Source organism: Lonchura striata, chromosome 1 (genome assembly GCF_046129695.1).
Source record: "Lonchura striata isolate bLonStr1 chromosome 1, bLonStr1.mat, whole genome shotgun sequence".
NCBI classification, from domain to species: domain Eukaryota; kingdom Metazoa; phylum Chordata; class Aves; order Passeriformes; family Estrildidae; genus Lonchura; species Lonchura striata.
Genome location: NC_134603.1, coordinates 131,897,954 through 131,970,042, shown reverse-complemented (window position 1 = coordinate 131,970,042; position 72,089 = coordinate 131,897,954). Strand labels below are relative to the sequence as shown.

General features: G+C 41.5%; 1 long non-coding RNA gene across 1 annotated transcript; it reads right to left on the bottom strand.

Annotated features, from left to right (window-relative positions):
• Positions 1-57,097: 57,097 nt before the first annotated feature.
• On the bottom strand, positions 57,098-63,087 carry LOC144247409 (uncharacterized). The gene is made up of 3 exons (XR_013341114.1): positions 62,934-63,087; positions 59,192-59,285; positions 57,098-57,303 (listed from the first exon to the last, which is right to left on the bottom strand). It is a non-coding gene; the product is annotated as an uncharacterized LOC144247409 (long non-coding RNA).
• Between the last annotated feature and the right edge of the window lie 9,002 nt (positions 63,088-72,089).

Sequence of the window (72,089 nt, the reverse complement as noted above, 5' to 3'; positions counted from 1 at the left end):
CATTTGCCAGGTCAAAATAAACTCTTCAGAATCCCAATGTGAAAAATGTACCTAACAATTCAACCCTTGTAAGCTGGGAATTGGAAGAGAAAGTGCAGTGGAATCTAATTAAATTATATAATAAGCAGCTTAACTTGTGGTTTAACTTTGGTTTCTGTTATTCTTATTATCATAAGCACTGTAGCTGGCAAAGAGCTATTGAAATATGCATAGCAGAAATGACCAAACTGTAGATGTTTGGGTTTCACAAGAGCTTGTCTGTCAGAGGTTGGTTTTGCAAAGCTGAATCCAGAAGGGAGGTCAGGCTAATTCCAATTTAGTTCAAAATTTTCCTCAGAGGTAGCAACGAGTTCTATGTTTGACCTATCTTTATTAAAGAAAAAAATCAAAGGAGATCTGGATTTGCAAATCCTCACCTGTCAGGCCCTGGTTTGCACAATAAAAACCAGTGCTGGCTGAGATTTGGTTGAAGCTGAGTATATAATCCTGGCTTTAGCCTTCTGTCATCAACAAGTTAGTTGATATCACCCAGAAGATGGCACTTCAAAGTGCTCCTTGGCCACATTTTCCAGGATGGTGCTCCTGGCACCCCAGCAGTATTGTAAAATGGTCGCCCACCCACTGCTCTGAGCTTCCAAAGCTTGCCTTTTGTTTAATCCTGCTCTAGTGCCAGGCATACAGAAGCCAGGTGAGCAAAGCTGCTGATGAGTGAGTGAGGGAGTGCCCAGATAAGCTGCCACCAGGGAGGTGACAATTTACAGAGGTCAGCTGCTGCTGGCAGGAGACACTCCAACATCTTAAGCCAGTACCATTTTTTGAGTAATAATTTATGATCTGTCTAGAATATATATGTTGGCTGAGATTTACACCATGCTTTGCCTTAATTGTCAGTAAAGCTGTCTAGTATTTACATAGCGGTGGGTTCATTCATAAGTGAATGCTCGTAAATTTGGCTAATCATAACAGAGATCTTTCCAAAAGTTTGCTATACATCTCATCTTGCTATGGAAACAGGTTGCACTGCCCACTGAAATCTGAATCTGGATCTAGGGCTTCGGTTTGGCAACATTTCTAGTTTTGAAGACTGTCTCATGCAAGAGTCAAGTAAGAATAATTTCAGTCTGTTTAGTGGTCTATAAATCCAAGTGCCCCAAGTACCAATGAATCACTCTGTTCTCTGCCCCAGGGGTTTGACTATTACAAACAATGACTGAAGTCATCAGCAAAAGACGAGGTCACAGGCTAAAAGAGGAAAATATGCTTTTTCATTTCTAGAATAAAAAAATTGAATGCATTGTCTGAAAATGTCAGTGCATGAACTAGGCTAAATGGAAGCAGACTAAGTTGGGCTCTGACATCTAATGCTTCCTCCTCCACTCCTATTTTGTTTAATTTGACAGCTATTTACCAAGATACACAAGCTCAAAAATTCAGAATAAATTGTTAAGGAAGAAATTTACAACATTATCCGTATTCTTTCTTGGCTTTGGAAAGTCTAAGGACTGAAGGTAGGGGTGAGAAGGGAGAGCTCTGGGCTCCAACTCAGACATTGCCCCTGTTTGCCACTGCAAACAAGGCACTTAAACCCTCTGCCAAGGCCTTTCTGTACCAGTTATCTGCCTTGCAGTGGTGAGGTATTGCCTAATGAACAATTACTGCCTGGGGAGCACAGTGAGAGTCACAGAGCCAGCACTGAGCGTGGGGTGAGCTGCCAAACAGTGTAGGGGTTCACAAAGGTTGATGACCTTCAGTCAATCTAGTCAAGGTAAGCCACTTTAAAAGACTTTCCACATACCATCAAGTAAAAGCATGAGCACTGCAGGCACTACAGAGCAGGAGTGACTTTAAGTAACTTCCAATAACAACAGGATTTTTTTCTTCAGCTGGCAAATCAAACATGACCCTTGGATCTCAAATCCCCAGAGAATACAAAAAATGCTATCTTCTATGTAAATGCATTGTTTTCCCAAACTTTCTATTATGGTTCAAGGCCAAAAGAGTTTTAAACAATTCTTTTGTGTTTAATATATCATTTTCCAATGCTATGTGCATTAAGTGCTTTTACTTTAGGCTCCATCCTATAAACAGAAAAAATGCAGCCTTACTTGTCAAGCTGCCACGAAAGATTTAGTGTTACAGATCAGTCAGAACCAAACTTCAGATGAAACTTTGGTTCCAGTGAAGTGACTATATGTGTTTTCTCAGTGGCTTTAGTGGAGCCTGCCCCTCCATTGTCTTGCTCAGTCCTAAACTTTAAAATAGTCAAGATTTGTATCATTGGCTGACAGGATTATTACTACCTCCTGTAAATTCAAAGGCATAAAAAAGAAGCACTAATGAAACACATCCTAGACCTAATGTTTCATCAGAAAAACTGCCTCTAACACACTTTCAATTGATGACAATTTTCACTTCAATGCCAAGAGCTGGAACTTGTTCTCTATTACACACTTTTTTTCACATATAGCTGTAAATGTGGATGTCAAAATAAAATTCAGATTCACAAAGAAAGTATGACCTCTGTCTAACAATGTAAAACATAAACAAACAGCCAGTAGTGCTAAAGCAGCTTGTTTCATCGTGTTTAGCACTGAGAATTTTCCATTTTCTCCTTTAGATGGGAGATCTTACTGTCACGTTCTTGTTCCTGATATTTTGGTACACACTTTCAAAAACTGTAAAGGTACATTTCTCATTTCTTGCTAAAATGATGCAATTGGGGTAGAACAGATGCTGCCTTGTCCAGGAATAGCAATCCTCAGCCTTAAATTCCTTAATGAGAAAGAATTCAAATACAGAGCCATGACACTTTCCTTTGAAAGGAGAAAAGGATGTTTTTCACTGCCTCATCATTTTTACTTTAATATCCAGCAATATTTGAAATCTGGCAGAGAGAGAGGCAAAAGGAAGAAGTGCATTTCTGCATAGAATAGAAATTCCAGCAACAAGTTAAGATACCTGCAGGCACAATTTCACTCAAACCTCCTCTGTGTGCATGTAGGCAATTAGCCTGTGTACTCCTGATAATGCTCTGCTTGCTAAAGCTAGCAGCAATCTTTTACACAAACTGTTTCCCTGACTAAAACTGTCAAAGGCAGAAATATTTTGCAGGAATTTCTGACCTTTGATGAGAATGTTTTCAAATGTAAAAGAGAAAAATAAATCTTTCTATCCTCTAAGAACAGAGCACTTCCATTTCCCAGAAAGATTACTTCGTATAAGTTTTCATTTTGCGTTGTAACAGAATAGGTTCAATGATATTAAAATAAAATCTAATTATACATTATTAAGTTAAAAAACTGAAATACCACAGCATGCATATCAATCAACTATTTCCATTTCTGAGAAATGCTTTGGGGTTTGCTTTGTTCTGGAATGATCACTTTTTACACTTTGACATTTCACCTCAAAATTAAAAATCTTGCTTTCCTGCTGCCCCTCCACCCCCCCCCCCCAAAAAAAAAAAAAAAAAAAAAAAAAAAACAACCCACAAACTCCTTTGTGTCTCTCGCTGTTTATCCTGTGCCTTCAGGACTTAGATAGGCAGCTTTAAAAGGTACATCAGCAGCAGAAGCGTGATTGAAGAATTTAGCCACAATTTCTTTGGGCAACCAACTGTGTCAGCAGTAGAAAAGTCAGCCTTTGGGAACAATAATCTTTCTTTAGGTTTACCACGTAGATGGAAACATGAGCAAGGGAGCATTTAGTTTGTCTCAGGCTTCTTCAATGTTCTGTGCTGAAAGAGTCTGAAAAACAAAGCAAAACAAATTAAAAAAAGAGAGCCAAAAGGTTCCACTGAGCCAACACCCTTTCATCAGAGGTGAATTGGCCCATTCTCCCCAGTTGCTGAACTCTTTAACCTTAGTGCATATACTAAACCTCAGACTGATTTAGTATTTAAATGATATACAGTAACCATCCTGCTAAATGTAAATTAAATGCACACTTATTCCTTAAGACAATTTAAAGTGTCACCTTTATAGCTATAAGGCTGTGACATTTCATGAACTCACAGCCACATCTTCCCACTGATAATGCCAAGCTGAACTGACTGGGCTAAATTCAGCTGTGGGGTAACCAAATGCAATGTTCTTGCTGTCAAAGGAGTTTTACCCTTTTATACCAAGGCTGATTCCAGGCTTTCATTATCTGCACTTAAACCTAGCATAATTTATGTGAAAAAGTAGCTGAGAATAGTAACATTTCAGCTGTTATTTGCAATGTAGGCATGATGTTCCCTAGCAATGTTTGTTGGCTTAGCTCCTTCAACTTCTTCATTTATGCTGGGTGAGGATCCAGTCCCTGCTGGAAAGCAAAGACAAGAAAAACTTCACCTGAACTGAATTGTTCTTGGAGAACTAAGTGAAATCATAGAGACTGATGAAACAATTAATAGCAATTAATATACTCCAGTATGAGCTAACATCACAAAGCAAAGACATGGGGTTCAAGAAGACATTTTTGACAATAGATGGTTGTCCTTCAGGGTGCTTCTGAGCAAGACTAAGCATGAATCATTGACAGTATGTTGGGAATTGGGCACAAGACCCCAGATTTGCAGATATTTAGGTGTTCTAAAATGAAAATCAGTACTTAGAGTTTCTACCTTTGTTGGTGTGTGTGTCTGAACTGGAGAGGTTCCTATGAACATTGGCCACAGGGTGCCTGGAAATCAGACTGGATGGTAATTTGGGTAAACACAAAACCAACATTGAAATCAACTGTTATGTGAATAAAATAGTACCACAAGCAGTCTGTTCTCTCTGGAGGTTGTCCTGTGCTATGCACAGCCCTGTCCCTCAGCACCTCTCCCTACACAGCTTCCTCGCTGCCACATCTTCCTTGCTCACAGCACCTCCTTAGAGTAATCAGAAGCTCTCCTTATGTTGTTCTCCAGTAATCCTTCCATTTCAAAATTGATGGCATAATTAGCCTTCTTAATTAGTACAGAGTACATAGAATTTATCTGAAATACCTTCTGTACCAGCATTAGAAATCAGAACGCATTATGAAGTTTTCTTGAATGTTTTTCCCTTCACCTTGGACTCCTTAGACTAAGGGGAAAAAATGCTTTTCAATGTCGAGTGTTTTAAATAAAATGCATTCTTTGTTGTCAACATGTAGAGCTGGTAAATTGACAAATTCATCATCCTATTATAATCCCTGCACCTGTTCCAGTTTGCAATCTGTGGTGTGTTTTAGCTCATGTATGGTGAGTGCATCTGCTTAACAGGGACAGTTAACTGGCAGAATTTGTTTATAAACCAGTGAAGAGCTAAATGAGGTAAACTGCATTATCTTACATGTTAATTGTATTTCATTGCAGACAAACATTTATTAAAGATGCAGACGGCACACCATACATTCTAATTGTGTTTGCATCCTCTTCTGGTTTTATCCTGGTTTCCAGAATTTCTGTTTAAACATCATATTTCAGGGATTCAAGATGCAGCCTAAGATACCCTGAAAAAAGACATTCGAACAGTAACCAATATGTGTGCACACAGGCACACATGTAGGAGCTGGGCAAGTAATTTGCAGGAACAGTTTATTAGAAGGATGTTGCATGTTCTCCTGCCTGGCAAATGTCTCTCAAGAGAAGCAAATTTCTGAGAATCTGTAATATCACTTTGAAATGATATTACAAATATCTTCTGGCTGAAGTTTGCAGTTTCCTTGGTGGCAGGTATAATGATCCTTGAGGTCCCTGGTCACCCTTACCATACTTCAACATTATGGCAGGAGCAGGGATCACACAATACCTGTCAAAGACAGAGCTGCAGATTCCATCTCACAAACAAAATTTGGCACACTGATTCTGCCCAAAACATTTTTTTCCCCAAACTTGTTATGATTTGAATAGACAAGGTGGTACAAGGGCTCAGGAGGTGGAGGAGCAGTGTTGCTTGGCAATATGGGAGCTGAGGTAGACCTATTTATGTCATAGCCAAATCAGTGGAAAGGGTCAGTACAAAATGGGTAAAACCCTAAACACCCTGGGTCTAGTGATGAACTAAAGCCAGACCTCTGGGACCTTGTCCAGCAACATGGCCAAAAGAACCTCCTCCTCCTCCCCTATCCCTCTCTTTCTGCATGGTATGCTATTATCTGAGCTAGCCTGAGCTAGCTTTTATAGAAGGATGGTTGTCTCTTCAGCATGGGAGAAATCCCTCCTCTCATGTCCTCACTACCTGAAACCTTTCTAGAGTCAAACTGACTTGTAACTGAAAAGAGAATGGCTGGTCCAGCAGCAGTACCAAAATATTAAACTATGAATTGTTTGAAGACAACTGATCAGTTTGGAGGTTGTACAGGCAGGATAGACTTGCTACAGAGGTGCCACAGGAAAACAAAGGGGACTTGGGGGTGGTAGGAGTGTCCTTCAGATATACAGTTGTTGCAAAACATCATTCACGGGTTTCCTACTGTGCATCTGAGGTCTGAGGGACTGTAGGTCGGAGACAGAAAAAAGGTTTACCTTTTAAACTATGCAAATGTGAGGAGGAGAGGTAAAAAAATGTAGACATCCTAGTGCCACAGCTCCTGAGACAGTTTCCGAAGGAGCCACTGCTCTGCTGCTCCTGCCAGGGTGGTGCTGGATCCCACCACCACGCCCTGCATTCCTGGGTGCTGCCCCATTGTAAGACAATTAAATACATGGCAGTTTCAGAACTTGGGCAGCCCCCCAGCATTGCCAGAGAAGATACATCTGGTCTCAGTTTGCTGACTTTTCTTGGCAATTCTTCCAAATTAAAAGGAGATGGGGAAATCTTTGAAAGATGGAGTTCCCTGTGCTAGGCATGCAAATGTCTCTTTCATAAGCAAAGCAAACACTGTACCCTCATTCAAGGTGCACCCAGGACTCACCTGCTGGTGACGAAGCACTCAGATAATTTCTGAAGGAGAGGACAAGTCCTGGCACCCAAAGTCAAATGTAGGAATAAAAGTCAGACCTCTGCAAATGCTTAAATACAGGTCTGGATTTATAACAATTCCAGTGAAATTAGAGAAAAACAACTTTACTGGAGCAAGAAGGGTGCAGAGAATGAAACAGAAGTTCTGGCCAGAGAGAAGAGGAATGAAAAATAAATCTACCAGGCTGAGGAACTATATAGCACGTGGCTCTCATCCACTCTGCTTCTTGCTTCATATGCAAAGAGGCTGCAGAATTAGATTCCCTAATCCAAATGCTTTAGGACTGATTCTCTAATTTCCCTTGGAAATTCATTAGCTTTTTTTTTTTTTTTTAATGAGTGGTAATGCTGCTTGCATTTTTTGGTTATGGGAAGATTAAATGAAGGAAATCTTTGCCTAGAATAATCATCGTTACTTAACCTAAATTTATTCCATTCCTCTGAAAATTTGAAAAAGTGCAGCTCTTTGGTTGCTGAAGTTACACTGAAGTAAAACTCAACAATTTGCTAAAATATTGCCATATGAGTAGAAATGTTCAGTTCTGAGGAACTGATGTGGTGGAGGAATAAAAGGTTGTTTGTTAGTGCTGGCTGGCACTGGGTTTTAAGCAATACCAACACGCCTGCCAACAAGAAGCCGATAACAAGGCTTTCTGAACATCTTCCAAAGCTTCACAGAAATACTTGTTTGCATAATGTTTTACACTTAAGCTCTTAAAAGTTTGCCAGAGAAAAGTGGCTTTAAATCTGTGTGAGTGCCCCACACACAGATGTATGCACACAAAGCAGGAAGAAAACTGACATTGAAGGAGAAATTTTTCAAGTTTAAGATGTGCAGATTGAATGTACACAATAAGATAAATGTGTCTGCTTCGTATTCTAATTTCTCCCCTGCAGTACACAAATGGTTTAACATCTTGGTTGGATTTAGGCTCCTGGCTGACCTACACTTATGCTTTAGCTATTTCTCAGTGTCTCAAACCAAGGGAGAACTTGAAGCATGAACTTGAAGCACTCTTTCCCTTCCCTTCGTTTCCATTCTTCTTTTTTCCTTCCTGATAGTACAGTTTTAACTCAGATTTAAGAAAGTTTTTGTTCCTGTGTGTGATGTTTCTGTTACTTGCCAGCGTAAAACTTGAGGCAGGTAGTTCTCTATATGGTTCCCCTGATGCCTTTCAGTCTTGAACTATAAAATCTCTTCTTGCTCTAATCTAAGCTCTCCAGGGCTGGACTTTGTCCCTGAAAATTTTGTCTATGGAAATTAAAAGCCAGTTTAGGAAGGTGGGACCATAGCAAGATCTATAGTCCTACAACATAAATTTGAACCTTTATTTCTAGAAGTAAAAAGCTACTGTAGGCAGCATTCTTTCAAATTAAATTATCCTGGGAAAAATCCTGTTTCCTAAAATGTTATATCAAAAGGTGGAGTGAAATCCTGGCTCTGTTGTGTCAGTAATAGATCTCCCATTGTTTTAATCAGCTGCTTTATTCCGTGCAGGAATAATCTATCTCATCCCTGTATGGCATTTCCAACTGTATGCATACAGTTCAGTACTTGCACAGTAAATCTGATTCAATGTGGCTGCTGGTTGATAATATTCCCAGATGCCTGGAAATTCCAGATAAACATGGATAATTTCAGATTTTCGAAATTATAAAACTCTGCCAAGACAAAATTTCTGGATAGAAGGGGAAGAAAAGCTTGGGAAGCCCTGGTATATAATGATGTACATTTGTATGGGTCAGCATTGTCTTATGGAATACTCAGAGCCTTTGACTTTATACCTGCTTTTGATTTGTACACAACTGAAACAGATTAATTTTTTTTTTTTTAAGCCATGGCAGAAATGTGGTGTACTGCAAAATGTCCTGTTCCCTGTCAAGCAATGAAACTCCCTGATTCCAGATGGTCCTCAAGCCTGTGAAGCAGCACCAACCATGTCCAGCTGCAGGGGCACCCCTCCCACACCCTTTGTTGTTCTCCATAAGGAATGTGGTCAGAGGCATTACAAGGTGAAGGAAGGAGATGCACAGTGAGTGCCTTGTTTGGAGACCCAGAGCCCAGCCATGTGGGGTTGCTCTTACTGCTCCTGCCAACAGTCAAATATTTCAGCTGGAGCACACGCTGTCCTGCAGGCACAGGAAAAACTTCTCTTCTTTTCTGCTAACGGGAATAACCTTGAAATAGTGAAGATTTTTGTCTGCTCATGGAAAAGTTTCAAGTGCTCATGGGAGTGAAAAACAGAATAATGCAGGTTAGTTTGAGGCAGTGATGCCATATCAGACTGCTGAAAGCAGGGAGAACTGTTTCTTCAAGGCACCCAAATTAAATTTTTCCTCCCCACATGAGGCTAGTCCTCGTAGCTGCTCATCAAGTGACTTGAGACATCAAATGACACGTCAAATGGCACATCAAATGATCACAGTCACACTACTCTTGAGTCTGAAGCAGCTCAGCACAGAGATTCCAGCACCTCTGAAAGCTGAGCTGTAGGACAGAAATTATTTCTGTGAACTCCACCAGTGGAGCACTAGTGGAAATGCAAAATTAATTTAGATGTCTGAATTTCTTTTTCAGTAATAGCTGCTGTCCTGGAGGTGAGGCAAGAAATGTTAATGTACCTGTTCTAAAGCTGTTCCCCCATTATGTCCAGAGACAGGTGTAAAAACAGACTTTGAAAGAAGCAGTTGGAGCATTGCAATGTCTTTTGTCTGATAAAGATGGAGGAAAACCAAAGATTTTCTACTTACACTCTGCAGAAATCAGTGAGGAAATCATTTCATGGGAGAGAGGGAAAGCAGGATCCAAACATTTCATTGTCCTTCAAACTCACTGTTCAAACTGGGAGTCACTGCTGAGCCTGGAGCAGTGCCCATCCTTGAGCCTGAGCAGGGTTTATCTTTGACAGTCAGCACCAGCTCCAAGGTCTGCAGTGGAGAGAATTTGCCCCACACACCTCACCCACCTCACACTCCTGACTCCCTGAGCCCTGGACCTGATTTCCACCTCTCGCACAGAGCTGTGGGCAGCACAGTCCCAAAACCCCCTGGAAAGAGAGGAGAGAAAGGGACCTTAAGCAGAAGAAACAGATGAAGTTCACTTTCTGCATCTGTTTTTTATTGAGGGAGCTGTTACTGTGAGTAAAGTCAGCTGAGACATCCCAAGTGATTGCAACTTGATTTTTTAAGCCAGGCTATAAATATCTGGGGTTTTTAAACAGTGATTATTGTTTATGTTTTCTTCCTATTTACTCTCTTTGATTTAGTAGCACGGGGAGGTTTGTATCACTGCAGCGTTACAGATAACCCCTCCTGCATTACACAGTTCAGGACTGTGCTGTCTGTCTCCTCTCGGTGTTGTGACCCCAGGTGGCTCAGAAGTACTTTGGGTCAAACTTATTATATACTATTCACTATCCCAATAAACAAGTAGCATGTTGTCACATTTGGAGTGCTGTGTATTTTTCTAGTAATTATGCCTTATTATATATTTACTATTCAGAAAATGCAGGTGTGGGCTGTTGAACTGGGGCCAATGAGAATTCGCCGAACTGGCAGCAATTGCTTGGTGAGTCATGTTTCACTGTCTGTTGGTTTTATAACTGTTTTCACTACTAATTTAGCTCTGCAATGCAATATGCAATTAGTCCTATTATGGAAGCAGCTGTATTCAGTTTTACAATGGCACTTTCCCCTTTGGCTTGTACCAGAGCCTGTTGTGGTTCTGCTGATTTGATGACTGAAGTTGTAAAGTGGTATCTGGATGAGCCACAGCAAGCCATGAGCCTCATACAAATATGATTCTTCTCATACACCACTGCTCTAATGCTATTTCGTACAGCTCAATTAGAAATGCGGTCACAGAGAAAAGCTGTTTTCTTGCTACAGTAACTAGTACTGTCATGCAGTGATTTGTTGCCTTGCTGGTATCACCTCTGTAGTCATGCAGCTTATTATAAATAACATTTGGTAGCCAGAACCTGTAAAAAAAAAGAAAAAATTAAGCTTCTGTTTGAAAATAAGCATCTGCTTGGAAATGACCATTTCCAGGCTTCAAAAATGAGTTTCCTAGCTGTAGCACCTGGACGGTGGCTACAGGAATGAAGTAGGGCCATGTGGAGATGGTGGCTGGGGTGGACAATGGGAGATTTTGAGCTTGAGTCCATGAAGCCCAGCTTGTCATGAAGGTGACAGTGACAAACCAAGGCTTTGCAGAATCACTGAATCCTCCTGGGGTCCATGCCCAGCCCCAAAACACCTAATGCCACTGTCATGGTTGGTCCCTACACCCAGCACTTGGATAACAAGCATGAGCAGCCGTTCTCCAAAATTACACAAGAGAGCAGCCAAGTAAATACAAATATCAATTACACTAATTAGCTGCCTTTGCTGTCAACAAGGACATTATGGAAATCAAATACATATTGCTTATTAGTTTAATGTGTACTAGAGCTACTCTGTTAAAAAGAGCAGGGTCTTGAAAAATCACTGAGAACATTCACTACATTTTTTCTGCAGTGTTATTACCCATTTTCACACCCATACATATGTTCTGGTTTTGTTGTGTGTCACACAAAATGGTAATTTGGTGGTGAAAAAAATGAGAAATCATGACATTTCACATGTGTTTTTAGTAAAACAACAATTTTCTTCCTAAAGGGCCCCAGTTTTCTTTCTCAGAAATAGGGCTATTTACAATGAAAATGTTCCTGTTGTGGTGGAATAATGACACAAAGAAAGGCACCAGGCTGAATACTATGAAGAGAAGTTAAAACACCTCTATTTCCAGTGCTTTGAATGCCAGGTGAGGTGAATTGAAGCCTCTAGACCACCACCTGGGAAACCAGTGCTTGCCAGCAGCAGAGCTGGCCCCAGCAAGAGCCCACTCACACCACGATTGTTTCTGACCACTGTTGTCCACAGTTATCATTCTGGTCAGACTATTACAGCAGAAACTATTTTGCAGGAACTTTTCGCTATGAGAAACAAATCAAGTCTCTGCCCTGCAGAGAATAACCATTTGGGAGAGCTGGACTGATGGAGAGTTGGTATTTTGCCCAGAGCTTATAATTTTCTATCCAGAGGGTGGCTTTATGCTAGAGCAAACAGCTGGAGTTGTGCACTATATTTCATTGCAAGCATGTAAAACAATAATGAACTTTATGGTTCTATAAAGATTTTCAAAATTATTCCCAGGTCTAAAGTTTAATTGTTTAATGTCACCAAATGACTTTGCAATAACTGAGCACTGTGGAGTGGCAGAAGTTAATCACTCAACTGAAGTGAATTAAGATTTTCTAAAGCTACATTTATCACTGTAATTTCTGGCTAATTTCATTTTCCATTCATAAAATATGATTTCAGTTTCTGTATCTCTGTGAGCCGTGGAGAAGGAACGTGCCTGTTTTAGAAGGCATGTTTTTGTCAAGCAATGTCAAAGGTGATGAACATACTAATAACAGGAATATGCTAAGCTTATCTTAGCAATGCATTCCACATGCCTCTGCACTTGAGTCCACTAGCTCTTCAAGATCTCTAGCTCTTTTAAAGCTCAGTGGGCCAAATTTTCAGTGTTCACTTTGCCTTACATATTCTGGCCTGGAATCAGAAGTGAATACAACAGCCTTGCTTGAAACAAGAGTTAGCCAGGATAGGCTAATTTGCTTAAAGCAAATGCTGCAAGCCAAAAACCCTATTTCTAGTGTCCACTTAACCCCTAGAATAGGTGAGGGATACCTCAGTATCTCCCTTCTTTACTTTTGCTTTTGGATACCAAGAAGAGGATACAATTGCTTTTATTGTAGCCATCTTCTAGTAACCAGAAGTCACTTATCATTGAAGAAAGTTGTCTGAGCAATGGTAAGAGTCAGTGGAAGGAAAATGGATGTCTGTCTGGCATGCTTTATCCCAGTTATCTCCATTGGCTACAGTGGGAACCCAGGCAGATGTTAACGTAAACATCTCTCTCTGTCAGGCTGAAGTTAACACATGAACCTCACATTTCCTTCTCAGCTTGCAACCCTCGGAACTCCACTGCTGCTCCAGGCAGAAGTTATTTTTCTCTTTACCTAGGTCCTGTGAGGGCAGGCCTAATTCAGCTGATGTTGTCAGTAACTGGCCACGAGCATACTCGTGGGACAATTCCCATACCAAGAGCTGTCCTGAAGAGCTGGAAATTGCTCTCCATCTCATTCAGAGGTGTCAAGGGCTCCTTCATCAAGTGAGGGAGTTCCACTGGGACCTAGTCTTTCTGAAGGACTCAAGAAGCATCTCCTCAACACAGGGTGAAGCTGGTAGGTAGAGGAAAGGGAGGCAGGACTACCTTTTCCTCTCCCAGACACACCTTGAGCCTCCTGTTGAGGCTGTTCTGTTGAAAATCTGGCAGTGTCTGGCAGCTCTAAACCTTGTTTCAGTATTTCACATTAAAAAGTCCCTGGGAAATATGCATAATCCATTCTGCAGATTCTAGTTTCAAACTGTAGGACCTAATATGTACCTAACACGTACCTCATCTTTCCAGGTCAAGAAACTCAGACAGGAGCCTCGACTGCCCAAGGGCTCTGCAGAGTTTGCTCACTGTCCTGAGTCAGGCAATTATTCCTAGGGAGGGACTGGAGTGTCACACACACCTTTCTCTCAAGTAGTCACTCACCTACCAAGTGCAGCTCCCAACTCATTGGGCTGGATGTCCGCATCACTGCAGGGAGATATCCAACTGTTCCTGTGCCAAAAATACTCATGGTAAAGGCAAAAGAGACGGATATCCTTGAGCCAAGAATCCCAGCATCCAACACACACTTTGTAAATTATGGGTTTTGAAATTTTTTTCATGAAGTGAATGTATTAAGAAATCAGTCAGGAAAGAACTGCATCACACACACTTCAGTCCAATCTCAAGACAAAGCACTGAGCACTCTCCTCAGCTTTAGAAGGGGATGGATATCCATATCTCAACTCTTTTTCTTCTAGTGGCATCAATGGACAAAGAAAGAGAAAACGCTTATTCCAAAGTCTAACATTTCTGTAAAGTTTCCTGCATGCTGCTGAATCAGTTAAAATGCACCCAAATCAGGTATCTTTTTTTAAAAAAAACAAAACTTTTCTTTTGGAAGTAGCTTTTTTTTTTTTTAAGCTTTATTTTATTTTTAATTTTTGAAATGAGAACATCTCTCACCATCCTCTTGCATGATCCCCTTTACTGTGAGGGAGGTAAAAGGTACAACGTGCTGGTTTTCATTAGTAATGAGTATGAGTGTGGTTAGGCGTATTATGGTTCATATATAGACAACAATTTACACTCCTCCTCTACACAGAGCATGTACTCAGATGTTGTACACATATGTAACAATGCTGTCCTGGCCCCAAATTGCTTCCAGGTTAGGCTGTCATTTCAAGCCCATTTTCTCTGGGTTTTTTTCTCTGTTGCATTTTATTGGCCTGGTAGAGATTAGCAACTAATCCAGCCTGATTTTAGCATCTTCTGCACTTGTTTGTTCCAATTTTTGTACCCCCTGAACTCTTCCTCCCGCATACAATTTATTCCCACACATGGCAGGCATGCTTTCTCATGAATTATTTATATAGCTTTGGAAACTTCTGCTTTTCAAATAATGAGAGAAGAAAATGTTTCTAGTGTAGGAGTCATAATAAGGGAGAAATCCAGGCAGGTTGGTGTTCAAGAAGATGGTAAAATGCCCCAAGTTAAAAATAATACATTGCTTTTGAAAGACTGAGAAAACATCACAATGGCCTTTCAAAGCAATCATCTACCTTCAGAAACACTGCTGAGTGGCTAAAATTAGAAGTTGATATCAAGCAATGACTACAGAGACTTTCATTTCCCCAGTTTTTCCCAAAGGCTGGGTGGGATAAACTCCCCCATTGTCAAATATACCAATGGCAGCCTTGCCACGTACTTGCATGGAGGGAGAAGCTATCCCTTCCTCTCCGGAGCTGACATGATACAGCTTTGCTAACAAAACCAAAATTAATAGCAAGAAAATACACTATGTGACACAGCTTCTGTGATGCTTTGATCTTTTATTATTCTGAGAAACAGAGGTAGGCTGTGCTTTCACTTCCAAAACACAGACTAATACACAAAGCAGGAAATACAATATCTAATAAAGATACCTCATTTAGACAGAAACTCAGTAAGAGTTTTAAAAAAATAATTCAATTTAAGATGTGTTTTGAAAACAGGAAAGACACTGATGGTAATACTGAGGAAAAAAGAATACGCTAGCCCAGGGAAGGAGCAAGGAATAAAGGAAATACTCATTTTGCATAGGCTTCATCCCAAGATGGGATAGGGAGGGTAGAAAACATAACCTCACATTTTATTGTCCGCAGTCAGGAGCAGGAGGAGCCAGGTCCTGCCTCTGTGACACGCTACCAGGCTGGCTTTGAGCAGGGATGTGTTATTGCCCCGCCACGGGGGAGCAGAGGCCGCGGCCGGCGCACGCAGCCCCATCAAAGGCTCCTGTGGCACACACCTCCTGCCACCGGCTCTGATGGTCGGTGGTGTAGCTCCTGATGTCGTTTCTGGTGGGTTGTCATAGCAACAAGGAAACAGCAGATGAAAACCAATAGCACCAGCCTGCCTGTGCCTGCCCAGCTGCCTGGAGGGATGGGGAAGCAGGGCACGGGCCTGGCAGATGAGGGCTGGGAGGTGACCCCACCTCTAGGGGCATGGCATCCTCTGCACGGGGGTCTGAATGCTGTTGCTCACAGACCCACTGACTTCTCCATCCTATCCTTCAGGTAGGATTAAACTCAATGTTTCTCCACTTAGTGGCTCATGCAGAAGAAGAAACACTGAAATATCTTGACAAAATTGATTCTTCTGAACTTTCAGATGAAATTCAGTATTAATTAGTTGTTTGGCAATCTGGTGATTGTGGAAATTAAATAATTGTTCTAAAAGTATAATCCAGTGAATATTTGCTTTATTCACCAGACTACACAAGAAAAGTCCATTAAAAATAAAGATTCCTACTTAATGATTTTCTAGTTTGCCTTGAAATTCTTTGGCATTTTATTTCTACCATTCTGCAACAGAATTATTTGAGACTTAGTTTGGTGTCCCAAGAAAGTGAGAACTACCAAGCTTAGTTTTTTTCCTGGAGCCAGCATTTCTTCTGCAGCATTTCCCAGTCAGGAGATATTGCCCAAAGGCTGACAGTTTTTAAATGGTCCATGTTGATTTGCCTGTCCCAACCTACTCTTTTCAGCTTTTACAGAACACAATACTATGATGAACAGGTTATTTTGCATTAAAAAGCACATTTTTCCATGGAAAGCTGTCCCGCCTGTATTTTAAGATCCCCTTGCCAAAAAACACCACCCAAATATCTTAACATCATTTTTCCTCCTATTGTTGATTTTGGAAACTGATTCTTCAGGTTAAGTCCTGCACCCTCAAAAAAAATTACTTAGATGCAGAAAAGTGTCAGTTTGAAAAGTTTAATTATAAAAGAGTGAAAACAGCCCCATAAAAATTGAGGAACCCACTGATTCACTGATTCCAAATTAGACCTACTCATCAAAGGTGAAAATTGACAAGCATTCTGAAAAGAAATATTTTGTGCTGCTGAAGTTAAAGAAAGAGACTGGAGGTCTAACTGCAAAGAAAGAAATAATGAGTTTTAGGGGATTACAGAAGAAGGGAATGGGGCTGGAACCAAGCCTTCAGTCCTGGAGTTGCATCAGTTTTGAGGTGTTGAAAACAAGGCTTGTACAAAAGGTTAGCATAACTGTTCCTTGCTGGGGTTTGGACTAAGTGACCTGTGAGGTCTTTGCCAAAGCTATTATCAATAGTACTGTGATACCTTAATAAGGCAGCTTTTGTACTCCAATATCTCAGAAAAGATTGTTCTTTTTAGAATGACATTTCACAGCCTGCAAATTCTAAAATGGACTAATGGCTTTGACTTTTGGGGGTAGAAAGATTGGTCTGAAAAGTAAAGGTCTAGCTGGTGCTTGAAACTTTTGAACCTTTATTTGTTGGGAAAGAAATGACTCACACACTTCCCTTCTCAATAATGATGGTTCAGAAGATGTCATTAAATTTGATAAGGCCAACAATTTATGAACAACAATTTAAGTAAATGGGCTTTGAGAGAAAGCCTTTGAGCCAGCCCACACCATGGGTGGGCTGACATTAGATAGGTAGATACAGCTCTTTGGAGACTCTAGGAATACTCAGATATTCTCTTACAGACAGATCTGAACTCAGAGGTTTATCTCTTTATGGATTAGGGTATTTCTATGTGCATTTTTTAATGGAGGAAAAGATACACAGATACAATTTGTTGGCTTAGAAGGGGAAAATTCTCTCTGCACAGAGAGGATGAAAAAAGAGGAGGAATGGTGAAACTAAATGTGATTGTGACATATTTACTTCTATCTCTAGTGTCCTAGGGGCTGATTTTGGGTTTGGCTGCATTTAAGATCGACCTTAGGGTTGCTCTAATATACACCACTTCAGATGCCTCCTTAGTCTTTTTTTCTCAGCAACTCTCAGGGCACTGCCACAGCACTAATTCTTGAGACCTTCCCTGAAAATACAAAATTGCTCAGTGTCTCAACAATCACTATGATGATATTTTTCTCCCATCATTAAAGACAAATTTTATGTGTTACCAGTTTGCATAAAAGTGGTAAAAAATAAGAGAGCTTAATGAACAAGTAGGTGTGGGTCTAGTAGGGGAATTCAAAAGGTGATTAGCTCCACGGTTCTTTAGCACTGCACACTGCAGTATGCATATACCACTTCAGCAGCAGTTAAACACAGCACCAACCAGCTCGTGGTGGCATTTGGCCCAGAACAAATAGCAGCTGTAGAAAATTTGTGTGTATTTTTTGTCCAGTTCCTTTGACCTGAATATATGTCTCAGAGACTTTCAGACAGAATCAAAAACTGTTTCACTGTCAGGTAGGCATACCACACGTAGCCTGTGTACTTAATCCTGCATTCCTCCTGCATTCCAGGCACCCATAAAGTCAATGAGAATTTGAGATGCAGAGTGAACACAGGACCAGGTACAGCATTTGAATATTTTAAGGAATGTTCTTGGATTTTTACAGTTGATGTCATGTTTTCTAGCCCATCAATATGGATTAACAATGGTCCAGAGCAGCAGGAACTCATTTCCTATTCATATATGCTAATTGCATGGTGCTGGATAGCAGGGATTTCTTCTTAAACGCAAAGTTTCTTTCTTTTTTCTTTTTTTTTAGAAAATGGAAAATAGAAATACTGTGGCAATGAAATAAAGAAGTGAAGAGGATTTTACACAAGCACTAAAATATTTGGTACTTCTAAATATGTACTCACTTAAAGGAAGCAAGCCCTGAAGTCCTTTCATATATACTTCCCATAGGTGAAATCCATCCTTCATTAATCTGGACCCCAGCTGACTTTGAGGTAGGTCATGTAGTGGGGTTAAACCTACCTGGACACCCACTGCCCACCAAAGCCACTCTGTCTGGAGAAGAGAAAAAATAATGAAAGGCTGGTGGGTCGAGATAAGGGTGGGGAGAGATCACTCAGCACTTACGGTCATGGGCAAAACAGGTTTGATTTGGGAAAATAGGTTTAATTTATTACCAATCAAATCAAAGTAGGATAATGAGAAATAAAAGCAATTCTTAACACACCTTCCTCCACTTGTCCCTTCTTCCCAGTCTTCAGTTTAATCCTGAATTTTTTACCTTTTCCTCCCCAGTGGCACAGGGGAGATAAAGAATGGAGGTTGAGGTAAGTTCATCACACACTGTCTCCACCACTCCTTTCTCCTCACACTTCTCCCTTGCTCCAACAAGGCAACTTTCCCATCAGAGATAGTCCTCCATGACCATCTTCAACATGATTCCTTCCCAAGCATTTTAGTTCTTCATAACTGCTCCAGCACAGGGTCCCTCCCGCTGGTGCAATCCATCAGGAGCAGACCCAGGGTGGGTCCCTGCAGGATCACAGCTCCTGCCAGCACGCCTGCTTCAGCACGGACTGCTTTCTCCTTGGGGCCACAGGTCCTGCCAGGAGCCTCTCCTGTGCTGACCTGAATGTCTGCAGGGCTGCTCCTCTCACATATTCTTGCTCCTCTCTTCAGCTGCTGTTGTCCAGCTGTTTCCCCCTTTTTAAATATGTTATCTGTCCAGCTGTTTCCCCCTTTTTAAATATGTTATCTCTGAGGCATCATCACAGTGGTGAGTCTGTCTTGGAGCTGGCTGGCTTTGCTTTCATCAGACACAGGGGAATCTTCTGGCAGCTTCTCAAAGAAGCCACCCCTATCACCCCCTGCTACCAAAACCTTGCCACACGAACCAAATACAGTCTGTTATTTTTCTTTTTATGTTTCAATATGTTACTACATATTTTGAAATTTATATGGAGGCAATTTTTTAATAGTTTCTCACTTACATATCACTGGAGCATCTCACATCTTCAAACAATGCATGAAGTAGTACAAAACCCACTTGCTGTATGAGACAGAAATATATACAAAGTGTGTTTTGTCTTTAAATCTTTGAGATTTAAAAGATAATTATTTTGCAGAATACTTTGTCAAAAGGTACCCTGTCTTTGCAATGGAAGATTATGATATGCTGGTCCTTTATTTCTGCCAGTTTTAGCTTGCTTCTCATGCGCTAGGCAGAATTGATTTCTGCTGGATATGGTACAAATTTTTTTGCTGATACTGTCTGTTATTGAGAAAATAGATGGGAGTGAGTTGTTTCTGTTGGCATAGACTTTCAGCAATGATGTTTTAAAGGCTTTGGAAAAAAGGCAATCAAATGCTGGAAATGGCATTCTAGAAAAGTGATCGATGCCTCAAGCCTGTTAGTGCTAAAGAGGCATTTGGATAATGACCTTAACAACATGTTTTAAGGTTTGATCAACCTGAAGGGGTCAGGTACATGAAATAGATGATCATCATAGATCCCTTTCTACTAAAATAGCCTCTCCTCTCCTCTCCTCTCCTCTCCTCTCCTCTCCTCTCCTCTCCTCTCCTCTCCTCTCCTCTCCTCTCCTCTCCTCTCCTCTCCTCTCCTCTCCTCTCCTCTCCTCTCCTCTCCTCTCCTCTCCTCTCCTCTCCTCTCCTCTCCTCTCCTCTCCTCTCCTCTCCTCTCCTCTCCTCTCCTCTCCTCTCCTCTCCTCTCCTCTCCTCTCCTCTCCTCTCCTCTCCTCTCCTCTCCTCTCCTCTCCTCTCCTCTCCTCTCCTCTCCTCTCCTCTCCTCTCCTCTCCTCTCCTCTCCTCTTCCTTTTTATTTCCTCTTTTAAATATCTCCATCCAACCAATCTGCAGACTTAACTGGAACTCCAAAATTCTGTGGACAGATCAGTGTATAATTAAAGAATTTACATTTTCACATAATGCAAACAACAAGCCTGGTTTTCTCTCTTAGTTACCAATGTCAGCTAGGAACATCTATCATCATTTTATAGGTCATCACATCATCATATGGATATAGAATCTGTTTTTCACAAGGTCTTTGATTAGATTACTAGTATTAGATTATGGAGGCTTTGCTGATGCTAAAAGCCTATTTACTTATAATTATGAAAACAGTGCCAGCTAACTACTACCACTCTTCACATTTTCTCTGCATGCTCTGAATTCAGGTCATATTCTAGTAATCTTTTCTTTCATGTGACATCTATCACTTTGGTGTCATTCACAGAAGACACTGGAAATTTGGCAGTGGCTCTGATCTGTGTGCATCTCCCATGTAAAATAGAGTTTACAGGGATGACATTCAGCTTCAGAATTCTCAACATGTATAAGGGCAGGCAGAAGGCTTTGTTCGAAAGGCCAGTTGAAACCAGAGGGTCTGGAAAGAAACCTGGCCTCCTGCTTCCACAAAGCTCCATCATGCTGCAGCTCACCCTAGCTGAGGCTGGGACATGCTGGCCCCTCTGCCACATCCTGCTCCCATGGTGGAGGCAGCAGGGACAGTGCAATGGGCACTGGTCAGGTTCCTTCTGCACACTCAGGAAATCTGCCTTGCTGGAAAAATTCCCAGCAGGAGAATGCCACGTATTTTCTGCTTGTTCAGTGTATGAAGTGATGTTGGCATAGGAGTCAAAGCAGGGTAGGAGGTCTGCCACAACCCATGATTTTTAAACTAGAAGAATAGGGAGACAAACACCTTTTTATATACATTTTGGCTTATAGGCAAAGTGAAGGGCAGAAGACAGAGTTTAAAAGAAAGGTGTCTTGGTTTGACAAGACAGGAGTCTGTGAAGGAGGGCAAAAGCCTCCTGTGCAATGGAGAAGGTAAACCCCCTCCCTCCGAATTACTAGGATTTGTAAATTAAAAGGCAAAGATATGGGAATGGGTGTAACAATTCTTTACTAGGAGAAAACTAGATAACAATTTAAAAAAAGGCAAATGCAATCAGTACAAACAAAACTAGTGATAAAGTCCACAGCCTGAGGATTCGGGGTGTTGGTAGCAGTCCGGTTGAAATGATAGCTGCTCCTCTTGCAGTGGCTGATGAATTGCAGCTGAAGTGGTGATCTTTTGAAGGGTATAGTTTTCTCTGAAGATCTGGTGGCAGTGGGGCCGGTCTTCCTCTGTGCCGGGGTTGCCTCCGAGCTCCGCCGCCGCTGCCTCACCACGCTCCAGCCGCTTCCCTGGGAATCCTGCCGAAGGAACTGCTTCTCTGGGAAATCCCGCAAAACGAGAGCTGCTCTGTCCCCCAAAAGGTACCCCTTTATCCAATAAAAGAGTGCTTGGCTTCCCCCTCTGGGTGGAGCATCTCACAATTGGATGGTGTTACGTTACCAGCCCTGCATTGAATCAGTCAATGGCCCATTAACAAACCATTACCTCTTCGGAGCAAACCATTGTTCTTGGAAGAGATAACAAACCTGCCCAACCTTCAACAGATGGCAAATAGAATACAAGCTTATCTTACAACCCAGGACAAAAGGAAATATGTTTATCTCCTGCATGAATAGCATCTCTTAGTACAGCAACATGGAGAACTAATGTGGCCTGGGGCTTGGGTGTCTGTCCGACCCCGGGCAGCCGCTGCCGCCGGTGTCCCGGACAGCGCTGGGCTGTCGGGCTCAGCCTGGCTGGGTCCCTCAGGCTCAGCTCCCAGCCATGGCAGCTCAGCGAGCACCTCTGGAGGGATTTCAGCTCTGCTGAATTCAGCTCTCAGTGATTTCTGCTCGGTGCTCCCCAGCTCCTTAGGCAGGTGCAGGGAGGTGGAGAGAGGCGAAGGCTGTATGCGGTTCCACAGCGGTGTCCTTTAATTTCAGCTCCTGTGAAGGGGGCAGTGACAGCTCTTCTGCCAAACTGGGCAGAGATGGGGGTTGATATAGGGTACAGGGGTGTTGGAAATCGTCCAATGGCCAGGGTTGAGGAGAATACGACCTATAGCCTTACAGTGAGATAACGAGGGTCTGAATGTGGAAGAGGGGTACTCTGGTCCAGTCACCGTGACTTGGCATTTCTTAACTTAGGCAAGTGACCACCAGGGAGGCCTTGCAGGACCTCTGACTGCTACAGAGGACAATATTACTTTTGTTCTCCGTAAATAATCAGAACAACAATTGTGAAGACAATTGGACTTGGAAGCAAGAATGCCATAAGAATTCCAGATCTACCACAGCAGCTCAATAGCACCAGTGCCCAGGCACGGCTCTGTCCATTTGCAAATGGGCATTTGTGTCTCTCTATCTGCATGCATATGTTTGTATCTAATCCTGACAATTTGTGTTGCACATACTGCATTTCCCTAGATTTAAAATAACTTCACTCACAACTTCTGAGAGGTTATTAGGTGTGATTTTCAAAAGACATCAAACTTTTACAGTGAAGTTCACTTGACTGAGAGTAATATTAGCTGGGTATCAGGCACATCAGAAAAACATATCCAGAAATAACAAAACATTTTTGAAGATGCAAAGTGTATTTTTTATTGACATAACAGTGCCTCTCAGTTCTTCATGAACAATTGGTAGATAAGTTTCATATCATGCCTAAGACATACATATTTATCATATTCAAGCTGCAGAATGGTAATCCAGAGAAAACCACATAGTTTTTTACTTCTATAACTTCTTGGGTTTTTTTGCCTTTACTCTTTTCAATCAGCTCTAATCTTATGGCAAATGACCTGTCCTGCTTCAAATATCTGCTACTTCCACTCTGTCCTTAGGAATTATTTAACTTGATTTGATATCACCAGACACATCTATTGAAAGTCTTGCCCACAACCCTGTTTTCCTCTGGCCTTCCATCTTTTCAGTCACTGATGGTCTTTCAGGGTTTCATTCAGACCATGCACACCTCTCTCCAGCTCAGCAGAATTTGCAGTCCTTTTTCAGTATCCAAACTGAAATACTGTTCTTATCCTCTAGATCCATTCCAATTAATGCAGTGCTCCCTAAACACAGCATTGTTAAATGCTTGTGTTTCTGGAGTGTAAATCTTCCAACCTTAAATTATCTAAAGCCCACACAACTTTTTGGGATAAGTGTACAAATTGCATTGCTTATTTCAGTTGTAAACACTTCATTGACATATAAAATATTATAATAATTTTGGTCTCATTACAGTCAAAGGTGCCTAAATCTTCCTGGAAGTCTGGGAGTCTCAGAGACCTATGTCCTTTCCATTCCTTGCCTAGATCTCTGTAAGTCTTTTAGAGATTACAGGAAATAAAATACATTCTCAGATCTATTATAAGAGCATTTTAGCAGAGGATGCTTTTTGTTTTTCTCATGGACTTTTGAAGTTGGTGAGTGTGTATGTGCACACATTCCTTGTGGTGGGTCCCACAGTCTTCTCTGGTATCACCCTTTGGGTCAGAGATTCCTCTGCACCCAGCCCTGAGCAGTCCTCTGCTCTTCCATTTAAGGGACAGAATCTTTTCTCTCACTTGTGGCAGGAGAACAGCATTGCTCTGCTTTTGGCTCACCACAGATCTTTGTAAGGTTAGTGAAAGGTTTATGTTTCTGCTGCATGGGCTTGAAGGCCTTGCCCTTTGGCCATAATGAATAGCATGGCCTTGCAAGAGACTTCTGTTCCTCTGCTATCTGGAGGGAAACCATTTACTGCATTTCTTGTGAATCCAAGGCTTGGAGGATAATTTATAGAAGGAGAAAACTGAAAATTAGATGTACTACAGACAAATCCTCATTTCTGACTATCTGTACACTGTTTAAAGCCTGTGGCTGCAAATCATATTAACAGCTACTGAAGAACGATTGGGATGGGCTGGGATGATTCCTTATTCATATTGATGATTCATATATCAATCATCAATACAATGATTCATATTCCTTTTTCCCTCTGGAGGAATTTTTTTGAGTCTTCAAAGTGGTGGATATATCAAACCATTATTGAAAAGTGCACCGTACTCCTGAGACCAATGCAATGCCCATGAGAGTAGTGGTTTGTCTTCTCAAGTGGGATGGGAAGACAAGGAATGTCACTGATTCCTACAGTAAAGGCCAATGCACCCAAGGCACTTCAGCTCTGTGCTAGTCTTGCATCAGCCTTTTCCATTCAGTATTTGGTACCTTGGACAAAAATGCCTCTCAGTGACCTCCTGAATTACAGCAAACTGTGACCTTTAGAAAGTAAAACAGCCTCATGAAGGAGACGAGAGTTTGGAATCTTCAGCTTCAGAGGCTGAACTGTGGCAAGATAAAATCACCGGCCTGTGGTGGAGGCAATGGACATGACATGTCCCTCTGCAGCTACTCAGGCAGGTAGGCTGTCTATTGCTTTTCCTTGAAAAAAAGTGCTCCAATCACCCATTTAAGAGAAAATTTGAAATTATTTTTGGAGAGAGAAATGCTTGCTTGACTCTTCCTTCTTTTAAAGAAAGACAAGGGAGAACCGTTCCAGGAGAAGCTTCTGTTGGGTTAAGCTTTCTTTCATTTACTAGACAACAAAAATCCTAGACTTTCAGTAGAAATAGCTTTTCTTATAAAAATGTTTGATTTTCCCAAAAGGATATTTACATTCACAGTCAGTCTGTCCAGAATATAATTTTGCAAATTATTACACCTCTGTTTTGAGATGCAAATCCTTTGCTGGCCCCAGTGGGGTTTTACATAAAGAAAAGGGTTCATTCATGGGAGACTAATTGCAAGAAAGGAGCAATTAAATAAAAATGCTATACTTGCCATCCAGTTATAGAGTTGAGTAGTTGATAAAGTTTTCAAAACAGGTTTTTTAGAACTTTAGGGCTAGATTTTCATGTAATAGCTGTCCACCTCTGTTGTCAGCTGGCATTTTTCTTGGGACTTCTGGAAAGTAGGGCTTTCATATCTTGTTTTATATCTCACACATTTAAGAATTGTTTTCTGGGTAATCTACATGTTTTCTAGAAAATTGAAAAAGCTCTAAAGCAGTTTTAATTTTACTTCAATATCTGTCAAAAAAAGCTGTGTTAAGTCTTTCTTCTCCAAATAACCAAATTAAGGTTTGCAACTGAAGTTTGGCATCTGAAGTTTAATGCAGTCAAAGTGTACAAGAAAACTTGTGCATAATTTAGAAGCCTAATGCATTTGTTTAAAAAGGAAGAGAAGTAAGTTTAATTGAGCATATAACCATGTCAACTTGTCATTCCTGATGAAGGTAGTGTCTGCAGACTGGGGTTGCTAGATGTTGCTGCAGCTGTCTGAATAAATCCTGAATTTTCAGGGGAAAGGGACTGAGCCAGTATTTTTTTGACACCTAGAAGTCCTATGGACAATGGAGGACATTTGGAATGTGCAATGGGCTCAAGACTGGAGAGGTGTGAGAGGAAATAATAAACTTTTATGCCTTTGATGTCTTGATACTGGAAGTCATTGGCTTATAAGAATATGGGTAAGAGGAAAGACATCAGTCCAACTTGGTGTCTCAGCTTTGGCCCAGATGATGCAATTGGCTTTCTGCAGGTTGACCCCTGGTGGGGTCATAGTTAACCTGAGGGCAATAGTTTCCACAGGGCTGGAGAAATCCAACCAAGCAGGACCGGTTGCAAAAATCAGAGTCTCAGTTGTTAAAAACCGAGGATCAGGAGCACTCATTAGACAAAGCACAGCATTTGGGGGAAGAAAGAGGGGGTATTGGATTTGGTGATGATACAGCCAAATATCTAAAGTGCTGTATTATACTTGTCAACATAATTGCAGTTGTTTGCCTGATGATCCTATTAAGTATTACAGTTTATTTCTTCCAGGTTTTGTTTGTTTATTTGTTTTGGGTGATTTTGGAGTCTGTTTTTTAGGTAGTTATATGTGAATTATAAAGGAAATGGGTAAGAGAAATTATTACCTAAGTTCTATTTTGAAGTGGCCTTTTAGAGCATAAACAGCGATGATGACAGCCTTATACCTTCCTCCTACCTGTTTATAAGACCAAGAGTTCATACTGGTAATTGCAAAGGGAAGAGAGGTACACAGTCTTAGGAAAGCAGCACACATTTCTCAGAAAATTATGTAATATGGATTGTTGTCCAGAGCACAACCACTGTTCAATCTAAAAACCTGGCCCTGCAGTCTGCCTGGAGAGAAAGACAAAGTTAGCAGAGGAAAGGGGCATGAAGAATCTTGGGGAGGTAAGGTTGTTTTCTGAGGTTGCTCAGTATAAGTCAGTAGCAGAGAAGGAAAGAGGGTGGAATATTTCAGCAGCAGTATCTCCTATGTCTGCTTCCTTGTTGGCTTATTTCTGGTTTGTTTTAGAACATGGTGCCTGGGTGTCAAGCACAAACAAAACATCTGGGGTACCCAGGAGATGATCCAATGTCCAGCTCTATGGCATCAGAAGCACTCACCAGACATCCTGAGCTCCAGAATCCCTGGGGACAGCAGTAGACTTGGAGATGGTGGTTTTAGAGGCAGTTCAGTGGACTTACCCTGATCCCTGCCTGCAGAAGGTTTGGAGCTGCACTCCTGGTGGTGCAAAGGGAGCAGGAGCAAGAGCTCAGGCTGCACCCTGCAAGATCCTTCTTGAGAGAGCTGGGCAGGAGCATCCTTCTGCCACTGTGGAGACCCACGGTGCTCAGCATCTGGCAATGTCCAGGAGGATCTGACATTATCACCAAACAGCAAATAATTAGGGGATTTGTGTGTCAGACTAAACGTTCAAATGTGCATTGCGAATACACAGGATATTATATATCATCAGCAAAAATCAGTTAACTTGCAAATTCCATCTAGACTGGGATTTTTTGTCTCTGTTCAGGCATTTGCGTATTTTTAAATACAATCACAAAATAGCACACTAGTAGTTTTACTGTCAAAAAAATACCTTTTAAGTATAAGGATTTCTTTCTCTCCACCATCACCACTTCATTTATCTTTTGCTTAAATCCTTCCTCTCCAGAAATAATACAAATCAAGCCTCTGGGGCCTGTTTACATAATGGGGATTTATGTCATTTCAAGACAAATGGTATTTGCTAAGTTTCAGGGAAGCACCTGTATTAATTGTATTTCCTGCTCATGCGTTGCTTTTGTTTGCAATAAAAGAATTTATCTCAGGTGAGTTAACCTTGCTTTTAGAGAGGGCACCTGCAGTTATCTTAGTGCTTATTGTAAATGAAAACATGTTGAGCCTTTAAAGCAGTGAAATAAAGAGGTGCTGACAAGAGGGTATGCCAATAGGATTAGAAGCTTTTCTCACCACTTGTATTATCAGGATGGAGAATTGAGTCACGTTAAATTACAGGGAGAAGAGATATTCCCAGAAGTTCCACAGACTAGAGATTGACTTGCTCCTTTAGTAAACCTGTGGATAGGAGGGGCATCCTGTGCTTGGTGAGATTAGGAGGGGGGCAAACTAAGAAGAGAAAAAGACCTTTTAGCCCTTTTAGCCTTAGGCATCTATAATTGACCAAGATTTTTCTGCCTGTGATTTGATCCATCCAAACCCTGTTAGAGGCACTTGCCCCCAACTGAGACCAAGGCTGAGGTGAATAAGAATTAGGTGACTCACTCATATGTACTATACATGTATTCACATCTATTAGGATAAATGACATGTCATTCAATTTAAGCACAGGCAACTGGAGATTGTCATATTTTGAAAATGACAACTGTTATTTATTTATTGAGAATATTTATACAGGTTCTTTCTAGGTACAGAGAATGCATTTTTCAGCAGCTCCTGCGACACCAGCGAATCAGACCAGAAAGGCTATTCCACAAAGTGACAAACAAAGCCAGCATGCTACTGATCAACAGGTCTGGTCAACAGAATCAAAATCTGGCAAGATCATTAGTCATTTTCTGTGGTCATTTTTAAAAGTTCTTATCATTATGCTCTGATCCCTGCTATATTAAGTGCCAAAGAAAGCACTGTTAGATGGCAGAAGGCAATGGGATTCAGCCCAATTTTTAAGAATGGGAAAATTAAGAACAAACTAGTCAGATACTGGTTTACTGGATTCAAGGACAGGAGGACTGGGAAGGAGAGAATTTCCTTCCCCTGTCCTCATACCACTGTATCCTTCTTCCTCCAGCAAGGCTGACATGGTACATCCCAGGTCACATGCTAAAAAATGGGGTGTTTTATCCCTGTTTAGATCAGGACTTTCTGTATCTACTCACAGGCTGTGAGCTGCTTGTTAAAAAAAAATCATTGTTAATGCTGTTCAAATAAACACAGATTGAAATAATTTCAATGAACATCCTACCTTTTTATTAAGTACAGACTTGTTTACTAAATAGGTAGGTACATAGGTAGTCAGGTAGGTAGGTAATTAGATAAAAAAGAAGAATCCATATGATCATAAAAAGACAACATTTACAAAGTGATTATGAGTTTCCTTACACTTCTACCTGTGCAAAAAAAGACAACTTTCTTTATTCAGATGTCCATCTTTAAACAGGGCTCAGCTGTAAATAATCAAAGTGCAGCTTGATGGAACTCCCTCCAAAGTGGACACAGTATTGTTTTTTGTTTTGTTTTGTTTTGTTTCTAGATATCTCTATTGTATTAATTTTCTGACACATTCAACTTTCTTCAGAAAATCTAATCAGTTAAAAATATGTTTCTGAATTCTTGTCTTCTCCACTGTATATTATTTGGAAATCTTTCATTTCTTTCCATAATTCTGAATTCTTCCCTGTTCATTTTGAATGGTAAGAGTTCACCACATCTTGATAGGAGCAGCTACTATGCAGTTTTATGCCTTATGGTCCAGTTACACAGTGATGGTATTTCTTCCACCTTAAAAATCCAGTTTCAGCATGACTTTTGTCTTGTTTGGACTTTTTTGCACTTTACAGTTCAGAGAAAGGCATTGCAGTGGTGTACCAAGTGCACTCAAATGGCAGCTGAGATCTATGAGCTGTTTGGAGGAGAAATAGAGGTTTTACCTTGTAGCATAAAACACTTTTCTACACTGAAAAGGTGCCATCAAAGCACAGAGGCCAATGTCTTAGGTTGTGTGTTGGCTGAAGTTTGCAACCTAAATAAATATCCTATATTTCACAGAAGCATAGAAAAATTTGGTTTGGAAGAGACCTGGGAGATCATCTAGCTCCAAACTCTCCTGCCATTGGCAGGGACACCACCCATTACATCAAGTTGCTCAAAGCCACATCCAACCTGTCCTTGAATACTTACATGCTTCTGCAACTCAAAATCCAAGTTGCAGGCCCTCTAAAAATCAGATATGATTTGGAATAAAGGTAGCCAAAAACCCCTCTCGAGACACTGCCCAACTTTGAAACATTTGTCTTAGTGCTTTACATTACCGATTTTCCTGAGGATGTACTTTACAGGGACTGGCAACCAAAACAGATAACAAGAGCAAACTGAAGAGAAGGGGCTGAATGAACGTCAGCTGAACCAGTCTGTTTTCCCATGTGCTCCTCCAGTCAAGTTCCTGTGAGAAGGATCAGAGGAAAGATGAGAGAACAAGACATTGGATGACTGAATTACATTTATGTAAGAAGAAGAACTTAGGTACTGACAAGGCAAATCTGCTCCAGTTTGCCAGACACTGGAAGAGGCTCATGAAGAGTTTTGGCCACGCAGTTTGATCATGTTCTGAGAACAGGGCTGTGGCTTGGTGCAGTGTCTCCCATATCAGGTCCCACAACATGCACTCCATGTGACATGGTACAAAACATGTCTGTCCTGTCACCCACACACCAGAATGCACAAGCAACCTGCTCTGCCAGCTACAAACAGGATTTGCAGACTTTTTTTCATTCCTTTCTTTTTTAAAGTCATCTTGTAATGATGTAATGCAAATGTAATTGGGATCCAGAGAGTTTCAATCCACTCAAAGTGAGGTGTTTCTGGAGCCATGGACAGGTATTTTTATCCATATGAAAAAATAATGAGTGGCATTAATTAAACATTCAAAGTTACATTTTATTTCAGAAAGACAAAGGATTTTATAGAGGGGAAAGCCTTGTCAGGTTTGCCTTTCCTGAATTTTTCCCTCACAATATTATGGCCATGGGGGTGCTGAAATTTTCCCTTGAATTTACAGTTACAGATTTTCCTTCGTCTAGCACTATGTTTGTCAGGGTATATTTTAAACACCTAAAAAATCTCATTAGTCACCTCTGCAAAAGGGGCTATGGGAAGCTGATGTAGGGATACAAGTCGCTTTTTTCCTCTTTTGTTCCTCAGCCAAAGTCCTCATGACCCCCCAGGGGTGCCCTTCACTCAGTCTCTGCCTTTGCATGATAATCCGTGAGAAGCAAGAGTGGAGCAACCACAGGGGTGACTTTTCTCTCCCATCCATTTCCCACAGACCTTGGCAAAGCACAGGCCATCTACAGGAGGAGTTGCAGAGAGCATTTACACTGCACTCATCACTCAGACCCACAGCTGATGTGCCTTCCTTGGAGCAGACCATGAGGCACCAAGCAGCACCATCAGCAGAGAATATGCCCTGGTAAATGTGGTCCTTGATGGATGTAAGAAGACAACAAACTCGGGCACAAACGAAGCAAAAATGGGAGAGGAATGGAATAAAACCCATCTGTGCCCCTTTGGTATGGCAGTGATAGTCAGAGAAACCAGCTAGGGAAGCTGCAGCAGAAAACAGCTTTTCTTGCTTTTTTCCAAGGTTGTAGCAAGGATACTGCATTTGTTAACAGTTAATATGAAAATGTTAGAAATGAACCAACAAATGCTACCACAGAGATGCTTCTAAATAGCCTACTTAATTGTGGAGATAGAAGAAGTTATGCTGACAGTTAAAGAGAGAGTTCAATTACTTACAGTGTTTACTGAAGATCACTAGCCTTAAATTACAAATAATCAGCTCACTCAGAAATATCAATTGCAACAACAAAGGTGTTTCAGAGGCTGATGCAGGAAGCTCATCCAGTGTGTATATGTAAGCCACTTACCTATGCAAATTGAACTGCAGCTCCCTGGTCCATCCTTCATGTTTTGCTCATTTATGACACCTGATCATTGCTTTTTTGGGGATGTGTTCTCTGCTGGCACAGGAATGGACCCCATTTCACCAGGTGATGCAAAAGTACATACATCAGTTATAGGGTCAAAAATGATGGACAGTGTCTGTCTCAGATTTCATGCTTCAGGAAGAGTTACATATGTGGAAGCTTTTGCAAGAGTGGGTGTTTAAATCTTCTGTACAGCTCTTGGACAAAATGACCTTTCATAAAAAGGGAATGCTTCTGGAGGAAGTTCAAATTTAGCATCCTTTCAGGATATCCTTTCAGGAAGTACTTTTCCTACCAGGAGGTTTTAAGGAATATGTATTTCTTGCTGTCTTGGCAACACTCTTCTTTATTCTATTAGAAGCAATACTTCAACAAAAATATACTTTTTAATATTATTACTTTGTCAGTAATTCACAACATCTGCTCTCTGGGTCCCAAATAAATCCACAGAATCCTTACAGATCAGTCATCCCCTTAGCTCTGGTGTAGTTGTCTGGGAATAAATTGTGCCCTTCCTACTTGTGGCTCCATGATGTGATTACCTTAGTATCACCCAATTATGATAATATCATGTGTCAATGATGTTTTGGGATAGCATCATGTGTCAATGATATTTGATTATCAGAGATGATAGACACATTTTTGCTTTTACACACATCATCCATGTAAATTAAAAGTCGGAACAATCAGGAAAACTGATATAAAAATATACGTACTAAAGCAATTTTTAACAGATTATTCCTATGAGCTTCAGAGCTTCTTCTATTGAGTCTTGCTGTGGTCGTGCTGTAGATTCTGTAGGAAAATCTATAACACAATTAATTTAAGAGTTTATCATAAGCATCATAGCTAGGAGTCCTTCAAAGTGTGGCTGATCTTAAAAACTCCTGTTTGGCACAAAGCAACCATCTGTCAATATTTCAATTACCACCCTCCCTGCCTGATCACACTTCAATTGTTTTCCAATAATTATTATAATCATCCACCACAAGGGCAACTAGTTTTTTCAGGGTTTTAGCTGAGAGGCTGAAAAGAACTGAAAAAAAAAAAAAAATCCAAAACCCAACCCCAAAACCTGCCCAGTCATTTGTACAGATCTTTCCTTGGGGCATCTCCTTATTTGAACAGCTGCTGCTGAAACACAAATCAGCCTCAGAACTAAGCCAAGCCTGGATGGTGTTATGCATCCTGACTTCTGGGCGTGGGGGGTGTTGTTGTTGTTGGTCCTAATTTGAGTCCTGCACATAACCAGCCACTTTCCCTACTAGAAATAATTTCTCTAAATTAAAGGTTGCTGCAGTGTTTCAACCCTGTCAAAGATCTGTAGCTGGACAGGCTCCTTAAAAAAAAAAAAAAAATAGAGTCAGTGTCAAATCTTAGCATCAAGAGATAGGTTTCACTTGATGAAAGGACTGAAAAATCTTTTGCCAATCACGGTAATTTTTCTCTGTTAGATTTCATGGGAAGAAAAGGTTTCAGCTTCAGTTTTATTTTACAGGAATAAATGGCTTGGATCTATTGTTATTTATGTGGCTTTATTCCCAGAGAAAAAAGAAAAACAGACCAGTTGAACAGAAAGATGTGGCTCACTGTTAACGCTGCAAAACTTCAAAATGTTTAAGATATGATGGAATCTAGTGCAAGGTAACCTAGAAATGCTGAATATCTCTGACATGGTCTCTTACTATTTATCACTGATTTCATGCCAATCTTAGTTCATTTGAATGACTGGAATTTCACTAAATCTATTTCTTTGGGCTGCTGTGAGTTTTGAAATGATGTTATAAATATTACAAGGAACACAATTCTGAAAATATGTTGAAATCTATCAGGACTTCACCGGAGCTGGGAATTCACATCTGAGGATAAAAATCTTGTGGGGAAATGTGTTGGATATCAACCCTGGCAATAATAATATTTTTTTATGCACAGGGAAGCCAGTGAGACTGCAATGCTAGTAATAAAAAATATTGTTTTACAACAGAGAGGCAAAATGTCCCACTGGGGTGGGAAGAAGGCAGACACAGTGACTCTTAGATCCTACAGTCTTTGCACCAATTCTAGCAACTGGAGAGAGGGAGATGGACACCATCACTGACAGCGTGGGGAAGACTCCAGCCAAGAGCCCAAAAGCAAACCAGTGCTTTTCTGTGCAGGGAACAGCACACTCAGTCATACAGAGCCTCTGTTAAAAGCAGCAGAGGAATCCCATCTGCAAAGCTGGGCAGAGCTCTTCTGCCTTCCAGCTCAGAAGAGAAGGGGAACACCTGCCAGCCAAGAGACAGCTGAAGAGCCAGGCTGCCAAAACTCTTCTCTGAAGAGAGAATGGAAAAATGGGGTCAGTTTACAATAAGAGACAAAAAGAGGAACCACAAGAAGAGGAGATAATAGAAGAATGTATGTATGAGAGAAATTACAGTGAGAAAGTCTCTTGTCTCTGATAATAAGCCAGAAAAAGAAAACGTTACATTTTTTAATAAGGGGGACTACTGAACTAGAAAACACAGGAATGTTTGTTCAGTATAATGTGCAATCAGTCTGCAGAGCTCCCCGCCATCACCAGAGCTGGGATGTTATGATACCCAAATTTGTATGGATATAAAACACATCCAGAATCACCAGAAGGGAGGATGATATAAATAAAGGGAGAACAGATCTCTTGGAGGAGAAATCAGGTAAATAGTTAATTAGCAGAGCAGAGCAGGAGTCTTGATGCAATGGAGTTCTTCCCAGAAGTCTGTGGAAGGCAATCCCTGCCTGGCAGAGGAGCAGCTCTCCTGCCTGGGAAGAGCTGCCAGTCTGCTCAGGCTGGAGATGCTGTACAGGGGCAGCAGCAGCACCCCTCTTGCCACTAGCCTTTCCTCCAGTTCCTGAATCCCACCATCTTCCTCCTGGCTGTCTGGAGCATTTCCATGCTGAAATACATGTGATGCTTCCATCATCTCTTCCTGCTTCCAATCTCTGCTGTCCCAGTGAAAACAGCACCTTCACTATTGGTGATACTTAGAATAAGTTTGGTGCTTTGGTTGGGTGTTGTCTCCTATGACAACCTTTTCCCCTTGCAAAACATACTTTGCCCTGAAACATAGTGGCAGAACTTTTCAACTGCTCTTTCTCCTCCTTATTCAGAGCTCGGCCTATTTCTTTAACTTGAATGTTGGCAACATAGATGCCTTTCTCCACTTACTCTCTTCCACAGCTTCGATCACATCCTCCTGCTGCAGAAGCCCATAAAGTGATTGTGTTTTGTTGACTTACTCCTGCCCTTTCTGAGTTACAGGTATTTATTATGCTCTCTCCTTGATATTTGGGAGATCAGTTGTGAGGCCTAATTGTTAGATGTGTGTATTCTCCAGGTCACGGAGAAATGATTGTCACAGTTTTCTGAGAGCTCTGAGCCCAAACCAATGAATCTACCAACCATGAACAGCACTTCCTGGAAACTTGTAGCCTGTACAGAGGACAGCTGGGATCAGACTACCACTGCCAGTATTTTTCAAATACACCACTTGAAGTAGTCCTGTGCATGTCAGCTGCTGGTGTATAACAGTGTCCTGGCTTTCACCAAATGCTCTTCTTTGTGCCTTTTGTGAGATTAGGCATAAAATATGGGCAGTGGTGGCAGGATATTTTTGAAAGAAAGTATGCATAAAGACCTACCGAGAAACAAATGTAATTGTTGAGATCAGGAGCTTAATGGTGACAAAACTTTGCAGAGCTGACTACAGGAAAAACACTTTCAATCCAGGTCCTGTTGGCAGTGCATAAACAGCAAACGTTTATAGCATAAAGTATATCAACTTTTCATTTGCTCAATTTGTGTGTGTGTGGTTTTTTTTAAATTCATATATTTGAAAAAATACAATTATATAAATATTGTATTTATATTGCTTGACATATGAAATTCAGGTTTCCTTACCTAAATTGTGTAATTTTGTGAAGTGGTGCATTTAGCAGAAGTTGTTTAGGGTTGTATCATTAATTTGTGAAGTTAAAGTGCATCTCATAGTAAATAGGTTCCAACCCTTGTTGATTTGCAGCCTACAAATAGGCCATCAAGATGATTTACCATAATCCATTTGCGTTTATCATAATAGCTTATAATTCACTCCTATTGCTGCCACTTTCCTCCTCTGCCATGCTGCACTTCTTCACCTGACCTCTGCTTACCTACTTTTTGCCTACTCTGAGCCATTTTAAAGTGTGCCTCTGTTTTCTTCTGCTCATTTGAGCTCCTGCTAAGTGGCACTGCTCTGTTGATCCATCCTTAGATTGTTCCCTCTATGATCACTCAAAATTGGCTCATACTCTGTGCTAGTTATGGTTTAAAATTAGGCAGCTACTCAAGTGCTTTGCTGAACTTGGGCATCCTTCATGTAATTTGGTTTAATCTTTTCCCTTCTTCACAGCCTCCTCTCACTGCTCTGCAGTGATTAATACCGTTCTCCTCTGATATAGGCTCTGCCAGCAATGTCAAATTTGTGGTCACATTTCCTGTTGAACTGGTGAGAAAAGGTCATTAACTTGTTGTCTGCGGTCTATTCCTGGCTGCCAATGAACTGTTCCCCACAAACCAAGGGTCAAGAGCTGCCCTAATATAAAGCTGATAAGCCCCTGCTCCAGCAGCTGCAATTTCTGCACTTGTACCACACCATCAAGAGCAAATGTACACCCGGCAGCAGGATAATGACACAGAGCCACCAGTGCAGTTTTCATCAAGATGAGGTTTCAAGGACTGAAACTAATAGCTATTGCAAAAGCTATCAAAATTATATTAAAAGACACAGTATTGCTCTTTCTACTTAGGTCTTTTATCCTAGGATCCCAGTGCACATTACAAATACCAAGCTGGGCACTTTTCACTAATGCTGCTTCACTCTCCATGGTTTGCACCTTTAATGCCACCTATCTCTCCCACAGCCTTGATTTCTTTTCTCATCTTTTCCTCTACTCAATTTCTTCCAGAGCTTGCATACACTTTTTCTATTCCTGAACCCTTTGCAATAAGAATCCAGATTTCTGTCCCTACCTCTCGGCTTCCTCTCATCGTCCCTGTCCACCACAGACCCTCTGCTGCTGTCCATTAACCTTAGCAGTGCTCTGAGCACCACCACTGCTGTTTGCAGAGGCAAAGGGAGCATCACTCTTTCCATGTCCTCTTCCATCAAACAATAGAGCCTCCTCCCCTCCTGTCCTGGCCAAGGACATCCTCTCTTGCTGGGGGTCAGCAGGGGCCAAATGTCTACACCTATGGCTAAATCTCTTTGCTCACTATTAAGGACAAGCAAATTTTCTTGTATAGTGGAGGCACCGAAATGCTCCGTAAGTGGTTCCTATAGCAACTGTATCCAGGTGAAAACTCCTGCAAGAGCTCCCCTTCCCCCTCCCCTCTCCCCACCTCTCCTTTCTTTGCAGTGGTTTGTCGTGGCAGGGGGTGAGTGAAAGGGATGATAACCAGGATGATTTAACTGCCTACATTGCCCACATGGCACACACGCTAAGTGCTGTTGCTGTGAGCGTGTGCCCACAGGATCTCTTGGGCAGTTCTGTGGCCAGTAGGGTGTCAGTGACCATGAGTGATCGATAAGTATGGACTGAGGAAACACCCTCATTTTGTGGAAGGAGGATATCAGATAATTCTTAAGGCATTGCAAAGGTGTTTATCTGACACCTTCATTTTATTGTACTTATCATCCAGATCCTGCTCTGTGCCCAGCAGCCCTGACATAAAAATTGCCACCTCCTTCCACAGCAAAATTATAATGGAGTGCTAAGCTAGGGAATTAAAAAGGCATTCTGAGTGCAAGAAAGGAAATTCTACAGAATAAGTTGCTACAGCATCCAAAAGGGGAAAATACAGACATCACCTCCCTGCTGTGAAGGAAGGATGAGGCTGTGCCTCTGTGGAGAGCTTTTCCCAGGACTTTCATTCAGCCCTAATGATGGGGGAATGGCCACACACTGAGGTCCCTTTTCAGGTCTGCTGTGCCCATCCTACCACGTGTGGGTGGAAAGGAGTTCAACCCTGAATTCAACCAGCAAAGCTGACTGGCTAAGTGCAGATCAGCATGCTCAGCCCTTTATCCAAGCTAGCTGACTTTTACAAAGAGACACTTCAGGTGTGCCCAAGCCCTTTCTTTGGCAGCAGAATTGTAGGACAACATTCAGAAATGTGTTATGGTAACAAACGGCTCTTGGGGGTATGGGCACCATCAACAGAAAAATTAATTTCCCAGTTATGTTCAACAGATGGAGGAAATCTTGTAGGTGATAATACAGCTTAGGCAGTACTGAGTTCAAAATCAGTACTGAGACAAAATTAGAAGCAAGAAGGAGATAGGTGCATAGGATGCATAGGTTATCACATACCTGCTTTGCTAGTGTCTTTGCACAGGTTATTGGACATCAAGTTTTTGTCTCCAGTGGTAAGGACTAAAAATGTGCACTTCATTCAAACAAAAAGTTATCATTCTGAAACAGCAAGAGCAGTTCAGAGCTGTAAGTAGAACAGATTTTTTTACACAGTCACAAGAAATATGTAAAAATTGCAAAACTGAATTTGGTTACATATCTGATCACCTTCTGTTAGCAACAGTGAAAAACATCCTATTGGTACTAGAGTTTCCACAAGTCCAGAAATTGCTATTTCTGCTAGCAATCATACCAGCTATGTAGTAGTTGCAATATAGGAGCAAAAAATCACAAAAAGCTACACAAACCACCAATTTCAGTTTCATGTCCCATATTCAGAGCTGAAGCTTCTCAGGGTTTAGATCTCTGTCATCCTTAGCCCATGCTGCTCAGAGTAGCAATTTGACGTTGGATAATTACTGACATGGTCATATTCTTTGAGAAATTGCTGAAAACTCTGAACAGTCCCACAGTCAATGTTGAGGGTTAGGTCTCCCTTTCCTTGCCCCACCAGCCTCTGTTAGGCTACAAACACAGCTGTATCCTGTATCCTGTAGGACTTCATCCTGACCCACCTGCTGCAGACACTCGAGTTTCTCATCCTTCTCTCCCAACCTGCAGCTGGAGGCACACAGGATGCCCAAAGCGTGGCTGTGCCCAAGGTACCAGAACAAAGGTGACAGCAGATATTCAGCACGAGGGTGGTTAACTCTAGAAGGGCTCTGTCTCTTCTGCAGTGCCACTCTGTGGGATTACCCTTACAGCCAGAGGAGGGAGGGTCTTACAAAACTCTGTGCCAGTGCTGTGTGCTCACACCACACACAGCCAGACTATGGATTAGTTTATTATTCCAGGATGAAGATGGAGATACTCTGTGTCTACACATTTATCACTTATCTCTCACAGGGAGAGGGAGGGATTTTTTCTGGTTTTCTACTCAGTGTTCTTTCTTAGGTGCCAGTAAAGAACCACCTCTAACTTTTTGCAGCTCTAAGTAGACCACACTGTACTAACCTGGTGCACTCTATGGGACCACCAGACAATTTAGGATGAGAGGGATCTCAGCAGGTCTCAATCCAGCCTCCAGTTCACCTCAGAGTCAACTTGAGATGAGACAAGATGAGATTGCTCAGAGCTTTACCCAGCCAGAATTTTAACCTCTTCTGGGATGGAGACTGAACAGACACCCCAAGAGACCTGCTCCAATGCTTGATTGAACCCCCTTGTCAAGGACTGAGAAGACTCAATCCATTGACATTTCAGTGGAGTAGGTCTGGTGAGAAGAAATGTCTTGTGGAAGAAGGAGACCAAGAAGAGGCCAAGAAAAGAATACCCAAAAGTAGCTCGAAATCAATGGTAGTGGGTCTTATCTTTTGAATCTGAAAAAAAGGCCACATATGCTTCCTTTGGACTACCACTTCTAAAGCCTGGTGCCCTAAATTCATAATTTGCCATTGCATCACTGAAATGAAGAGTCCTCTTGCTCCTACTTGTAAGAGGAAATAAGGGTTGATTTTTGCTCTTGACTTAAAAAATTGCAAGAGGAAAATCTTGATCAGAATCTGTAGAATCTGGATGATCTTTAAAACTAGCTGAAAATAACTCAAAGTCTCTGCTGATCTGAACTGTGCTGTCAAGTCTCCCCAGGGACTGCCACCCTTGGGGTAAATGTGATATTTCATGCATTGCTTGACACATCATGGAACAGGAGGAGCAGCACAGCCTCCAGAGACTGGGTAACAGAAGCTCCAGACAAGCAAAATGCTTTTTTTAAGGAACCCAGAAATAAAAGCTAGAAGAATTATTCTGACAATACCTGAAGAGATGAGAAGAGCTGGCATCTCCAGTCTTTCTTCTGTCATACTCACCTCTGTGTTCTGCTTCATTGTACCCACTGACAATATGCCTGCTGCCTGCCTCATTGCTCCAAACTAATTTTTAATGCAAAAGATGTTGTAGCAATGGACACACTGTGATGAACCTGTTGCTGTCACAAAATGAAGGACAGCTCTCCAGCTAAGCATGGTTTTACAAGCTGTATTTAAAAGACTCATACTATGGCTGAGTGGTAGAGTTAGCAGAGCCATTCTATGGCTGCAGAGTCCTGATACCAGTTACAACCTGAGTAAAACAAAGAAACAATCTCCACTTGCAGCAAGAAAAATGAGACAGCACTAAATGGATGGTCTGGGAATCTCACTTTGTCAAAACACTGAATATCCCAGACATGGGCTGTCCTTCATGAGATCCAAAAGCGCCACTGACTGGTGTGCCCTGAAAGAAGCCAGCATAACCTTGTCCTCCATGTCACCAAACTCTGCCCTGTGACTCTTGCCAGTACTGAGGCCTTGAGAAGGCAAAGCAAAAGAGAAGCATCCTGTTTAGCTGGTTAGAGCATGGTGCTAATAACACTGAGGCCATGGTTTCCATCCCTGTATGGGCCATTCTCTAAAGAGACAGACTTGATTATCTCTGTGAGTCACTTTCATCTCAGAATGTTCTGTGATCTGTGACTTTTTTGGTGCAGGTTTATGGCTAGGACAGGAAATAGAGGCAGTAATTCATATGCCCTTAGGAAGAAATGCCCTTCTGGTAATGATGTATCTATCTAGATTCCCACGGCTGCACAGGGGAATTATCAGGGGGGGAAGGTTACAAGCTTTCTGCATAGTAAAATATGCCGACCCCATTCTCTATTTACATGGGACTAGCAAAGGGAGGACTGGTGAGAGGGCTGAAGGGGGCTCTCGGGAAATAGAAAACAGCAGGAGAGCTGGATTTTCTTTGTTACGCTATGCAAATAAAGCAAGCGAACATGACTTTGAAACTGAGCTGATAAATCTGATTCTGATTTCTTAAGAAGGCTCCTCTTTCCAACCTGACAATATATATGTGTATTACAGAGGAGACAAATTACTTTCTACAATTTAAAATCTTGCCAATTCATTTTTATAGTTTACCTGACTTCTCACCACCAACATGGTTGTTTGAAAATTGAATAAAACTTAGACATGTGCAAATAAATGCAAATAAAACATGTCAAAACTCCCAAATCAGAATTTTTTTCACATGGAGCAGCCAAGCTGCTGCACCAGGTTAATTCCACACAGCAGTGGTCAGTAAGAGACATTGCATTGCAAGGAGAAGGAATAACCTTAGTCTTGGCAGATTATGTGCCTGTAAGAGGAGCAACATTTGGATTCAGCCATGCTGGAAGCTTGCCACAGCTCAGGGAAAATGTGTGTGAAATGGCTGGAATAAAAAAAGAGCCTTTAATGAACCTTGGCTTTTCAACACGTGTTTTTGGCTTTGGAGCTGAGTAACTTTGTCGACTCTGAAGAATATACATAATCATTTTGACACAGAGGGAGCAGACAGAGAAATTACCATAAGTGCAGCCAAATATTTGCTATTTCTGAGCAATTGGCTGTGAACTTTTCCTGAGATCTGTTGGAAACTGATCTGGGAGATGCTGTCTGCATGTTGCAGACCCTGTGTTGCTGCTTGCTTAGTACAGTGGGAACAAAAGTCCCGTTGACTTTCCAGCCACAGTGCTGGAAATTCCTGCATTGCCACAAAACATCCTCACATTCACAAAGAGCACATCATCATCATCATCGTTGTTTCATCATCATCGTTGGAGCTGGTGCATTTGCTGGCAATTACTCAGTACTGGTAGATCAGTAATGTTTTTTTAATTTCCAGGTGTCTTTTATCATTATTGAAATATTCCTTATTCGGATCAGGACTATTCCTTAGTCCTTCCATGTAATCTACCTCCTCTGGGTTGAAGGTTTTTAATCTGCTGCACACCTGTGCAGCAACTTCTTCTGACACTGCACCACTCCTGATTCACGGGACAGCACTGAGAGGGTGACTCAAAGCTCCTCTGATTTCCCTTCTGCCCAGGGAACACTGCTGCTGCCCCAGCTGCAGATGTCAGTTTTCCATCAGTTCTGCCTCTCAGCCGGCATCACAGCCACTGCCCCCGGGGAACAGTGGCTCGAGTGCCATGGGATGCTGGCAGCCACCCCGGCCTCCTGCTGACAGCAGGGAAGGACCGTGCCAGCAGCTCCGCGGAGGACGGGTCGGCTCAGCAGCACGGGAGGCACTGGGACACGCGGATGCTGACGTGTGTCTCAGTGGAAGATGGGTTGGTTTGCTGCCAAATGTTCTGTCTGCGCCCATGCCAGCTCAGAGCTCCAAGTGATTCACGGTGCCCCTGAGCATGCTTCACTCTAAAGGTGTTTGTGTGATTTTGGTTGTTTTGGCAAATACCACAGAGACCTACCCTCAGGAGTAGCTGTCGTATATTTGAGGTCATATTAGAAGGAAGTGAAGAACTAAAATAAAAGACATCTAAAGTTTAATCTTAGTTTTTGATTCTCATATGGCAGGTTTTTAATTTCCACTTGACTTTTCTGTCCTTAGTTTACTCTGGCATCAACAGCAGAAATGCCAAACATCACAAGACAAATTTTTCTCCTGATAGTTCAAGCCCAGAGGGCAGGACAAAATGCTGGAAATATGGCAAGGAAGCCTGCACTATGTCATATCCACAAGTTAAGCATCCCCCATTTAAAAGACTGCTTTCTTTCTCCCATAAAAATTTTCCTATTTTTTAGCATCAGTCGTTGCTGACTACAAATTTTGACCTGGTTCCAACACATGAAGTCTACAGAAAAATCACATGGTCCTTTATATCCAGCTCCAAGGTACTTGGCATCACATACAAATCAACTGCAAATGATAAAAAATTTGGTGTGGAACCTTTAATTATTTTGTGAAAAAATGGTTTGTTTTTAACAATTTAAAGGGCATAGGAATAATTTAGATATTCTTAGGAATCATGGGTATTTAGGAACATTGCCTAATGCAAAGTAGCCCCAGGTTTCTGAATTCTTAATCATGATGAGAAAACAGGTTCTTTCTCAGGAAAGTTATAAGCACAATTGCTTACAAAAACCAATGATAAAGCATATTATTCTTTGGAAGCATGTAGTATAAATTAAAATGGTGTATAGGCTCTGCAGTTACCCATGTTTTGTGGGATTGGTTTCTGCAAACTGTAAGGGTAGCCCTTGGCTCAAATAGCAGAAATAAATAATTGTACTGTTTCAGCCCCCCAGTGAGCTAGATTATCTTGCACAAGTCTTACTGGGCCTGTTCTTTACTCTCCTTTGTACTTCAGATTTCATTTGTGTAAATCAGGCTTCCTGTGTGAAAACGTGACTAGTGTGCAGACAAATAGACAAATAGGGAGTCACCCTTCACCTGTCAAATTAAATAACAGTTCTGTTTTATGAAGTACACTCCATAAATGTCTTTACATGTGGAAAAAACTCTCCTGTGTCTATAAAAAACTTTAATGTGACAGAAGACCCGAAGTAAAGAAGGCAGTACCAGTCTTAAGATTAGGTAAAATTAAATAGATATTTAGCTTTTTTGTTGAATGATACTCAAAGCACCTTTTGATTGCAATTGTATTTAGCATACAGACTAGAGAAAGCTTTAGTCTTTCAAAATAATTTCAACAGATATTATTTCAGTTCTTCTAGAAATTAAAAGCAACAGAAATTAAATTTTTCCCCACTGAGCTCCTGACTCCTAAAAAAGTACATTATTTTGGTTTTGATAAATAATCTTAGTAATGCAGAATGTTATAGTGTCTTTGAAACTACATGGAATAGACAATATTGTAAGTACTTAGTAAGTACAGCACAGAGGACATATTCTCTGTTCATCTGAAATATGAAAGTAGTACTTTGTAAAACATGTTAAATGGAGTTTTCTCTCTCTTGGAAATAGCTATTTTTTTCTTCACTCTGTACAGGTGGAATGTTTGAAAATTGCACAAGACAGGCAATTTTGGAACTTCAACTTGGAGGACCAAATGTTAGCAAATCATTCTGAATGGATCTGAAGTTTAAGGCTGCAATGTTATTCTTTCTGACAATGGATAAATTTTCTTTTTCACCTATTTACATATTCACAGTCAGAAATTCATGGTAGTTATTGTGTAAAAGGGGTCTATTTAGGAAGAAAAGGCAGATACCATTTTTGAAAGCTGTTAGTCCAAGAGTATATATGTATATATGCACCACAAGATTTATAATGTTGCTTTAGCCAGGGATGTTTGTAGTGGAAAGCAGAGCTGGACAATCACAGAGAGCCAAAGTAGAAAAGAGAAGAAAAGAAAAAAAAAAAAAATTGTCCTGGTCTTCACAGGGGCTCACAGGCATAAGCTGAGTTCCCTTGGGTCATGATGTACTAGGAAACCATTTGTCATGTACAAGTTGAAGTGGTTCAGCTTTGTTTCCCAACAGAGAAAGTCCACATTGCATTTACTCAGGAAAGAAATAGGCCATTTTGGTGAGCATGAAACATCCCATCCAGAGGTCTCTTTTTGTCCCTTCTCCATTTCTGTGAAGATCTTAGGCCAGGGAAGGAGTTGCAGTTGTGGTGACACTACAGTTTGTGCAAGTGAGGTTCTATTTTAGGTGGAGGGTTGTGACTGTCATTACTTCATCCTTGCTGGCATGTCTACTGCTAGCTTCCCTACACAACCAGCTCTGCTGCTTTTGGGAAACTCCCTGGTGCTCCTCTGAGTGAAATGTCCATGTTTTGACACAGGAGTGTGAGAAGGGTTGGTCTCTACACCTTGGTGGTTCAAGCATGAAACGTGGATTATGACTATAAAGTGATAGGACAGGATAAAATTTATTTAGCTATATGGTTGTTTGGGTTTTAATGAGAGTTTTGTTTTGCTACCAGTCAGTTATAGTAATGATGGTAGAAACTGCTTAACCACCCAGGAGCTCTACATCAGCTCTGAGTTACAGCTCACCCAAATCAGCACCGATGGGATCCAGTCACCACCTGGGGACCTCTCCTGTAGATACCAGGATGGCTCAAGACCACACCAGATACTCAGGGGTGACAGAAACAGCAATGAAACGGGTACCTGAACCTTGGGGTCAAAATCTAATCTTAAAAATGTCAAGAAGTACTTTTGATGGAGGTAGATGTTGTTTTTTCCCATTACCAGCAGTTTAGATCTTTAACAAAAGGTTAAGGATTACTGCCATAAACAAATATGGATATCTGTGTGTAGAATTATCCATGTTTCCTCTAGCAGTGGTGCCTGTCTAATTCAACTTCTTCTTTCCATCCTGACTGAAGACACAGACTGCTCACTCTTCTAGTTCAAAAGTCCCAGCCACTCTCTGCAATGACTTTACTTAATATCCAGAGCATTAAAAAAATTGGTCTACATGATCTTTGGAAGAAAAGGAATTTGAGTTTGAATGCAAAGCCCAGTCCTGGATAAACCTGGGGTCTCCACTCATATAAAGCCACATCTGTGATAATCAGGGCTGAAAAGAAAGATTTAACCTCTGAGGCTGATGGAGAGCAAAATTATGAAAGGATTTTTTAGTTGTGAAAAGACGGATCAAGAGTGTTGCTAAATCCTGGGTCAGAGGAAAAGTTTAAAATTGCTCTGAATCTGAGACATTTCAGACTGAAGCAGGTGTGCCTTACATCTTGAACATTTCATTTGTGTTCATTTAATTCCCTCTATTTTCAATTCCCACTCCCTTATATTTTATTTACGTGTTCTTCCACAACATTATAGCACAAAACAGCCAAGTTACAAAGCTTATCTCTAAATGCCTGATTTAAATAAAGCATCCATTAATTTCTGAACCAATACTGATACAACATAAAATAGTACATTATTTTTCAGAATATGGTTCTGCAAACAGTAGACCATTTGACTAAAATATTGCTAATGTATAAATAAAGTCACTCTTGTGCATTAGTGTTTCCAGGCTCAAAGATTTAATGTGTTATTTTGGAGTACAAATATTTTCCAAGGTGAAAAATATAAATGCTACTGTATTTAAGTCCTCACTAAAATGAAACACAAAAAAAATAGTGATGAAGGTTTTTCTTCTTGCTAAAAGACTTTTACCAATTTTAACAGAACATCCTTAATATCCACCTAGAATATTATGTGTATAGTAGGTTGCTACTCTGTAATTGGTTTGGCTGATTACAATGATTACAGTAAGTTGGCACAATAGTAGAGCTACCTGGAGAAAGTACTTCTGCAGAGTGCACAGAAATGTGCTCACTGAAGACCATATTTTGTGTTTGGAGGTCAGAAATTCTGATTTACAAGAATGACAGCTTTTTAACTTTGCTTACATTTCTTTCACAAATAAAACTATCTTCCAAGTGCTTCCTAAAATGAAATTACAAAACCTTTTCCTATGGGCTGAGATATTCATTTTGCCAAACTTTAAGAGACAGTGTTATCTCTTTTATGGGCTAATCCAAGAAAGGTTATTTCAAAACACATGAAGAAGCAATGCTTGGCTCTCTGTGTGAGAAATGGGAAGTGTTTCACACCACTGGACTTGCCTGTGACAGGACAGTGCATTTGCAGAGGTGATCCCCTTTGCTGGAGCTGCACTCTTGCACAGAGAGCATTGGTTGTGCTTTGGGAGGAAGGAGCAAGAGCTCACACCAGCCACGCCTGCCACCTGTGTGTGGGGCAAACCTGGGCACCTCTGCACTCAGGCTTCTTTTAACACATTGATGCAGCAAAGAAAATAACATCACACAACACCACTTCCCAACACACATCCTCCTCTGGCATCGAGGGCTAATGGATGGTGAAGCTGTTGTGAAAGCCCCAGCATCCTCCCAACAGGGATCCCCAAAGCCAGGGTCCTCACAAGACAGGAAAACTGGACTGGACAAACACAGGTCAAACCAGTATGGTCAATCAAACGTTCTCCATTTATTAGTTAGAAAATGGCAGTTTATATACACTTCTATGTAGTTTACAGTTTACAAAGGCACTCTCATTGGCAAGCTAACATTGTTTGTCTTTGTCTTAAGGTGGACTAAACTTCACACTATAAACCTATACTACCTCACACCCAGACAGCCCAGTGCTTCCCATCACACCTTAATACAATTTCTAACTGTGCCACAAGCTCTTAATTTCTAACCATGTCACAGGCTTGAAGGCCTCACAAGGCCCAGATCTGAGGCCTAGATTGGAGTAGCTCAAATCTCATTCCGGACATAAATCATGCCCTCTATCTCTCAGAAATGCTGCAACAGATCCCTCTGTGTGTGAGTGCATTGCACCCCTTTGTAAGGACTAAATGTCCACCATGCGCCCCCAGATGCAGGTTGCCAGTGGCTTTCTGTTGGCAAGAGGGAGAAACACCCTCACTGTGGGGAGGATTATGTTGTTTTTAGCAAGCAATGACTACCCTTCATGTTTTCCAAGAGAGGAAATGAACCTCCAATTAATTATGACACTTGATTAGGTTACTTAAATTGCTGAATTTCTAGCAAAATCAGCAGTGCCAGCTCCCCAACACCATGTGTGATTTGATGGCCATTATAGTAATGCAGCTCTGCACACCTCCTGCTTTATGGACATTCTCTTTGCTGTTACTCAATTTCCATCTCATTACCAGAAGTGTGAATTTCCACCTTGTGACTTCACAGTCTTTTTGAGCATTGCTCTGGTGATCACCCAGTGATTTTTGGGCAGATTTTATTTCCTTGAAATGTTAATGCATTCCCAATGAAAATAAACAGAGGCCTGTGACCATAATATTTCCTTTGGTCAGTTTTATGTCAATTGAAACAGAAATGCAACTTCGAAGCCCTTGAATGGGTGACTATGCAAGGGAACATTTTTGCCTCCAATAACAAAAAAGTCCACTTTAATTCAAAGTCCTATATGAATTCCTTGTGATCATTAACAGCATGTGATTTCCTTGTTTACAAATTGTAAGAGTGACAGTGGTAGTAGTAAAGTAGAATACTGAAAGTGCTGTACTGTATTGTCCAAGTGCTAACCCTGCTGAGAAGCCAATGTCTGCTCTCCCCTCTGCCTTCACCTGCTCTGAGGTGGGAGCTCAGGGGAGCCTGCAGTTCCTCTCTACTCCTTGCTGGCCTGGAGTTCTGTGCACCTTCCTCCAACACCCCTTCCCATGATTTCCTCAATTTAGTGGGGGATAGTTTTTAATCTGCACACTAGAAATGAAAAATCTGTGGGCAATTACATGTACCACATTCCCTGATGGAAGTGGAATGGCAGATTGGAAGATGTGGGGTCCATGGGAGGTGTAACAATATATGGACCCATCTGGGTTGCACTGAGATCAAAGCTCTCCTGTGGTCTGAAACCCTATTAAAAGACAGTTATGGCAACCTGGGCAAGACTGTTTTGGCAGAAGAAAGCAGAAAATGAGGCATCTTTTATGAGAAGGTAGAAATTTTAGATAGTTAAGTGTTGGGTGATTAAAAAACAGTGAGAACAATACTGCTAGAAATTCAGCAAACTTTACAACATAAAAATTACCAACGGAGTCCTAGATTATGCATTCCTTAAAATAGCAGAAATAGGTGAATAGGTGGTTTAGGATTAAAAAAAAAAACAAAAACTATGGGGCAAGAAGATTTTCCATTTATTACCATTTTCTCAACATAAACCCAGGAGCTCATGAAACGACATGACAAGTGACAAAGACACTTCCTTCCTGGCAAATCAGTGGTGGCTCTGGCTGCCACTCCTACCCCCAGAGCACAGAGCCTCCACTGGTGGGTGGTTGGTAGGGGTGTGGAAGGGGACCTCCGCCCACCCAGCTACTCCCTGTTATTGGATAAGGAGTTGTCAGTATCCTTGTAGTCTCCTGCTCTCCTCTGTGTTTATCCTGATCTCAGATTTCAATGTGGCTCAAGAAGTTATATTCCTGCAGACACTCTTGGCTTCAGGAACTAAAGATTTTCTGAAACCTAATCATTTCTGTACACAGACATTGTGGCTAACACCACAGGGCATGCCCAGGTGGGGACATGCAACAGCTTGCACAACATGGTGTCCTTGGAAAACCAGCAACTATTTCCAACATTTCAAAGCAAGCAAAACCAGAACACCCTCCTGACGGAGGAGTATCTACCCATGGGAATGTTTCTCTGCACAGGACATCCAACTGGGAGCTTGCCATCACTGTCTAAAACAGGTATGTTGACATAGAGGTGCAGCCCAGGCCCTGCTCTGGCTCTGCACACCAGGCACTGGCAAAACACAGCGCTCAGGCATGGGGAGCAGACACAAGCATTCATCCTGATGCAACGTGTATCTCTCTGGGAATGTTGGATCCTTTGTCTCTGAGGTGGTCACAGTCTGATTCAGTCTTTCCTACCCTCTGCTGTTCAGTGGCTGTGCAGGGGTTTACCTCTTCTGCATTTTCACATCTCTCTTGCTGTCTCTACAATTATCTTTTTCTTTTTTTCAAACTTATTAAAGTAAGATTTTACTTATCCCATCCACTCACAAACAAATCAATATATTTGTTTTCAAGATTTTCCAGAGGTAGATTATAGAGGTTCAACTTCTTTCATGAACATTGGGCAGTTTCTCCAATCACTTGAAGCTTCAGTAAGAGCAATCAGTGGTGAGGATTAATGGTGCTCACTACAGAGCTGATGCTGAAGTGCCTCAAATGATCACTGTTGCTTGTTACTCATCGTAGCTATAGAAGTCACCAGCTTGCACCACGGAGATATCCACACATGAAGGCAAAAACACTTCTCCACAACCTCTTTCCCACTCAAAACAGGACTCCTGTGTCTACCAGTAGGACTAGCAGCACTAGTGGCACATCTCTGGGGGGGAGCTGTGGCTGTAGGAATATTCCTTCCAGCCAGACTCTCCTTGCAGCTGACACCTCTGGGCACAGAGTCTCTGGTCTGACCTCTCACAGTTGCTCTCCAGGCATGTGGCACCTTCACTACATTTAAGATGGTTATGTTCTGTGACAGTTTTGTGCTATATTGGCAATATGCACAGCAGTCTTACTGTAGGGAATCTCTCTTGAGTTAGCTCCATGGTTCTTCCTTGACCCCTTCTGCTGCTTTCAAAATCTTTGTGGAAAGGTGAGCCCAGCATGAGACTCTTCCACCTATTGGCTTCAGAAAAACTGAGGAGGAAACTCCCTGAGTGCGCTTGCTAATATGACTTCATAGGGGAAAATACCACTTTTATGTTCCCAATGCACAGAGCTGAAGCCCACAATATGGTTCCTCTAGGATGGACTCCAACAACTGGACTCCAGCTCCTTGGAAATACTGAAGATTTGAGAATTTGTACACCTTGCTTAGTATTTTGAAACTTTATAAGGAATTTGAATCCAGTTAATACCTTGCACTTAGATCTCTGTCTCTGCAGCCTTCTGAAGGAATGGGGAAAGGAAACCCATAGCCCTCACACACAGAAAGACCCAGCAGTCCAGTGAGGCCTGGGGAATCGCTCCGTGTACACCACAAACAACCTTGTGGTGTTTCCTTAGGGCTTTCTGTCGTGGAAGAATTAGAGATGGCACAACATGAACCCACATCATGAATCATTAACGCACAGCAAAACTCACTGCAGTGCTCAGCAGAAGGAAAACAGGAAAGCCATGGTGAGGAAAGACTGAAAAACTCATCTGTCCTCACCACCTTTAACATAGTCATATTTCCATCCTGCCATTCCTGCAATGCATCTCTACCATCTCTCTCTCAGCCATCACAAAGTATCAAGAAGAATCTTCATTACCAGTTCCATGGTGGGCAGACCACTAAATCTGAGAGTGGTTCAGTTCAGAACATGCTGCAAAAACATACATCATAGATTTGTCTAACTCGAGCCTCCAGTTTCTCAGCCTTGCTCTACCTTTATAGTGAGGTTAAAATACCCATCTCCTTAAGGGACAATCTTCATGCAGCAGCTTGAGAGCTGCAATTAAATCACCATTCAACTGTCTCTCAGATGAAACAAACCCACTGAGTTCCCTATTCTCATACCTTTCATGTGTGCTGTTCTTCAGGTTAGAAAGAGAGCTCATTTCACATCAGCCTTTTCAATTCAGATGCAACCTGCATCCAGTCTGTTTTGTCCACGAAGCAGAACTGGTGTCCCTTGCTTCCTCCTTACCTCTTCACTCAGGAGACTCCTCTTTACTTCCTTATGCCTGACCACAAACAACCACTGTTTGTGGTATTTCACCAGGGGCCAACACAACTTACTCCATTCTCTCCTGCAGAGTACCCTGTGTGTTGCTCAGCCTCACTGACAGTCTCAGGGCAGGAAGGCCATGCCTGATGCTCTGCTTGTAAAAGAACCATGTATGCCTGTTCTGACAGAAGGCTACTGCTAAAGGGTGTGTTTTCTCAATAAACAGCACAACCTGCAAGCTCAAGATATCTGTATAACATCAAAGTTACTTTTAAAAAGAACAGCAATTGCTAAATATTCCACAGGAACCGCAAAAATATAGAAACCTATTTATAAATGTCATATATATATTCTTTTTAAGATGAGTCATGCAGTTTCTGCAGCTCCATCAAGTTCCAATCAAATCTCTACTCATTGGTTTTATTACTCTTGATTACTTTTTTAACTGCTACAATTCCTTTAAGGCTGGCTTACCCTATGCCAGGCCCTCTGTGGTACAGATGGCAAGCACCTACAAAGGGAGCAGACAGGCTCTAACAAGGTAAACTTCTGCCTAGAAATTACATCCTGGGGGGGATGTACAGTACCTTGGTAACCTTACTCATGCCCACAGGCAGTGAAATACCATTGTGCTCTCTCTTCTAATGGACATTGATCATAGAGTAGCAGAGCAAGGAACAGAACCCAGCACACATTTTAGTGAAATCTCTTAAATTTCTGGGCAGCTAATACTTCATCTGTTAAATGTCATGTCAGAGGCTGGGAGATCACATTCCTAGGCTGAAGTTGAGGCTCCTACTGGGCAACACACAGTACTACCCATTTGCTGCCACCTCTGCACAGCCCATTTCTTGTCTGAAGTGCCCGGGATCAGCTGCAGCTGGATCCTGGCTCTGAAAAGCCACATCTGGTTGCAGCACTGAGCGCTCAGGAGCTGGGCCCTGCAGAGACCCAGAGAACTCAAGTCAGACCTGTTGGATAAAGTCTGCTTTGCACTGCACCCTCTGGAATTTTAATAGGCCCCAGAGAAAAAAAAATAGAAAATTATCTACCCTAAAAAGCCACTGAAGCAATATGGATCCCTACATGACTTGTTACATTAGAGGTCTTACCATTTCACACGTACAATTTGGAGTGAATTGCCCTTTACAGTGATTCAACCTGTGATGTGCTCACATACCCTCTCAGACCCTGCTTTCTGTTTAGGAGGGATTTTTACCCTTTCCAATTTTAACCTTCAGAGCGAAAACAGGTGTTTTTTTTATCTTGCTGTTATGGTTTCCTCTTTGCCCCTATGTTCCTTTGGGATCTCCCTCCATGGCTAACTGCCAGACAAAAAAATAACGTGCTTGGGTCTCAGCACTGCCAGCTCACGCTCACCTGCACAGAGGACACAACAGGCAGCTTGGGAAGGGAGAAGGAAAACTACATCTTAAATACTTCAGAGTAAGATTGATCAAACTCTTCTTCCAGAGCTTACATTTCTTTGTGCATTTCTGGCCTGAGCCGGCCATCTTTGGTGTAAGAAAGCAGTACCGAGCTGAGCACAGACAGAATCATTGCACCTTTGTTTTCTGGATGTGCCGTTACCACCCAGCCACCCCACTACATTTCCCGAGGGAGAAGCGGCTGATAACATCAGTTTGTTACCCAAGTCTTGAAAAACAGGGTTCAAACATGCCAGCTGGACAGTGTCACCGAACAGCCTGGTGACTGGGACAGTTCCTTACGTTAGAGGAATCTTTGTGAGAGACTTGCATTGTACGCTTCCACCACATCCCATTTGGACACTGCAAACCAATACCACGAGGAAGGGAAACAGTCACCCGCCCCAGCAGCCCTGTCTTGCCTTTTACACCTACAGACTACCAGCTCCCTCGTGAAGGAAGGGCTTTTATTTTGCCCTTTTAGGAGGGACCCAGGCAGGTGAGGTGGCTGGAGCATTGGCAGGCGGGTTTCGCCTCCCGGGTGAGTCACAGAGCTGCCGTGCCTCTATCAGGTGCAGTGTAAATCCAGACCAGCGCCTGTTCCTTTTCATTAAGAGCCTTGAGCTTACTGCAGGAAAGATGAAAAGGGCTGGTCATTATCCATTACATGTGACCCATTCACTTGCTGATGGGCTGGTTTTCATCTCCCTGCCCTGCCTGTAGGCAAGCATCCCCCAATACCCTAATCTGCTTTTTTTGTTCTCCACCATTTATTTTCCTAGGAGCCTTGTCAATAGTGGCTCCATTCCCTTCCCATGCCTTCCAGCGCTGTAGATTCAGAAGCCTTAAAGGGTTCCAGCTCACGGTTAACACATTCCAGAAAGTCTGACCGCTTATTATAAAGCCAGTGTAGGAAGGATTTGAGAAAAGCGCGATGTAACAGCTGAGCAGCAGAGCACACGCAGCCTGGAAACGCTCGAAGGTGAACGGGAAGGGGAGGCGGGGGCATTTGGAAGCCCATTAAATAAGAACTTATCATCCGATTTATGTAAATCACTTCAAATGCCTTCATTTATTAAAAATATTAAGCTGCATTACTGTGTGCCTTTGGTCCCCTAATTTGGTTGCTAATGTCTAAAACAACTGTTGAAATTAATTTGAAATTAATGTTCCTATATAATTACTTAATGAATCTCACATTCACTGCCCTTAGCTCGCAGTTGACAAAGGATCTCACCCGCCACATGTAAGAGGCTGGAATGCTGACTGTGATTTTAAAACGGTTGCTAAATTATAGTTTGCAAATATTTTACATTTATATCACACACTTCATCTTGAAGGATCTCACTGTGTTTGAAATGTTACATAACATTTATTCTTTAGTAAAATTCCACCACAAAAACTTTCTGGGCATCAATCTTCTCATTTCTCTGCATGCCTTGAAATTAAAGCAAATTTAGCTGTATCATTATGCAAACAAAAAAATCATACCTGCATTAAAAGATTATTATTAGTGCTGTAAAGTCAGACAGTTAAAAGATAGGAAACGCTGTAACTGAGACTGTGCAATATAAGTTCCTTCCTTTTCTCATACATATGTATTCTCATAGTCTTTAATTTTATGATTACATATTTTCTTATATGTATCCCGTCCCTCAGGAGACTTATTAGTCCTTGTTTGTATTCAAGAAAAAACAGGATAAGAAAAAAATAAGGTTCAAGAAAAAGCTAGCAGGGAAAGGTAGCCATTTGTGGAGTCCTTGCTTCATTCCTTACAAAAGCTGCAAAGGTTGTAATGCATGTGCCTCCTTTTCTGGGTGGCTGACTTGGTACCCCATAAATCCTGATTGGCAGAAATGCTGAATATGCACAGCAATAACTGAAGCTAAAGAAACATTTGAACGTGCAGAACATTTTACATACTACCAAACCCAGTGAAAGATGAGGTTCTGGGGTCTCACACTTTAAAATAATAGTACATTTCAAAGAGGGGAAAACACTTCTCCCTCTCCCAGGGACAGTGGAAAATGTATTTGAGCAATTGCAAAACAGCCAGACAGCTGTTATGGAGACTCACATCTACTTGCTCTATACAGCACCACATGGACACGGTGCAGCAGGAGGGGAACAGGACACACTGTGACCCAGCAGCAGAAAATACCTGGGGAAGCTGTTGGTGCTGTTGCTCAAGCTAGCAGAGGGAGGCAGGAGCCAGGGAGGGAAACAGCAAAGGCTATTCTGAAACGAAAGAGCTGAATTTAAGGCCTTCCAAACAGCCTTTCTTTTGACTGCTCACCCTTTTGTGTGCTTATGTGTGACTTCGCATTTCTTCTTAGGTGTGTATGGTTTCTCAAGGATCAAGGCAAAGCATGAGTGCATTGGCAATCAGGAATGTTCCAGAGCTTTCCTCCAAATTAGCTGAACAGTGCTTTGCCTTGAGACATCCTCAGCATCTAGGTCACAGCAAGTCAACCCTGCCCACACTGCAAAACATCCCCTCCTTCGTCATGTAGAGAGCCACATAGCCTGGCATGGCTCAGAGTAAGGATACTGGCCAAAAGTTCCACAGCTTGACTGAGGGATGGGCTAGCGAGGAGGACAGGTCCCCAAACACAGGACAACATCAACCTAAATCTCCTCCCTACAGCAAGGAATGCAGCCCACACCCAGCCACCACCACACACACACCTCCACGTGCTGTCCTACTTTCTTAACTAGGAAGTCCAACCTCTCCTCCACTCAGATCTTTGCCAAACCTCCCTCTTCAACGCCTTCACACCCTTGACAGGCTGCAGATCTTCCTTCCAAAATCTCTGTCTTTTCTCAGTGGGTCCTCTCTCACAAGCCCAAAGTATTCCTACCTCCCACACTTCATGCATTCCTCAGCTAGCAGGGATCATAACAACCCCTCCCAGCAAGGCCAATCTAAAAAACTCAAGTCTACAAGCACACAGGAATATTAGCTCATTTTAAAGGTGAATAGGAGGTACATTAGGGTGAATTATACTGACATCCTGGCCAACCACCTCAACATCCTTCTTGAACACCAAAGCTGTCAAAAGTGAACCAAAATGGGCAAAAAATCTCTAGCTTGTCTCAGACATATCATCAAACTGACCTTCAAAGCAGATTGATCTCCTTTTTTTCTAGCTGGAGGTTCATACTACAACCGAGCAGATGAAAGTTGATACTGTAAGAGTGCAGAGCCACTACCTCAGCCTAGGCTTCCCTTCCAATTCTGCTTTGTGAAAAAGAGGGAAAGATAAAGATACTAATACAACTGAGGCCCAGCAAAAACAAAGCCTTCTTGAGGCAAAGATGCTTTTCCATCTCCATGGCTTCTTCCTGCTGCTTGCAATCACTGGGACAAGGCTGCTTTAGTCAGGTTTCCAGAGTCCTGTAATGGAAAGCAGCTGTCCCTATCCAGATTGCACCAGACATCTCCACGATTATTTTGTAATCTTCTTTTGGCCTGTTGTGTTTCTCAACTTCCCAGTACTGCTGTGTTTGTAACACCAGCAATCCCAGAACTGTATGCAATATACTTTTTTCCTAAATTCCCAACACTAACCTGAGGATGTTTGTATTGCTATTTGCCACTCAATACACAGACTTTGTTTGTTATGTGCCAAAAGACAAAATTCAGAACTTGTATTCTACTGAAGTGAGTATGTCAAGTGAAGCATGACCCACATATCTCAATCTGAACAATTTAAATTACTTGGGTAAGCCTACTTGAAAAGCCTTCCCTTTCTTTTCCCAAACTGCACAGAACTGCACAAACTGCCAACATCCAACACCATCGGAGACAGTTTTGCAGAACCATTCAGATGGCAATGAAGCTCTGTGTTCACACAGCTATCTTCAGAAAGCAGTAAGAGGCACAGTGAATCTTACCTCCACCATTAAAATAGCACCACCTAATAATTTGGGGGAAACTTCCTCACATTTTGCATTAATCAATGTCATTATAATGTAAGATACTCAGATATTTAGTTAACAAGGTTAAATAACTGCATGTCCATCAACTACACCTTTATTCTGATAGCTAACTTTAAGTAACAATTAAGTCTCCATTTCTCTAAGTGAACAGCTAAAAAGCAAGTAGCTCATTCAAATTCCATAAGTAACTACAGTTGCCCCTTTATTAAAAAGCCCTAACTTAATTTGGAGCCATGGTGGCCATCTCTCTGTCTTTGCATACACCAGCTTTAAACAGGTCCTTTGGGGAGCATTCATGGAAGTGGTAATAGGTGTGGTAATTTCCACTTTCTGTTTTCTAGTTCAGAGAGTAATTGAATCCAGTCACTACTGCGATATCTTTCTGGCAAATCTTTGTCGGCCTCCATGAAATGAGTTGGAAGTTTGATTTCTGTTCTCCGCAGGCATGTTTGCGTGATACAGATGAACTGTTGTAACTGGCAAATTGGAGGCAATTTCAGCAGACATTCCTAGACTTAAATAAGTGCAAGAACAGAACTTTCACCTCCAGAGAAGTCTCATCTTTAACAGTCCTGAGAAATTACAGGACCAGATTGGAGAGTTTGGATTTCTGCTGTTACAAGACACTTTGAACTCTGTTTTATTAAACCAGCACTTACATGAAATGACTAAAAAAAAAATCCAAGTCATTATGAAATTAAAGCCTGAGGCAAAACAAGCCTTATCACTCCCTAAGACTGCTTTCAATCTCTGCTGCATTTTAATTGAAATACAGAAGTATTTTATTTCCTGTGACAGCAACATTCATTAGTCTTCATTCTGTTTACATGTGTTTAGCTCCCCAGGACAGCAGCCAGTGCAAGAGCATCAGCCACTGACAGACCATTAGTGGCATTCCAGGCAGGTCCATGAATTCCGCTACACAAGACATTTCAGAACCAAAATACAATGTACCAGGTGAGTAGAGGCTAAATGTATGACAAGGCTAAGATTAAAAACTTTATTTTTTATACAAAACAATAATAAATCCAAGCAGGTAATGAACTAAGTGTGTGTTCTCATTTTCCATCTTTTCTTCTTTTCTCAATAAAGTCTATCCACAGTTCAGTGTTAAACCACTCCATGTTCTGCAAAAGCTATGACGTTTCCATCTTGTATCCATGTTTTTCTAATTCAGCTCTGTATAGAAGAAAGACAGATATATTGAAACACATACACAATACTGTTAATTAAAAAATTAAATATACTACACAATATACAATCATTTTAAATAGCAATGTCATACTGCTTTTTGATTCATACTAATTACCTTAACCTTACTTACTCTGTAATTCTTGAACTACAGTTTTTTATCTTAAATCACTGTGACTTTGCAGTGAAATATTCAAATATCTGTTTTAATCACAGTTATTGCCCTCTGACCCACCATATGGCACAAAGTAGCACCTATGCACCTGCAACATCTCCAGATTCGTTAGAATAACCAAAATATTGTCTTACATATATTCTCAAGAATCTTGTACATTATTCTCAAGACTTCCTTAACTCAAGCAAGCTCACTATTCTATTTGACTTAACTGCATGTGCTTCCAAAACAATTGTAAGCTTTTTTTTTTTTTTTTTTTCTTTTAAAATAGTGCAGTCTGGAATTTTTACTTATGTCTTGGTGCAATACACCTTGCAGTGAACAATTCTGAGGGAAATGATTGCTTTGTTGTCCTTAGTTGTGGCCAGGACAGCAAGTCAGGAACTACAACTGTTATCACTCCTGCCCTGCCACCACTTTGCTTCTCACCTGCCTCTGAACACACCAGCCAGGATGCATCCTGTTTTATCCTAGCACCTAGATACAGAAGTACAAATCTCTAAAAATATTTTGGGTCAATTTGCACATTTAGTAGTAGGACTTTAAAAGTGGAGGACTGCAGCATTTGCTTTCTAGGGATGAAAGCAACATGCTACAACCAGGCAACACTGCAAACCACTATACGGTCACCAGAACTGCAGGCTGCAACTAAGGCCAGTTACAGAAAGTTTGTCTAGATCAACTATGTCTATCAAGAATTAAACTATTTCTTGGAAGTCTGCTTCACTACATGTTTTCCAATATTACCATTTAACTGCCTTTGAACCATATATTAAATAACTATACCAACAACTTTTTATGCAGGAGACACAAAAATAATTGCTTTCCCTGGAGATCAACCCAGGAGATCAAAGGAGATCAACCCAGGAACTGTTTAAGCAGGCTGCATTACAGACAGTTTGCTCCTCATGCAACATACTGAGGGATTAATTATAAAATCTGGCTTTGTTCTGAATGCTTGAAACAATTTAAGTTATAATTATGCGTCAGTAAAGGATTACTGAAACTACAAGTGACAAAGAGGATTAAGCAACTGGTTTAGAGGTACACAAATTGCTATCACTTTTTTTAAGCATGTAATTAACAATTACTTTGCTGTTGTTGCTCATAACCAGTATGTTCATCACATAGGAAAGAACCTTAATGTTAATACAGATCACTAATCTCCAGAAAATTTGCCCATTTGGACAAAGAACAACAGTGCTATTTTAAAGTACAGACATAAAAACTGTAACATACTTTGCACACCACATAGCACAAAGGGATAATCTTGGATGCCTTGCCATTAATCTTGGCAGTACAATTCAGAACTTTCACACACTCACAGAAAAGTCATTAGAAAAGGATTCACTCATGTTAAATTGACAAAGTGTCAACTATATCTCAAATTTCCATGATCTTTGCATTGTTTGCATAATAGAGCAAAATTCTGTCACCACAATGTCCTAAGGCATTTTCAGTAGAATTATTAAAAGATGAAATGCTTCAGAGTCTTGCAATCCCTAAGTCTGCTTCTAAAAAGCTTTAAATAGAAAAGGAAAAAGTACCGCTTTCATTTATTTCCATTTCAGATCTCTACTTTTTTAAAGTAAAAAAAAAAAAAAACTTTCAGACAGATTTCAAACCTTCAGATATTAACTAATTAACTCCATTTAAAGTATTTTACCTGTCTTCTAGAACAGAAAGTTTAAATAAAATTACCTTAACTGATTGGAGAAATCATCTTCTACATTGTCATCATCCCAGTTGTCTTCCCAGACATGTGCATCTTCATCTTCATCTAAACCAGTCCAATCTAAAGACAGAAAAGCATATCTAAATATTGTATGCTACACTGCTTTGGTACCATGTCTTACTGACCAGTTAGCTCAGCCACAGGGAAAGGCAGACTTCTGGTAAATTTAACAGAGAAGTCTGGATCACATTCAAGACATAGACAAAAGATCTAAAACACATCTCAAAATTTCTGTAATTACAACAAACACAAAACTTGGTGAAAAAAAAAATCATTACACACACATCATGGTTTGCAAGATTAAACATTCCTAAAAGATATTTTGCATACTTATGGATAAATTGTAGCATCATCCTTCCAGATTTGTATTTAAACATCTTTTTCGGATTAAAAAAGCAAATATGTATCAGATGCTTTTGCCAAAACACAGACATGGTTCCCTCAAATCAGACGCAGTCAGTCTATGGACAGATGACAAAAAACTATTTGTGATGCAGAAGCAAAGGAAATTGAGACAATCACCCGCAAACAGCACTTGATACCTCTAATCAGCTATTTTGGGGTTCCCGAGACAGCAGAAGCTGTCTTGCCTTTGTAGGGAAACACTTTATGTCCATTTACTAACTTTATTTATATTTTTCCTATAATACGTAATCTGGCACATCACCCTTGACAAATTACTCATCATACACATAATGCTTCATTATTAGAAAAAAAATTAAAACCAAACAAAATAGTTCAGAAAAATAATGAAAATTAAAGGCTCAGAATCACTATGAAAACAGAAGTTGGCTTACTTGATTTTTTTTAGTTTTTCAGTTTATTCCTACTGAAAGACGCACAGTTTTTTAAATGTTAAAAAAAAGAAGCCCCCTAATTTTGACACTTGCAACTTTTTATTTCTCAAAGTCTATTACTGTATTTAAAGAGATAACACTGATCTTCCCCTGTCATTCTAGTAAGCCATCTGCTGCCCATGCACAGAAAGCTTTGAGGACTAAGACCTAAAGTAACATTAAACACTGATGGAGGTATGGAGGGAGCAGGGGAGAAAGTTAGTGGGGTAAAACATCAAAAACTAATTCACTGTGAACACCTAACTTTCTAAGAATGAAGCCTGGTCTTTGCATTTTCTCCTCCTTTTTCTAACACTGACAGGCAACAAAATTAATATTTGAGATTCGCCAGGACAGGAAAATCCATTTGTCACTGATTAAAGACACACGTGTGGAAGGCATTACAATTAAATTTCCCTACTCAAATAAATTATATAATGGGAAAAGATGAAGGAGCGTAGAAATTGCGCTGTGAGAGCAAAAGAAAAGAACTGGGGAAAAAAGGTGAAGAAAAAATGTTGTATATAAATATGCATTATTTGGATTTAGTTGTATTGCTAGTTGCTCAAAGGGAAGGGCTTATCCTTTAGAGCTACCTCAATAAGCTTTGCCCTTGCCAGTTTATATTCCATTGATTTTTTTTTTTTCAAGAAAGAAACTTTACTGATTAACTGGATTTTGAAGAGAGGAAAAACAAAACAAACAATTTAAAATTAACACAAAGTCAAACTTTTCTATCTACAAACATATAAGTAGCTCAGACAGAACTACAAACTTGAAAAAAAAAAAAATCTCCCAGTAACTCATATCCAGCACAAGAAACAGCAGCTTCAGTCGCAGAAGATCAGCAGGGCAGACTGCAAAAAGATGCTCTGAATCATACTGAGTAAAGGGGAGTCAGAAAGGTCCATCTCATCTCCCTTGCTGGGTGGGGAGGAGGGTGAAAGTAAAGCCTAAATTAATGACATTCTCATCCCCGCAGGACAAGACTCTGCAACATCTGTATATTGAAACTATTACCCCAGAATTGTATAATACAGTTATTACTCCCTGCTACATTATAAGCCTGTGACTAAACAAAAGTAAAAGAAGGTAGAGCATTATCTGGGATTGAAAGTATTAAGAGCACTTAAAAGTCCACTACCATTAAGTATTACTAATATACACCACAATTATAAACTCGTCATGTCTGAACTACTTAAAAATATATTTTTATATGCTGATCACTGATTGTTTTATTTTCTACTTGGGAAACAAAAAACAAATTTTAGGATTTTAGGGCTCTTTATCCCCTGCTCCATCACTTTATATTTTTATATTCTGAAATACACTGTACAAAAGATTCTTAAGTGACTCATTTACATGTATTTTCATCTACTATAGTATACTTATGCTATACTTCAAAGAATCCTATAAAAATTGGGCACGTCTGGTTTTGATACATGAGTTGATTTCATAAATTGTTTCAGTAAATTTTTAGGTTGGAATAAACCCCAAAAGTCCATGTATTCATCCCTTATCCTAGATTTGCATTATCTAATTTCCTTTGGATAAAAACTGGGTAGTAGAAGTCGTTGCTACAAAGTGGTGTTTTAATTTGAAAGAACAACAATTTGGAATGTGTTTGAGCCCAGTTATCACAGTTCTTTCCTGAATACTGGAGATAGCAGACAAAGTGGTCTGAACACTCAACATCTCAAAACTAGGACCTCACTTGAGGATTCAAATGAACCCTTTTAGAAGTTCTTATTTTCTGCAAGAAAGAACATCTAGAAGCCTTTTTAATAAATCTCTGTTCCACCCAGAAAGCATGCAGAGTACTTTGCTTTAGTATTACAGCTAGAGTCAAGCAAAACTAATTTCACCTTCTATAACAGCAAGTCAGGGCTCTGCCCAATTCAAGGTCCAAAAGCTTCAGAGACTTCCTCTACTGCGATTAGTTAAGTCACATTAAATAAGACTGACCTTTTTTTTTCTCTTTTTAGGAAACACGTGTGAAAAAGAAAATATAGTCTTGTAAGTTTATTTTAGCTAACATCCTAACTACGTCATGAACTTTATCAGTACCCGCAAAAATATTAATTTTAGCAGAACTAAAGGATTCAGAACACCTAAGGCTTGTAAGGTCACAGAAAAACCACATGCAATAAAGACATTAGAGAAAAAAAAATCCTGACGCTACATTCATCATGATATATATCATTTGTCATGATCCACAACCTGAGAAAGAATTAAGGACATAAAAAGCTAATATGCCCTAATAGAGATGATTCCAAGACTATCTCTGTCAAGAGACACTGAGTTAATTGAATTTAACTTCCGTTTTAAGTATATCTGTACCTATTAAAAGCAAACTAGCATACACAAATCTGAGCTTCAATAAGCAAAGAGACTAAGAGTAACTACACAGCACAGTATTTCATTTTCACACGTTTCCAACTTAGGCTCGGTTTCTAGCCCTCATCCCTCCTCTGCCCTGCGCTTCGGTGTCAAAAAGCAGTTAAATTTCTCCCGCACTCGTTCCCGGCCCTCTCGCACGATGACACAGCACATCCAGCGCCACGCGCCCAGCGCCGCGACAGCGGCACCGCGCCGGGCACGGGCACCGCGATCGCGCCCGCCCGCGGCTCCGGCGGCGCTGCGGCCCCGCCGGGCGGGGATGCGCAGGGCCCGCGGGGCTCCGGGGAAGCTTCCGCGGGGCCCCGCGGAGCGGCAGCAGGCGCTGCCGCGCGGAGCGGCCGCGGGGCCCGCGGGCGGGCCGCGCACGGCGCCCCGGTCCCACCGCCGGGCCCACCGCCGCGCCCGCCCGGCCCGCCCGCAGGCCGCGGCCTGCCGGTCTCGCCGCCCGTCCCGTGCCGCCCCCGCCCGGCACCTTCGGCCGGGAACTCCTCAAACTCGTCGTCCTCCTCCAGGAGCCCCAGGTCCACCGGCTGCTTCTTCTCCGACATGCTGGGCCCGCTCCGCGCCCGCCGCCCCGAGCCCGCTGCGATCCCGCGGCCCCCGCCGCGCCTGCGCCGCTGCCGGGCCCCGCTGCGGCCCGCGCCTGCGCCCTGCGGCTCCGCCGGCCCCGCCCGCCGCGGCGCGGCCCGGGCCGGGCTGGGGTGAGCGCGGGGCGGCTGCTGCTGCTCGCTGAGCGCCACTGCTGCTCCCTCAGTGCTGCTGCTCGCTGAGCGCCACTGCTGCTCCCTCAGTCAGCGCTGCTGCTCCCTCAGTGCTGCTGCTGCTGCTCTCTAAGCGCCACTGCTTGCTCCCTCAGTGCTGCTGCTCGCTGAGCGCCACTGCTGCTCCCTCAGTGCTGCTGCTCGCTAAGCGCCACTGCTGCTCCCTCAGTCAGCGCTGCTGCTCCCTCAGTGCTGCTGCTGCTCCCTCAGTGCTGCTGCTGCTGCTTGCTAAGCGCTACTGCTGCTCCCTCAGCGCTGCTGCTGCTGCTGCTGTGCCCTCAGCGCTGCGGGGAGAGCGGACTCGGTCCCGCAGCGTCACACCAAGCTGCACAGGCCGCTGCCGCGGCTGAGCGCCTCTGTTCTCTGCGTTCTTTCATTGTTGGTGTGTATGCAGGCAAACCCTATCGCGTATCAGCCTTCTGTCCTTAATCTCCATGCCACGGTGTTAGAGTGTTTTCCCTTCTGGCTTTTAAATGTAGTGCTTCAGAACGCCAGGAAAGGTTTAGGCTGCGCACTAGGAGGGATTCAATCGCAGAAGGAGTGAAGAGACCTTGGCACGGGCTACCTTCCATGGAGGCGTGTAAGGAAAGCCTGGCCGAGGCACTCGGTGCAAGGTCTGGTTGACAAGGTGGTGTTTGGCCGTAGGGTGGACTCGACGATCCCAGAAGTCTTTCCTGACCTAATTGATTCTGTGATTCTGTAATTTGCTATGTTCTAAATTCCTTGTCCATCACATCACAGAAACAAGCAAGCAGCTTGAAAGAGAGAGTTTGACTAAGCTATTCACTAAGAGTTTAGGCTGTTGCATGAAAATTAGAAATGCTACAGGATTTTATTATCCCAAAGTGTATTCATTTCACTTAACTCCAGATTCTGTTGATGATTTCAGCAAAGGCAAAGTTCAGCACTTACTAGCCTGAACAAGTTTATCTGCAGCACTGGTGGCTTCTCTCCCAGCAATCACCTTGTAACAATACTGCCGGTTTGGTGGAGGAGCTGGGATGTTTCCCCTTGCTCTCTGAAAAGCTGATTCACAAGGCAATGACTTGCACAGCTGGGTTATACTGTATCCTAGATTTAAAGTCAGGGAAACAACAAAACACTGGCATGGGAATTCATACATTATTGAGTTCCAACCCAGCATAAACGTGTTCTGGCATCCAGCCACAGGTGAGGCAAGGTGGGAAATGAACCCATCTACCAGGTGAAAGGTCTAATCAAACGGTCATGTTTTAGTTTTTTGTGACAGGAGGACTGACTGCCAGTGATGACTGTGAAATTATGAAAACTCTGGTTTAATAAATCAGTAAAAAAATCAGAAATCTAGTTGTAACTTAGCTGGGATTTTCAGCAAGCCATGAATTTTGGAATAATATTGCTCTAAGAGAGTACAAGATAAAGTCATAAAGTGGATAGGGGTCTGTCCTATCAAAAGTTTGCAATGACCCATGATCATTCACTCATGGCTCATACTCAAACCCTCTATTTTTTGCCTAACCTAGAATTTGACTGAACTATGAAGTCTGGATTACATTGGGGAATAACAAGATACTCAGTGGCACCTAGATTATCCAAGAAATAATGTGATTTGGAAACTCCTATGGACAAGTAGCTTCAGGTATCCCTGAAGCAGGAAGCAGCCTGAACTTGTTTTGTAGACTTTCCCTACATATCTGCTGTAGAGAAAAGATGCAGGAGTCCTTTCCACCTCTTCTTTCTCTTCCTTCTGTGTCAAGCTACTAGTTAGGAATTGCCCATGAAACGAAGAATCTGTGCTTCCCACCCACTGCACCGTGAAACAAGGAAAACCAAGGAATCCTGAAGCAGTGGCTTACTGATGTACAGCCTGACCAGAATCAGTCTTGGATTTGAGGCCTCCTCTGTGTTTCCCTCCTGTGGAGCTGAGTACTCCTGTATCACCAGTTAGCCAAACTTAATCTTCTGTTGCCACCAAAATCTGTAGTGTCAAATTCTCCTCCTTTTATTATAAATCTCAAATGTTTTGATGGTTCTTTTAAATTTGTGGCTTCTGGAGTTCTGTCATTAAATAAGGAGCTTGGCTCTTATTTCTCCTATTTTACTTGTAAGATTGCTGTCAAATCATCATTTCAAAAATAAAAACTCTAAATCCATTGGTTTAAGTCCAACACCCCAGGTTTTGTAAGCCTGCAATTTCCCTAGTTTGTCCAGTCTTTTTAGGAGATGAATGCATGAATCAGTCCTCAATGTAATTCCCCAAACCCTTTAACTCTCTGCTAGTAGGATCTCCGAGGGCATAGATATCTGCCATGTTGTGTTTCCCTCATCAAGGTAAGCCCATCCTCTGTTGCCTGAAGGACCTGAACTGTGAAGCATTCTCCAAACAAGCCTGCTAGACCTTGCAGGAACAAATTCCCAGAGGGCAAAGCAACAAGGCTTACCTTCAGATTTCCACTGTGTCCAAGCTGGATTTGACCTGGTATGAATGCCGAGTGTCACAACCAACAGGCTGTTTGCTGGTTATTTGGGGATCAAACTCCTCCAAAGTATAATCAGGTATTTTCACTCATGGTGGGGCAGATTTGACAAGTAGACAATTCAGTCTGCAACAGCAAATAGCCTACCAAGGAGAATGTCCTGGCAGGTGGTGGATGGGTATGACATACCATATCCCAGATGTATGTTCCTAACAGCCAGACTATAGAGTAAGCAAATAGCAAGAACTTATTATCCTGCAGGTAGCTGTTATAAAACACTGGTTTAGTGCCAATCTTGTGGCTGGGATTTCTTAGCAGAGGCACGGGATTAAATAATACTTTCTTAAGGTTTCTTCCTGGCCTTCTTATGTAGCTTCTAGTCTGTAGGCTTTGTATATCCCACACTTTATTGCCTTCTGGAAGCATGTGAGAAACTCACATATCTGCACCAAGAAAAGATATCTTCAAATTCTACATCACAGCATGTAGAAATGTGGTGATGCAGTTTATAATACTCAAGTCTTTTGGGGGGACCTTGCCCCATGGTATAGTTTTAATTCTTTAGGTAAAATAGCATAAGGATACAGCTGTCCAGAACAGATTTTCCAATGTGGAAAATTTGCAGGAGGGTGTCAAAGCTCCAAGTATGATCAGAGTTTGACAGTCACCAAGCCTGTAATTCACATGGACACAGGACACAAGGATCAAGGATTAGATTTTGATCAAATTAGGGAAGGCACTCCCTACATTCCCAAAATAGTATAAGATATCTGCTTTCTTGGAGCTGCAGCCCCTTCACAGCTATATGTTGAAGAGGTTGTTTTCCAAGACCAGCAGCCTGACAGTATTGGGTGCTTCAGCAGAGAGATCTACATGCCTGTTGCATGGAAATTAAAGGGAAAAAATTCCTATAGATTTCAGTGGTTTGGGATATGACTGTCTCTATTAAAACCTTTACTTAAATATACCCTTAACATGTTAGAAATAATTGAACAAGACAATCCTGAGTAATTCATCAGTGCTTCTATTATTCTTTTCAGAGTTGCACATCAGCTATTTACACAATATGATTTGTTTTAATTTTTTTATCCAGCATGTTTTATGCATTAGTATCAGAAAAGCTTGTCTTTCTCTTGGCAAATGTTGCTGCAAGTTGTCTAGCAGGGAGCTGGATTATGTAGATTTATTTATTCAGAGTGTAATTTGCATAAATGAAAAATGGAAATAAATCCTCTTTTCAGAATTAAAGCCTTTTTTTTTCCTTCAAGGTGAAATAAAAAGTGTGTGTAGTTTACTCATTAAGATTTCCAGATTTTTTTAGGTGGTCTATTAGTCATTTCAATGCCTAGGCCCATTTTCTTTGATTTGCTTTAATGTCTGAAAGCATATTTTGAGGATAAGATGAGGAAGAGACAATAGAACAGATTGGAAATTTATTTGCTTATAAGCAGTCAAAGGTGTCCTGTTGAAAAAAATCTCAAAGCTATATTAAGCATTTTAGATATATTATGTAAAGTGTTGTTTTGGAGGCCTGCATGGTTCCAGGCTACCATACAGTGCCTATTTAGAAAAGCCCTGTGCTGCAAAGCAAATTGGCATTGTATGTATTTGATCCAGCTGTGGATCATTATCATGTGAAATCTGGGCAGAGACCTACATGCGATGGCCCACCAGCCCAGACATATCTGTCTCAGATCAGTGGTGCCTGCAAAGCTTATCTGGGTGGGAGAGGAACTGTCTTATGGTCCAGGCTGTTAGATATCCACAAATGCACCTAATTCCTGGTAACAAACAAATAAACAAACAAACAAAACAAAAACATTAACAACCCCCCTACCCCCCTCCCCCCCCCAAAAAAAAAAAAAAACCCACCCCAGGAACGCTTATTAGCATTGTTACCATTCAAAATGTGTGCACTGCTGTGCAATGCAGAATATCTGTCCTGTAGAGAACTGGGCATTCCAAGCACTGATTAATGCATCCCAGGAATCCCTTCAGAGAGAGTCTTCTGTGCCTCTGGATAGTGCTGCATTTTATGCTGTAGGTTTTTTGGATTAAATTGAAGGAAAAAAACATATCTTACATTCAGTGCATCTGGAAGTGAGGAACAGATTGTCCAGCTTCTTTCAATAGCTCTCCACAACTCTGGACCCATGGCATTATTCCTGAGGTCAGTGCCTTTGGTTTGCCACTATTTATTTATTCATGTCTGCAGAGGTCCTCTTTTTCTCTCCATATGCTCCATCATTCACCAGCACCTCCTGGTAGCCCACCCTGCTCCCACAGCCCATCCGTTCTCAGAGCTGACCCTGACTGGGGTCAGGATGCGATTAGGTGGCTGCAGATCATAAGGAATATTAATCACAAGGAACACTTAGATGTTGCTTTACAGACTTCCTTATGTGAAATAATGCTGTGGCAAGCTATCGGGTTACCAGTGGCTGAAATAGAAACAGTTCTCTCTTTGCCCTTGACAGTCAAAAGAGGGTTTGATTTATTTTCTCATTTTCACTCGGTCTAAAGGCAGCTGGGCAGTATTGCTGCAAAGCTCTAGCTGTGTGTCATTGTAATAGGGGCAATATGTTTGTTCACTTCTGCTCTCTTCCTCTGTCTAATTGTTCTATTGTCTTTCTGTTTTCTCTCCACATTGGGACTGACAAAATGTCTCCTTGGGTTTTGCCCTCTAGCCAAAACTTAACGGGCTCCTAATCAAGAACTAACACCACCAGCAGGCTATTTCCTGCCTTTGTTTACCATTTCTGGTATCATCTTTCTTCTCTTCTCATTACAAATTTTCACCAGTATTTTCCTTTGACTCTTCCTCTGTATAGGGCACAGAAAGCATCCTAAATATTGTTCCCCTTTCATTGCCTGGTCACTTGATTTCTGGCCTCTCAGCTCTACAATCTGGAAGAGTACCAGATATATTCAGAACCAGATTTTACAAAGCCAAGTAGCCCTGAGATAACTGTATGTTCCATGTAGTTGTATCACCAGAATGCTTATTGCAGAACCTTGATGCAAATTGTAAGGATATTTTGAATGTAAAAGGGGTAACTACAATGTAAATAATCACTAGGTACCTTTCACCATAACTTGAATGTCCATGCAAGTATCAATATTGTCAGGGTAGAATTCAGTTGCCTAAACAAACACTTCTAAGGTCAGTTAAGATGCCCTAAAACACAGGGCCACCTGATGTAACCTGGGAGACTCTGGCCCTGCCCTACTGCATCTGGAGATGGGGCAAAACACCCCAGGGTTTCCAAAATAGCATCAGTTGCCTATGCTTAAGGGACTGAGTTCCTATCATATGTTGAAATAACTGTGTTTTGTGCTCCAGTGTCTTTTTCATGTTACTGCACAACTGACTTCATTTATTCTGCCATGGCTGCCCTGAGAATAGTACACTGGTAGCCTGAGCAGGAGAGGTTAGTATGCAACCTCTGGAACCAACCTCTGGAACCTATAGGTTCCATGGAACCTATAGGTTCTATGACCTTTAGGAATCAGGTGAACAGAGTGGCCCTCTTTTTTCACCTCAAATATGCTTCTGCCTTTACAGGTGGGGCCAGGATGAAATACAACCCAAATAAAATCAAATGTTGTAGCCTGGGAATAATTATTTAGCATTATTTCTTATGTTCAGATAGGTAAGCAGGGCTATTCATTAGCAATCCTGGCAAGCTGTGGGACTTGCTGATACCTGGACTATTTCAAGAGCAAGAGTCAGGCCACCGACTCTTGAGGCCAACTTCACGTAAGAGGACTTCCTCAGAGAGCCCCTCTCTACTTTCAGTTCAGAAAAGACATGAATGGGTTGTTCAAGGTGGAGATTCAGAGCACCTGGGTTTAAATATCAGCCCTGAAGTATAATTTGAAAGGACCTATCACATCTCTGACTATATTAGGAGGACTTGCCCATAATTATGTATGAAAAGTCAGGAGATATAAATAATCTCTTACAAATTCGAGTAAGAGCAGTAATCCTTGTTGGCCACATTTCTCTGGCAAAATTCCTCCAGGGCATTTTTAGCCCTAAATGTATCTGTTTATCTCACTTAACAGCTCAGCAATCCCCCCAGGAGCTTCTCAAGTGTATGTGGTGGGAGCTGGCTCTAGCAGTGTGTGTCACTCAGAGCGTGCTGCTGGTGTTGGCTTTGCTGTGCTGGCAGGCAAGAGTGTACTTGCTGCCCTTCCAGCCCCTTGGGCCTGCCTGTCACCAGCCCTGGCTGTCATTCAGCTGTTCTGCAGTATCACAGGCAGCACAGCCTTAATGCAGGGAATTTCTCTTAATTTAACACAGCCTTTTAATTACTGATTGGTGTACTGAGGGTAAAAAAGAAGACATAAACAATTGAAAAAACACTCAGGGAATTCTTCAGGCTCTCCTTCAGTCAAACACCTCTTCTTCTTCTTCCTTTCTTGCCTCTTGCTGGTTCCAACTTTCCCTCCCTCCTGGCCACTTCAGTGAGGTGGTGGGCAATTGGAGTCCAGGTATGTTGGTTTATGTCCCTGCAAGTCACTTCTTGCCCTCCACTCTCCTCAATCCTTGCTGCTCCTGTGCCCCAATGTGGTTCATCTATGGCCTGTGAAAGAAGTGTTCTGCAGTTGGTTTACTTCCTATGCTTGCAGAAATCTTCATTGCAAATGTGTCAGGAAAACAAGATGGGTATATTTTATCATAGAGACTTTTGAAGTCAATGAAAGTCAGGTGTCTAAGGCGTGTTTTAATCCTGAAGCCCTGGATGTAGCTCCCAGAGATGCAACACAGGAGCCAGCAATGCAGGGCCAGTGTGATGCATGAGCGGGACCACCATGCTGGGCCCCCCAGCTCCTGTGCTGCCGGGCAGCTGGAAAAGCAGGCAGTGGTGCCCATGGCATGGAGAAACCCATAGAGCCCCAAAGCTCCTCCTCATCTGCCCTGCAAAACAGAGGATACCTTCTTCCTCAGAGCTCCTGTTAACTTGTCTTCTTCAGCAAGCATAGAGGCTTTGATGAATCATCTAGTGGTTTGCCACAGAAATGAAGAAACACTGTGCTACTAGCAGAGGCGTCAATTAATTTCTTTCTAAACAAGGACACTCTTGAGACCTTCTTTATCTTAGTCTTCTTTTTATCTTAGATTACCAAGTGAAGTTGATGCAGTATGTCAAATCAAAGCCACAAGGAGCAATTTGGGCAAATCCTGATCTTAATTCAGCTCATCTAAACAGCTCTCATGAGTGCGGCAGCTGGCCCAGACAACTCTGGGCTACTGTATGTACAACTGTGAAAACCTGACAGTCCTTTTTTTTTTCTCTGTTAGATAGGAACTTATTCTGAATTATGTTTTAAAGAAAACCCTAGAAATCACACTCTCATTGTCCTACTCTGCTTTCCAAAATACATAAAGCTTTTGTAACTATAATTCTTAGCCCCATCCCAAACACAGTAGTATCAGTGACACCTGGAATTCTTACAAAAACAGCATCAGAGTGAACAGTGAGCATATGTCAAATGAATCTACAAACCCAAATATTTTATTGAGAATATATATATATAAAATTCTTTTGTCTACATTGTATACACACACATAAGTTAAAATATTTACTTGTACAGTACTTATTGTACAGATAAACTATAAAATTAAGCAGGCTAATATGATAGTACAGTGGTGGTAATTATTCTAGCATACAAAGTAAATTAAAAATGGGTAGGATCACCTACAGTGGTATATTACAGCAAAAAAGTTAGATTTGAGTCGTTATTTGAGTAGTTAGATTTGAGTTAGTTATTGAGATTGGCTAAGAAAGAAAGTAAAAGATCTAAACTGATTGTCATGTGAAGGAGTGCATTAGGAAACAGTATTCTCAATTTAACTGTTTCTGGCTTCTATCTTTTGTAATACACAATAGGGAAGTCTTTTCTCTGATTTGCTTTTAAGCCTTTAGCACAATCAAAAGCTGGAGGTATTGTAAAGAAAATCTGCAAATACCATGAAAATATCTTGTGGTAACATTCTTATGTCAGGCTCTGGGCCTGATTTTGAAAGATCTGAAACACCCAGAGATGGCAATGGCAAGCTCTTCTGCAGGTCAGATATTTGGGGTCTTGAAGGTTGTTTTATAATCTTGTTTTCATGTTCTTGCGAATCTAGATTTTTTTTTTTTTTTTTTTTTTTTTTTTTTACTTTGTACTAACTCAGATTTTATTAAAACCATTCAGAACAGATCTTGATGTTCTAAGTCAATACTTCTTGCTTACCAGTAGGATACATAACTTTGGTCAGCAGAACAATTTCCAATCTTTGAGGAAACTGATAATATATTTAAAGTTAAGACAATAATAATTATTTTTAAAATGAAGTTTCAGAAATGCTGGGTCTTTTAGATCCTCTCCATTGCATCATTCTGCCTATGGCACCATCTT